Genomic DNA, 72,089 nt, shown 5'->3' on the forward strand with positions numbered 1-72,089 from the left:
TGTCTTTGACAAGTTTCTATGCGTCACCAAAGTCCAAGGGAGATTCAAAATACACAGTCTCAAAAGGCAAGGCTGGGGAGGGGGGAGCGTTCAGCAATCTGTGTAGTTTGTGTAAATCCCAAAGATGAATACTTCTGGGACTTGTATTGGGGCTTCATAGCTAAATTAAATGTCCTTGCTTCACATGTGATGGTGCAGAACAACCCAGGGACTCTCATAAAAATACAGCTGCTTCTCTCTCTCTGTCTTATTGGCTCCGGTCCCTGCTTGCTGAGGAGTTTCAAGCTCTTGCCACACATTTTCAAAGTGTGAAATTAGTGGCGGCCTGAAAAGTGAACTGACAAGAAGTGTCCGACGGCCATGTCTGTTAGACCACACTGTGAGTTATTGACAGTGATTCTCTTTTCCCCGGAGAGGGGAGATCAATCGAGGCAAAAGTCTGGGTCATAGCTCTTGCCTGAGACCTGTCAAATCAAACTGACCTTATTGTGTCTCTCCACATGGGTGACTTCAGAGCTTGTTTTTATGGGGGCAAGGCCGGCTCTAGCCTTTTGGGGGCCCTAAGCAATTTTTCTTAGAGGCCTCCCTGTGCATTTTAAAGTACATTTCCTGCAGTTCTACACATTTAGCCATGGAGTGGAGAGAAAATGTTTCAATTTTATTACACATTTCATGCAATTTTACTCATTTTGCCTAGGAGCAGAGAGACATTTTTGCAATTTTAAAGCAGATTTCCTGCAATTCTACCCATTTTGCCATTGGGTGGAGATACATTTGCACAGTTTTAAAGTTAATTTCCTGCAATTCTACACAGTTTGCCATGACTTATGCATGTTAATGATATCTGAGTGAGTGACTAGCAAAATTTATGGTGGCCCCCTGGAGGTCAGGGCCCCTGGGTACGTCCACTATGTACCTGTTTGGTTTTCAGCCATGTTTAAATAACTGGCTAATTTACCAATCTAAAAATTATTCGCTGACATGGTGACTGACAAAACTACAGGAAAACTGCTGATGCACAACCACATTTAAAACTTGTACCTTATGTATTCTACTATTTTAACTCTCAATTGTTATTTGAGACCCCGACTGAGTTCATAAAAAGGTATGTTTTTATGTGTCTCGGGCCCCTTAATTAAGCAACTGCTTTTGCCACTTATGCCTGGAGCCGGCCCTGATGGGGGGGGGGGGGGGGGGGTAAACCAGGCTGAAGTACGGCAATAAGATTTGCCAACAATGCTTCTTATAGGACACATCACTGCGCTCTATACTCCTCTGTTAACTGGTCATCTCTGTATACCAGTCACTCCCCCCTATCTGAGATACCTACTGTAGCCCTCATCCTCCACATACAACACCCATTCTGCCAGTCACATTGTCACGTGTGCTCCCTCTCCGGCCTCTAGGTCACCAGGCTGCTCGTTATGGCGCACACCTGTCACCATCGTTACGTGCATCTGAAATTTGTGAAGTGGTTGAAAAACGAGTTTTAATGACTCAAATCAAATTTATTTGTCACATACACATGGTTAGCAGGTGTTAATGCAAGTGTAACGAAATGCTTGTGCTTCTAGTTCCGACCATGCAGTAATATGAGTTCCGACCATGCAGACTCCAACATAAGTGTATGTAAACTTCCGACTTCAACTATAAGTGCCAAATAAAGTTACAGGGTTGACCGTGCAGGGTTGACCTTGTAACAAGGGGAATGGAAGCTTGTGTGCAACAGGGAGTGGCAATTAGGTAACATAGTCTCTCAGTTTTCCACCACAAAACACAAGCAAACACAATAGAACCAGCTCACCTGCTTTTACACTATGATTAGACTATGTTCAATGTTTTTTGTTGTTGTTGAAATATAAAAAAAGTGTAGTTTCACCATATTAAAACAGGAGTTCAGTTCACTTAAAGTTCACTTATTTGACCTTAAAATGAGTTACATACGTAAATGAATCACTACATGAAATAAATCATAATCTTCAGAAATGACTTTGTCAGAGCAACAGAATAACTAGAGCTTTACAATGATGTTGAAACTTGGAGACATTTTGGGGTGAAGTAGGTTCAAATGTTCCTAAAAGTCACAGAGGGTGCATGGAGGGACATGTCAAAATGCTGAATTTTGGCACTTTAGCAAGTCTTTATTCATATAGAAAATCATTTTTATTGAATTCTCCATGTGGTCTATATTAAAGGGCACTTCATTTAATATAACATGCTTTTATTGATTTGGATATCAATATTGGTGCACAATTTCTACCATCAAAGGAATATAAAAGGCACTCATTTTGTGGAACGACCCATGTGTCATTTTCGAAAACTTGGAAATAGTACATGTTTGACTTGTAATGCCTTTTATTTGCTTTTAGTTTAATTTACCTTGAAGGAAATAAATAAAACATTTGAGCTTCAAAATAATTTGTCAACATTAATATTTCACCAGTTAAGAAAACATTTGTGGTGAAGGGGACTTAGAATAAACTCCTCCCGCATGAATCCGGTTATCCCGCAGAGCAAAAGAAACCAAGTAATATTTTATTTCTTACTGCTGCTGAGGCTAGCTGGGATCTTTCTGCTCTGTTTGTCAATGTCATTGGTCTCCTGTCAGTTAAGAATGGAACAAATAAATGAAATGGAGGGACGAATGGAGAGCTCTCTGTTTGAAAGCATTTATTACTGTATGCAATACACTTACAGTGAAAGTCAATGGAATGGCCTATTGCAAAGCGGGCAAAAAGCAAACAGATGAATAACAATTCTGGGATAAATCTACAGTTATGTAAGAGCTTTTGCTACAGTGCCTTCGGAAAGTATTCAGACCGCTTGACTTTTTCCACATTTTGTTACGTTACAGCCTTATTCTAAAATGTATTAAATAGTTTTTTCCCCCTCGTCAACCTACAAACAATACCCCATAATAACAAAGCAAAAACAGGTTTTTAGAAATGTTTGCTAATTTATATATATATATATATATATAAAAAAAAATGAAATACTACATTTACATAAGTATTCAGACCCTTTACTCAGTACTTTGTTGAAGCACCTTTGGCAGTGATTACAGCCTTGAGTCTTCTTGGGTATGATGCTACAAGCTTGGCACACTTGTATTTGGGGAATTTCTCCCATTCTTCTCTGCAGAGCCCCTCAAGCACTGTCAGGTTGGATGGGGAGCGTCGCTGCACAGCTATTTACAGGTCTCTCCAGAGATGTTCGGTCAGGTTCATGTCCGGGCTCTGGCTGGGCCACTCAAGGATATTCTGAGACTTATCCCGAAGCCATTCCTTCGTTGTCTTGGCTATGTGCTTAGGGTTGTTGTCCTGTTGGAAGGTGAACCTTTGCCCTAGTCTGAGGTCCTGAACGCTCTAGAGCAGGTTTCCATCAAGAATCTCTCTGCACTTTGCTCCATTCATCTTTGCCTCGATCCTGACCAGTCTCCCAGTTGCTGCCGCTGAAAAACATCCCCACAGCATGATTCTGTCACCACCATGCTTCACCGTAGGGATGGTGCCAGGTTTCCTCCAGACGTGACGCTTGGCATTCAGGCCAAAGAGTTCAATCTTTGTTTCATCAGACCAGACAATCTTGTTTCTCATGGTCTGAGAGTCTTTAGATGCCTTTTGGCAAACTCAAAGCGGGCTGTCATGTGCCTTTTACTGAGGAGTGGCTTCCGTCTGGCCACTCTACCATAAAGGCCTGATTGGTGGAGTGCTGCAGAGTTTGTTGTCCTTCTGGAAGGTTTTCCCATCTCCACAGAGTAACTCTAGAGCTCTGTCAGAATGACCATCAGGTTCTTGGTCACCTCCCTGACCAAGGCCCTTCTCCCCTGATTGCTCAGTTCGGCCGGGCGTCCAGCTCTAGGAAGAGTCTTGGTGGTTTGAAACGTCTTCCATTTCAGAATGAAGGAGGCCACTTTGTTCTTGGGGACCTTCAATGCTGCAGAAATGTTTTGGTACCCTTCCCCAGATCTGTGCCTCGACACAATCCTGTCTCGGAGCTCTACGGACAATTCCTTCAACCTCATGGCATGGTGTTTGCTCTGACATGCAGTGTCAACTGTGGGACCTTATAGACAGGTGTGTGCCTTTCCAAATCATGTCCAATCATTTGAATTTACCACAGGTGGACTCCAATCAAGTTGTAGAAACATCTCAAGGATGATAAATGGAAACAGGATGCACCTGAGCGCAATTTCGAGTCTCATAGCAAAGGGTCTGAATACTTATGTAAATAAGGTATTTCTGTCTTAAGTATTGAATACATTTGTAAACATTTCTAAAAACCTGTTTTTGCTTTGTCATTATGGGGTATTGTGTGTAGATTGTTGAGGATTTTTTCTTTTTTTAATCCATTTTAGAGTAAGGCTGTAACGTAAGAATATGTAGAAAGAATCAAGGTGTCTGAAAACTTTCTGAAGGCACTGTATATGCTATTTGTATTTGTTATGGATCCCCATTAACTCCTACTGGGGTCCAGAAAAATTCAGGCAGTTATACAATGTGGCACCTGACCACATGACTGAACATTAGTCCAGGTGTGACAAAACTAGGGCATGTAGGACCTGCGTTGTTGACAGTGCTGTCAAGAAGGTAGAGCAGCGCCTTATTATGGACAGACTTCTCCCCATCTTAGCTACTGGTGTATCAATATGTTTTGACCATGACAGTTTACAATCCAGGGTAAATCCAAGCAGTTTAGTCACATCAATGTGCTCAATTTCCACATTATTTATTACAAGATTTAGATGAGGTTTAAGTGAATGATTTGTCCCAAATACAATGCTTTTAGTTTTAGAAATATTTAGGACTAACTTATTCCTTACCTTCCACTCTGAATCTAACTGAAACTCTTTGTTAAGTATTGCAGTAATTTCAGTCGCTGTAGTAGCTGACTTGTATAGTGTTAAGCAATTTCATAAATGTGTCAAGTGCATTGTCTGTTTGCTCCTCATTACACACCACGGACCAACAGATATTCTATACATCAAAACTTATTGTATGACCTCTTATACGCTATATTAGGCCCAGCCTTAGAAACGTTGGTTTTCCTAGATATGGCTACAATATTGTCATCACTACATTCGATGGATCTGGATACTGCTTTCAAGCAAATTTCAGCAGCATTAGTAAAGATGTGATCAATACATGTTGATGATTTCATTCCTGTGCTGTTTGTAACTACTCGGGTAGGTTGACTGATAACCTGAATCAGGTTGCAGGCACTGGTTACAGTTTGAAGATTTTTCTTGAGTGGGCAGCTTGATGAAAGCCAGTCAATTTTTAAATCACCCAGAAAATATCTGTTTGTTGATATCACATACATTATCAAGCATTTCACACATGTTATCCAGCTGCTGACTGGTAGCACTTGGTGTCTATAGCAGCTTCCCACAAGAATGGGCTTTAGGTGAGACAGATGAACCTGTAGCCATATTACTTCAACAGTATTTAACATGAGATCCTCTCTAAGCTTTACAGGAATGTGGTTCTGAATATAAACAGCAACACCTCCACCACTGGCATTTCTGTAAATGTTATGACTTTGTATTGCTACCAGTGTACCATCAAAGGTATTATCGAATTGAGTTTCAGAGATAGTCAGAATATGAATGTCATCTGTTATTAGCAAATTATTGATTTCACAAACATTGTATCTTAAGCTAAATATGTTAACGTGGGCTAATTTGAGCACATTTCTTCTGGGGTACTTACTTGCTTTCATTGTTTTACTGGGAAGCTTCGCAGCAGTAGATGTGCTCATGTTATTTATGTTAGTGCAGGGTGAGCTGCACACAGTGGACTTCCTCCTAGGGCACACCGGTTTAGTGCTAACAGTATAAATCTGGTTCATAGGTACATGATTACTGCATGCATTAGCTGTAGGATCAGTAGAGGCATTCAGGGCAGTTAAAGGGAGATAAATGAGGTTGTTTGTATTGTGTCTACCGACGCCGCTGGTGTAATGTACATTTGCTGAAGCATTATGACAACTCTGCGTCACAATGGTAGGGATTAACTGAGCTGGGCTTGAGTCATTGATAAGTCATTGTCTCTACACAGCCTTATAATGCTGTGAAAGGATCCAGGAACCTGCGTCACAATAGTAGGGATTAGCTGAGCTGGGTTTGAGTCATTGATAAGTCATTGTCTCTACACAGCCTTATAGTGCTGTGAAAAGATCCAGGATTCCAAATGATTTGGGTGGATCCCATATCCTCCTTATAAAACCTGTTTTGTTTCCAAAAGGTATCAACATTTTCAACAAAGTTATACCCATTGAGCTGCAATAATCACATAGCCAGTTGTGAAGAGAAAGAATCCTGCTAAAGTGTTCAATGCCATGATTCAGAGAGGGCACAGGGCCAGATATGATGGGTCTTTTATTAGCGTCTAGCAGATAGTCAATCAGCTCTTTGAAATCCAGTTTCAACTGTTCAGAGCTGCCCTTCATAATGCCATTAAAACCCACCGAAACTACGATAGAATCGATGTCCTGGCGTAGTACATTCACGAGCAGCTTAGTAATGTCATTTACTCCAGCTCTGGGATAGAACACTGTTTTTGCACCAGGAACAGTCACATTTCTTACCATGGAGATGCCCAGAATCCCGGCTGGCTAGAAGGACGAGGAAATACGCCCACTCCCACTGTTACAGCAGTCGTCAGAAGGAGTGGACCAAAGCGCAGCGTGGTAAGTGTTCATAATTTATTATATATAATGAAACACTTAAACAAAGAAACAAAACGAAAGTCAACAGTTCTGTCATGTCACTGATAACAAAACAGAAAACAACTACCCACAAACACAGGTGGGAAAAGGCTGCCTAAGTATGATTCCCAATCAGAGACAACGATAGGCTGCCTCTGATTAGGAACCATACTCGGCCAAAACAAATAAATACAATACATAGAATGCCCACCCCATATCACACCCTGACCTAACTAAACAGAGAAAAACGTCTCTCTCAGGTCAGGGCGTGACACCCACGCTCCTCAGGATTCAGAGAACCCTTTATGGATGGGCGAGAGGCATGGCTATGCCATAGCAAAGCCATGCATCGTCTTACTACAACTCTTTTCATTTTTTATCCTGTGTTAGCAAATTACTAGAGAGAATTTCATTATACTCAGCAGAGAATAAAAAGGTTTTGGTCGGAAGTGTCTTACGCTCCACTTAACGTGTGATCGAAAAAAAGTGGCCGCCCTGTGGAGAGTGAATAACTATATTGTCGTGTGTGTCGTATACATGTTTGCAGAGAGTTAATCATACCTGCATCAGCACTAGTTATCAAAGCTAAATGTGCAGAGGAGCCATCTAACTTTTTGGTCTCTAACAAGCATGCTGTTTGAAACAAGACAACTAATTTATTTTCAAACTTGGCAATTACAGAGACAAAGAAAAGTTCTGCAGAGTTTTAACATTAATCATAGCCAACAGAGAATAGGGGGGTTGGGAAATTAAAATGAGTTTTGGAGCTTGGGGGTGTATTTCCAGTTTCCATTTCCACCACAATAGAATTAATTGACAAAAAAATAATTTCCTTAGTGTTCTCATTTTTGTTTAGTATCATCCTGGCAGAAAGTCACAAACAATATCTAATGAATGGAGTTGTTCTTTCACTGAGTCAGGGCAGCTATATCTGGAAATGAGGTGTACTTTAATATTGTATTTTTTTTGCAAGGCAATTTAAAAAGCATCATTACAATGTTCCAAGGAATATAGTTCCACAAACAGGGTTACAGCACTTATCCATCCTCAGACATTTGTACAGGACTCTCCGGCTCTTACTGAATCATCATTGAGTTCTGCACCAATCCCCCCCAAAATTATAGTCTGTAATGTCCATTAAAAACATTTTATGGACACAAACCACACAATACTTGAAGAATCAATAATGCATTAAAAAGCATTTTTTAAAATTATTTAGTAATGTTGAGGTGTAATTTATTAGGCCCAAATCAGGATGGGGAGACCACAATATGTTTGGTTTTCTGTGGCTATCCAAAGAGCATGTCAGTTTATACCTGGAATTGACCTAAGTCAGTGGACAGGCTGCTAGTGAGAAAATGCAATTAGGAACCGGTCTGATCCCTGGTTCTCCCTGTCTAGGACAGAGCATCACTTTGGCCTTCACAACTAACTCCATCAGGGTAGGTCTTCCTGCATTTTCATAGTGCCATCAGAAAGTATTCAGACCCCTTGACTTTTCACACATTTTGTTGTGTTACAGCCTGAGTTTAAAATTGATTATATTGAGATTGTTTTGTCACTGGCCTACACATAATACCCTATATTGCCAAAGTGGAATTATGTTTTTTCAAAATGTTTACTAATTAATAAAAAATGAAAAGCTGAAATATATTGAGCCAATAAGTATTCAACCCCTTTGTTATGGTAAGCCTAAATAAGTGCAGGAGTAAACATTTGCTTAACAAGTCACATAATAAGTTGCATGAAATCACTCTGTGTGCAATCATTTCGTTTAAGATGATTTCTGAATGACTGCCCCATCTCTGTACCCCACACATATCATTATTTCTGAGGTCCCTCAGTCATGAAGTGAATTTCAAACACAAATTAAACTACAAAGACCAGGGAGGTTTTCCAATGCATCGCAAAGACGGGCACCTGTTGGTAGATGGGTAAAAAAAAAAAAGCTTTGAGCATGGTGAGTGTTAAAACAGACAGCTTCAGTCAGCTGATTCTAGCCATCCTTTATGGTTAGTTCTAGTTGGGCAGCTTCATCCAAATACTTACAGTATCACCACATCTCGTTCAGCTTATCAGCAGCCTTGATTCCCAGGACTTCAGTTTCAGTTGGTTTATGACCCCAGCATGCTGTGTGGTCATCCTGATGAGCACTTCCACAGTTTCCCCCTCCTGCGGATTGAATTCCTGAACCACATATTTATGTCGGTTCTCACTGGAGATGATTCTCAGTTATCTGAACCATGAGTGGTCAGATGTGTGTGTGATGTGTGAATGTGGACATCTTCTTCCATTAAACTCCCCTTAACCTGGACATCCGCCTCATCCTTCTTCTGACCAGACATTCTGTAGTGGTTGCTACCGGCCTTAAGCCAGCACCTAACGTTTCTTATTATATTCATGGTCCTTCGATTCTCTACCCTAACCCTTTTCAGTGAGGTTATTAATTACACTTTGGATGGTGTATCAATTTTTAAATTGATTTTACCTTTATTTAACCTCTATGGGCTAGGTGGGACGTTAGCGTCCCACTCTATTCAACAGCCAGTGGAATCGCGTGGCGCGAAATACAAATACCTCAAAAATGCTATAATTTCAATATTTCAAACATACAACTATTTTACACCATTTGAAAGATGACTCTCGTTAATCTAACCACATTGTCCGATTTCAAAAAGGCTTTACAGCGAAAGCAAAACATTAGATTATGTTAGGAGAGTACATAGACACAAATAACCACACAGCCATTTTTCAAGCAAGCATATATGTCACAAAAACCCAAAACACAGCTAAATGCAGCACTAACCTTTGATGATCGTGATCAGATGACACTCCTAGGATATTATGTTATACAATACATGCATGTTTTGTTCAATCGAGTTCATATTTATATCAAAAAACAGCTTTTTACATTAGCATGTGATGTTCGGAACTAGCATTCCCACCGAAAACTTCCGGTGAATTTACTAAATTACTCACGATAAACGTTCACAAAAAACATAACAATTATTTTAAGAATGATAGATACAGAACTCCTTTATGCAATCGCTATGTCAGATTTTAAAATAGCTTTTCGGCGAAAGCACATTTTGCAATATTCTGAGTACATAGCTCAGCCATCACGGCTAGCTAATTTGACACCCGCCAAGTTCGGGGCAACCTAAACTCGGAATTACTATTAGAAAAATTGGATTACCTTTGCTGTTCTTCATCAGAATGCACTCCCAGGACTGCTACTTCCACAACACATTTCAAAATGTTCCTTTACCGTACTTAGAAGCATGTCAAACGCTGTTTAAAATACATTTCTATGGTATTTTTCTCGTAAAATAGCGATAATATTCCAACCGGACAATGCTGTATTCATTCAAAAAGGAAGAGAAAAAATGGCGAGGTCTCGTGAACGTGCATTTCCAATCTCTTAGCCACCAGCTAGTCCACTGACAAACTGTGCTCCTGTACTCTGCCCGGAGACAGGAGACACGTCAATCCGCTTTCTGAACGCTTTAGAGAGCCAATGGAAGCCTTAGAAAGTGCTACATAACCCCACGGGCACTGTAGTTTTGATAAAGAAGCAAAGGGAGAACTACAAAATCGCAGACAGACCCCTTCCTGCTTGGAATTTTCTCAAGTTTTTGCCTGCCATATGAGTTCTGTTATACTCACAGACACCATTCAAAGAGTTTTAGAAACTTCAGAGTGTTTTCTATCCAAATATACTATTAATATGCATATTCTCGTTTCTGAGAAAGAGTAGTAACCAGTTTAAATCGGGTACGTTTTTTATCCGGCCGTGAAAATACTGCCCCCTAGCCCGGACAGGTTAACCAGGCAGGTCAGTTGAGAACAAATTCTTATTTTCAATGACAGAGTTAACTGCCCCTTGTTCAGGGGCAGAATGACAGATTTGTACCATGTCAGCTCAGGGATTTGAACTTGCAACCTTTCTAGTTTGCAAGTCCAACACTCTAACCACTAGGCTACCCTGCCACCCCAATACACTGAGTCACCACAAAGATACTGGTGTCCTTTGTAACTCTGTTGCCTGAGAGGAAGGAAATCGCTCAGGGATTTCAACATGAGGCCAATGGTGACTTAATAAAACTACAGAGTTTATTGGCTGTGATAGGAGAAAATGTAGGATGGAAGTTGGAACATCCTAATTGACAACGTGAAAAGAAGGAAGCCTGTACAAAATAAAATTATTCCAAAACATGCATCCTGTTTGCAACAAGACACTAAAGTAATACTGCAAAGCAATTGGGCAAAGCAATTCAATTTTTGCTGTGAATACAAAATGTTATGTTTGGGGAAAATCCAATCCAATACCGAGTACTACTCTCCATATTTTACATTTACATTTTACGTCATTTAGCAGACGCTCTTATCCAGAGCGACTTACAGTAGTGAATGCATACATTTCATACATATTTTTTTTTTTTGTACTGGCCCTCCGAGGGAATCGAACCCACAACCCTGGTGTTGCAAACACCATGCTCTACCAACTGAGCTACAGGGAAGGCTTAGTGGTGGCTGCATCATGCTATGGGTAGGATTTTAATAATTAAGGACAGGGGAGTTTGTCAGAGTAAAAAATCTACAGAATGGAGCTAAGCACAGGCAAAATCCTAGAGGAAAACACGGTTCAGTTTGCTTTCCACCAGAGACTGGGAGATGAATTCTCCTTTCAGCAGGATAATAACCTAAAACACAAGGCATAATCTATACTGGAGTTGCTTACCAAGAAGACAGTCTAATGATGTTCTGTATTATGTAATTCTGTATTATGTTTTATGTTTTGTTCGGACCCCAGGAAGAGTAGCTGCTGCTTTTGCAACAGCTAATGGGGATCCGAAATAAAATACCAAATACCAAACGTTTCTGAGTGGCCAAGTTACAGTTTTTAGTTAAATTTGCTTGAAAATCTGTCAGGACCTGAAAATGGTTGTCTAGCAATGATCAACAACCAATTTGACAGAGCTTGGAGAATTTAAAAAGGAATAATGTGAAAACGTTGCACCATCCAGGATTGGAAAGCTCTTAGCGACTTACCCAGAAACACTCACAGCTGTCATCGCTGCCAAAGGTGCTTCTACAAAGTATTGACTCAGGGGTGTGTATTTCATTTTCAATAATTGTGCAACATTTTCTAAAAACATGTTTTTACTTTGTCGTTATGGGGTACTGTGTGTAGATTGGTAAGAAAACCCCCCGATTTAATACATTTTGAATTCAGCCTGTAACACAACAAAATGTGAAATAAGTCAATGGGCATAAATATGTTCTGAAGGCACTGTAGCTGGTTTAGCTCTCTCGTTATCTCTTAGTGTATGTAATTAACTAGTTATTAACCAATGATAAAGTAATTCAGGGAGCAATGAGTCATATTCAGTATTTTGGTAAGGGCACATTGGTGATTCAATTCATACAGTCAGAGTTGCTTCCTTAGACATCGTTTGTTCTATGTTTTCCTCTGTCAGTGTACTTGAGAGCAGAGGAAGAATTTGAGCTTGCTGACAAATTTGACAATTTGTTGAGAAGTTTCTTCATTCCAGAATATCTTTTGTTACAGTAAGTCAATAGTTTGTTTTGTGAGCTTGCAGAGAACTTCTGTCAGTTCACTTCCTTGACTTTCTAAATAGACACTTTGGAGAAGATTCCATTGCTGTTTGTGAATTCCAAGTCTGTATTCCAGGAATACTTTTTCCACAGAAGGCATAGCTATGGTTCCTTAGATCCTCATGAGATGCTTTTTTTTCTGACAGGTCCCCAAAGGAAGATGTTCCGCATGACAAATTAAGAGTTTCTTTCAAAAACGATATATAGCCATTTTCAGAAATGTTGGAAAATTATTGTTTATTTGTAAAATAAATTATGAAAGAGATTGGAGTTTTTACACAACTCAATATTAGGAAGGTGTTGCTAATGTTTGGTATACTCAGTGATCTGTTTCAAATGTGTCACTTGAAGGTTTCATTTCAGAGAAACAAATAATGTATATTTTTTACATTTTACACAGTCAAATGTAACAAATAGCATTTTTTTTTATAAAGAACTATACAAATAATACATTTGAAACAATATTTATAGTCTATTCACACACCTGTGCGTCAGTCTAATTAACATAAGAAAATCAAAATCGGTCAGCTAGAGTTTGGCTGCGTCTCAATCCACTGCATCCACCTATGTTGGGCTTTCGCATCTGCGCTGGAAAGTGGCAGAGATACAGTGCTGTTTGTCAGACCAGGACACATCCCAAAAATCGGTCTTCTCATGAAAACGTCTGTAGTGTCCGAATGGTTTGACCTACTAACTAATAGAACCAAATAGAAAGATATAAAGATGAGACTCTCACGAACACGGTGATGTTCTCCTCTATGACCCACACGGAACTCGTCTGAAGTTGGTACCGCCGATGTGCCAACTTCTGTCTGTAGCATTCAAACCATTTTGGTCACAAACTAATATGACCCCACTATGGACACAAGTGCCATGGGACTCGTCTGAAGGCCACCAGGTAATGGTTTAAAAAATTTATGGAAGTATGGAGGTAGTTTTGTGCCAACAAACAAAAAAAGGGGGTAAATATGTGTCCAAAAAACTAAAATATATCCTGACCTTTCTTATATCTCCTAGATTTATGACAGACTCTTCAAAACCTTATTCCTTATCATTTATTTTTTGACTGTCTTTTTTGCAATTGATGATGATGTTATTTAATGAGTTTCCATGGGCTGTAGTAGTAAAGATCAAATTCAATATTTTATCATATATTTATCATATATTTTTACAAATATTTTTCGGGGGATACCTGCAAGGATCCTAAAAATTTAAATCCAATAGATAAATGATCCATGGTATGACATCTTAAAACATGTTTACATTTTACATTTAAGTAATTTAGCAGATTCTCTTATGCAGAGCAACTTACAGTAAGTGCATTAACCTTAAGATACGGAGGACAGGGCTTGTCTGTCCTCCGTAAATAGAAAACAAATTGTGCAGGCTACTTTTATGTCCGTTTTAGATTATGGTAATATTATCTATATGCATGCATCGACAAACACATTAAAACCACTGGATGCTATTTACCATTGTGCACTCAGGTTTATCACGGGTGATATTTACAAAACTCATCACTGTATCCTTTATCAACATGTGGGTTGGGCCTCTATCTGTGAGGCGAGAGCAACATGCTCTCTTGTTTATTTATAAAGCGCTTCTTTTAAAACTACCTCCATGTATATCATCATTGATTTCCACTAGATATACTAATTTTAAAACCAGATCACAGATGTGGATTACATTAGACACTCCTGCGGTCTCCACAGAGTTGGGTAGGACTGCCTTTAGTTCCTTTGCACCTTATTTATGGAACAAACTGCAGATCCAACTTAAGTTAGACACTCTGGTGTCCCTTGCCCATTTCAAAAATGTTATGGAGGATGAATATGATGTTGTCTGTGATTGTTTCTGTTGAATTGTGTCTTTGTTTTGTATGTTTGAAATGTTCTTGTCTGTATGCCTAAAACTGTACATGTCAACATGTTTACACAGGGCACAGCCGTAAAAGAGATCCAGGTCTCAGTCTGTTTTCCCTGTTAAAATAAAGATGAAAAAAAATAAAAAAAGATAGCTAGGTGACACAACCACATATCACAGTCAAATAAACAGCATATGAACATTCCATTCCAGCTAAACAATTGATATGTAGCGTTTAACATTTATTTGTAATTTTTTTATACACATCTAAAATCAATGAATAAAACATCTGAGAACAGTAATATTTTACACACACATGTATAAGCAATAATTTCTGCTGAAAAAACACAAATGTGAAAAATTGGTGGGTATAACATTTTGGAAATCAACTCTTCAAATATAGCCTCCTAATAGCAAAGGCAATGTTTTGTATCTACAGTGGGCTCCAAAATTACTGGCAACCCTGACTGGCAATGCACAAACAATACTTAAAATAATATAAACAATATAATTATAGAGATAAACTCAAAATACCAACATGTGAGAAATACTGTATTTTATTAATGTTTCAATGGAACCCACCAAGATAATACAATTATTTAATACAAAATACATTTCACCAAAATCAAGGTTTCATAATTATTGGCACTCCTCATTTGGTAGTTAGTGCAACCACCTCTGGCAAGGATAACAGCATGGAGTCTCTTCCTGTAATGTTTGACAAGGTTAAGGAACACATTTGGAGGGATTTTGGACCATTCCTCTATGCAGATCCTTTCAAGATCCTTCACATTCTTGGGTTTGCGCTTATCAACTGCCCTCTTCTACTCAGCCCACAGGTTTTTGATTGGATTGAGGTCCGGCGACTGAGATGGCCATGGCAGAACATTGATTTTGTTGTCACAGAACCATTTCTGTGTGGATCTTGAGGTATGTTTTGGGTCAATGTCTTGTTGGAAAGTCTACATACGGCCAAGTCCCAGCCTTCTGGCAGAGGCAACCAGATTGTCAGCCAAAATTGCCTGGTACTTGGTGGAATTCATTATGTCATCAATCTTAACCAGTGCCTCTGGACCTCTGAAATTAAAACAGCCCCAAAACATCACTGACCCGCCACCATATTTCACCGTGAGTATGAGGTACCTGTCCTTGTATGCATCTCTGTTTCGACGCCAAACATGCCGATGCTGTATCTGACCAAAACGTTCAATTTTGGTCTCATCTGACCAGAGCACCTTCTTCCAGTCAAAATTTAAATGACGTTTGGCAAACTCCAAGCGCTTGCGTCTGTGTCTTGGGGTCATTAAGGGTTTTCTTCTGGCAACCCTTCCAAAGAGCCTGTGGTTGTGGAGGTGGTGTCTGATGGTGATTTCTTTAAACCTGTTGACCCCAAGATGCCACCAAGGCCTGCAATTCTTTCACAGTGATTCTTGGGGATTTTGTTGCTTCTCTCATCATCCTCTTTCCTATCTTGAGGGGAAAAATGCATTTGCGTCCTCAACCTGTGAGGTTTTCAACTGTTCCATATCTTCTGAATGTTTTAATAATTGCCCTGACAGTGCTCAGTGGTATATTCAATCGTTTGTGGATATTCTTGTAGACTTTACCAGATTTATGAAGGTCTACGACCATCTGTCTCTTTTGAACTGCCAGTTCTTTTCTTTTCTTCATGGTGTTGGATGACAGTGGGATATTGCATGCCTGTTACCTCATGTTTATACCCTAGTGAAACAGGAAGTGATGTAATGGCTCAATATCGTTCCTTAACACTTAGATAAACTTAAATAAGTAGGATTTAATTCCTGGTTTAATGTTGGTAGATGTTATTTACAATAGTATTTAACGGTGCCATTAATTGTGAAACTTTGATTTGGAGGACAATTATTTTTAATTAAATCAATAAATGATTTTGTTGGGTTCCATTGAAACATTAATAAAGTACAGTATTTTTCACATGTTGTTATTTTGAGTTTATCTCTATAATTATATTGTTTATATTTTTTTAAGTATTGTTTGTGCATTGCCAGTCAGGGGTGCCAGTAATTTTGGAGCCCACTGTATATGTTTGGTGATATGCCAAATATATTAAAGAGGAAAACTGGTAGGGGGAAGAATACTGAATTAATATTATTGTTATTAAGATGCATCTTTGGTAAATTGTTGTCTATTCAGTCACTGATCAGAGTCTCATCAGGAAAAGAGACCTTTAGCCAGTCTCATCAGGAAAAGAGACCTTTAGCCAGTCTCATCAGGAAAAGAGACCTTTAGCTATAGAAGCAGATCATCTTTAACTGATAGGACATTATTCACTTAAGTACAGAAAGGTCATTTTCATCCAGTCTCCAGACTTTCTATTCTCCAACCCCAAAATACCTAGAGTCCATAGCCTAAAGTCCATTGTAAACAGCAGGGGACGCCACTGCTCAGATAAAGTACTCCTTCTTGCTCTCATCCATGGCATCCTGCAGAGCCGGGTCACCCCGGAGTGCCGCATCCGCTGTTTCGGCAAACTCAGTGCCCTTGGCCTCGTTGGTGTGGTAGGTGCCCTTGTGCCGGTACATATAGCGGATTACTACCACCGCCAGGCACACCAACACCAGGACCACAGCAGCAATGACAGCTGCAAATAGAGATGAGAATGTTTTATAGCAAGGACTTTTGCCTCACAATGACAATGGCAAAATACAATGGGGATTTTTTTTCACAATAGCCCACAATTCTGCACAGGTAGGACTTCGACCTTGAAGTGCCATTGATCTTTGAAATGGCAAGGTCATTGGAATGTATGTGGATCAGAAGAAGACTGCTCCCTGATTAGACGGTAAACACCAACCCAAAAGGGATATACACCTCTAAAATACACATCAAGCTCCAACCTGCCAACAAAGTGCAGTGCAAAACAAAAGTTTGTTATGTAGTGTTCAGAGATTATAGGCCTAACCAGAGTGTACAGGCTTAACCAGGGTGTACAGGCTTAACCAGAGTGTACAGGCTTAACCAGGGTGTACAGGCTTAACCAGAGTGTACAGGCTTAACCAGGGTGTACAGGCTTAACCAGAGTGTACAGGCTTAACCAGAGTGTTCAGGCTTAACCAGGGTGTACAGGCCTAACCAGGGTGTACAGGCTTAACCAGGGTGTACAGGCTTAACCAGGGTGCACAGGCCTAACCAGGGTGTACAGGCTTAACCAGGGTGTACAGGCTTAACCAGGGTGTACAGGCTTAACCAGGGTGTACAGGCTTAACCAGGGTGTACAGGCTTAACCAGAGTGTACAGGCTTAACCAGAGTGTACAGGCTTAACCAGGGTGTACAGGCTTAACCAGGGTGTACAGGCTTAACCAGGGTGTACAGACTTAACCAGGGTGTACAGGCTTAACCAGAGTGTACAGGCTTAACCAGGGTGTACAGGCTTAACCAGGGTGTACAGGCTTAACCAGGGAGTACAGGCTTAACCAGAGTGTACAGGCTTAACCAGGGTGTACAGGCTTAACCAGCTGTTTCTCTGTTATTTTCAAATAAGAATTGTTCAATCAAAGTTCAACGTGATGTTTGCCAACAGTGAATGGTAGCAGTACTGTGATAGGAGAGGCAGTTTGTCCTACAGTGAACCGTTAAGTTTGAAAGAGCTGCCTGAGGCAGAAAACCACAACTTGCGAAGATGTTTTGTGACTTAATTGTCTATTTTGTGGAATGCCAGTTTCTTGGTAATAAAAAGGCAGTTTCAGGCTAGATTCTAATTTGAACACATTACTGGCAGAAGAAGAACAGTGTCTTTTTAAATGCATATTTCGTGGTCTGTTACAGCTGTTGGCAGACAACGGCAATATTTTGTGCCATAAAAATAACAGTAGCATTACATTTTAAATTTGGCCCGTTGGTTGACTGACTTCAAAAAATGGCTTTATATAGCTCTGTTCCGAAACATTTAGCAGACTCTGCTTGCTCTCTGAAAGAAAGAGAAAGAGATGTCTTTGTGTTGCATGCATCACCATCATTACATTTTGGAGGATGTCTGCCTCCAGCATCAAATCTCTCAGCAACATCAATGTGAATGAGGGAGGAAAGGCATGGAAGGCCTTTGAATGTTCTGAGCATGAGAGGAACTCTATTATAACTCACCTCCTAGTATGGCATCCAAGTATCCATCGTCCACGTCGTAATCTAAGAAGGCAAAAATAAAGGGATTTCAGATCATGTGCTAATATACTGTAGGTTACATACATAACTTACATACAGTACAGTGTGTATTTATTATTACCTTCAATTTATGCCATGTATCTTGAACCACATTCATATTTATTTTCCACAGACTTTTTTTAACATGTGAATCTTTCAGGAGGCTTTTTATAGACAGCTGTTTCCCTGGTGTGTGTGCAGAGAGGTTTTTCTGTATCTGTCACCGGGGGACAGACAAAACTCTCATTGGAGAAAGTGATTAAAGGTAATCATGAATTATAGCACATGCAACATCTGCCCACCTTGCCTTGACTTTCTCTGAAGGACAGTGAAAGAGTCAGTCAGCCAGAGACGAAACTATGTCATCTATAAAAACACAACGTGAGATCCAAAATGGAGATCGATCCTCACAAGTTTGAGAAAGCGCTATAGCTAAAGAAATATATTTTTTCTTCATTACATCCCCGAAGTGTGCAATTAAAAGGCAGCCTCATTAATGCCTAATCACCCAAAACATCTAGGTGTTCGCCCACTCATTAGATCCTCATCACGATGCAATGTTTACAATGTGGACATATTCTCAGCAAATAAAGGGGCATTACAGAACCTGTTCATTGGGACGAAGGGAGAGAAATTAAACAACAGATCCCAGTGTGTACTGTAGTTACAGCCTAAGTGAAGCAGCTATGGTGGGAAAGGGACAACTCTTAACATCACCATGGGTGTGGCTCTTTCACTAACTAAATCACAATATTTTTCTTCAATTCAGTAAAAAACGAAGAGCTTTAGGACTATGGACTTTGACAAATGCTTGCCTGTTCCAGGTGGCCTCGATATGCATGTATGAATCCCAGAACCGTCATTAACTCTTGATTGGCCATTTTAGATGTAGACTCACAGACCTTCTCTGCTCCCTGGAATGCATAACATTACTCAGAATGCGAAAACTCAAAACACATAATCGAAAAATGAACCCACCATCAGTGGTTATGAAGGCTGCTACAACTGTACACTCAGACCTGTGAATGTACTGGAATAGCAGGCAGGACTTGGTTGTGGAATGCAGAGCAAGAGTAAGAAGACAATATTACTTTCACTCCAGAAACGTATAATCATAATAGTCTCCTCACTGTCTTACTTTGTAGTAATAGTTGCTGAAACAATATTTTTACATAATTACACAACAGGTATAACTGATATACTTACAAAATGTACGTAGGCAATGTTGCTCAATATTTAGTTACAAAACTGTACTCTTTCAACTGACCCAGAAAGACTGTAACAACTGTAATCGCTGCCAAAGGTGATTCTAACATGTATTGACTCAAGAGTGTGAATACTTACAGTACCAGTCAAAAGTTTGGACACACCTATTCATTCAAGGGTTTTTCTTTATTTCTACTATTTTCTACATTGTAGAATAATAGTGAAGACATCAAAACTATGAAATAACACATATGGAATCATGTAGTAACCAAAAAAGTGTTGAACAAATCAAAATATATTTGAGATTCTTCAAAGTAGCCACCCTTTGCCTTGATGACAGCTTTGCACACTCTTGGCATTCTCTCAACCAGAATCATTATGTAGTCACCTGGAATGCATTTCAATAAACAGGTGTGCCTTGTTAAAAGTACATTTGTGGAATTTCTTTCTTTCTTAATTTTTTTGAGCCAATCACTTGTGCTGTGGCTAGGTAAGGGTGCTATACAGAATGTAGCCCTATTTGGAACAAAGACCAAGTCCATATTATGGCAAGAACAGCTCAAATAAGCAATGAGAAACGACAGTCCATCATTACTTTAAGACATGAAGGTCAGTCAATCCAGAAAATTTCAAGACCTTTGAAAGTTTCTTCAAGTGCAGATGCAAAAACCATCAAGTGCTATGATGAAACTGGATCTCATGAGGACCCCCACAGGAAAGGAAGACCCAGAGTTATCTCTGCTGCAGAGGATAAGTTCATTAGAGTTAACTGCACCTCAGATTGCAGCCCAAATAAATGCTTCACATTGTTCAAGTAAGAGACACATGACAACATCAACTGTTCAGAGGAGATTGCGTGAATCAAGCCTTCATGGTCGAATTGCTGCAAAGAAACCACTACTAAAGGACACCAATTAGAAGAAGAGACTTGCCTGGGCCAAGAAACACGAGCAATAGACATTAGACCGGTGGAAATCTGTCCTTTGGTCTGATGAGTCCAAATATGAGATTTTTGGTTCCAACCACCGTGTCTTTATCAAAGTTGCCCATCCCTGGTTTAAAGTAACTATCCAGTGTTTCCAGATTTTTATGAAATATTACTTATAATTAATTACAATATGAGTGAAAGAGTTTTCCTTGCAAATGTGTATTTACTAAGTATGTTAAAAAGCTGCTTTTCTTTGTTGGAATGGTGTAGGCGTACACAAACAACAGAATGGTGTGGGTGTATACCGGTAATACATTTTTTTAAATATTCATGCGAGTAGGCTGCTAATTGGCCAGGTCATCCTCCTTTATTGATGAAATAGCAAGCATTTTTTAAATGGTCTGTTTAAGATACAAGTTTGAGGTGGGGTTTTTGAAGTGGTTTTTTTTTCAAATTTGTGCTTTGGCCACACACACATAGGATGAGGCAACAACATCTTTAGGGTATGAATTAACAGAATATGAACTTTTAAAAGTGAGATTTTCACTGGACAGTTACTTAAAGTTGCCACTAAGATGCTTGGTGAAATTCAGATGCAGGCAAGCAGCCTATCCTATTTTAAAAGCAAAAATATATCCATCTATAATTCAGGGTAGGGGAACGGGTTAACGGGTTAACGGGTTAACTCTCCATAGCCGATGTGAGTAAGACCTTTAAACAGGTTAACATTCGAAAGGCCGTGGGGCCAGACGGAATACCAGGACGAATGCTCAGAGCATGCGCTGACCAGCTGGCAAGTGTCATTTTCAAACTCTCCCTGACCCAGTCTGTAATACCTACGTGTTTCAAGCAGACCACCATAGTCCCCGTACCTAAAAACGCCAAGGTAACCTGTCTAAGTGATTATCGCACCGTAGCACTCACATCTACAGCCATGAAATGCTTTGAAAGGCTGGTCATGGCTCACATCAACACCATCATCCCAGACCCCCTGACCTACTACAACTCGCATACCGCCTCCTCAGATGACGCAATCTCTATTGTATTCCACACTGCCCTCACCCACCTGGACAAAATTAATACATATGTAAGAATGTTGTTCATTGATTACAGCTCAGGATTCAACACCATAATCCCCTCCAAACTCATCACCAAGCTCAGGACCCTGGGACTAAACACCTCCCTCTGCAACTGGATCCTGGAATTCCTGACGGGCCGCCCTCCAGGCAGTGAGGGTAGGTAACAACACATCCGCCATGCTGCCCATCAACATTGGGGCCCCTCAGGGGTGCGTGCTTAGTCCGCTCCTGTACTCCCTGTTCACCCATGACTGCGTGGCCACAAATGACCACGACACCATCATGTGCTGACGAAACGACGGTGCTGACGTGCTGACGAAACGACGGTGGTAGGACTGATCACTAGGGATTAACACCGGGATTGTCCTGGGACCACTATTCACATTTCCTGAAAATATTAAATGACAAGACCCAGGAAATGATATAGCCCGAGCCCAGGCCTAGTCCGACATCGCAGAAATGAAATGAGCCTGAAAACGAAAAAAAGCCACATTTCTAGAAAACAGTAGCCTATAGGTATTTAAACTGGTGCCACCTTGGCTGGCAGCGGAGTGAGGAGATGAGGAAAAAGCTCAGAGAGAGGAAAACTCACTTTAGTTATGACTAAATTATTAAGATATTGAATAACGGGGGGTGGGAGGGGCTTTACTTGGCTCATCACGCTCTAGTGACTCCTTGTGGCGGGCCGAGCTCCTGCAGGCTGACTTCGGTAGTCAGTTTCCTCCGACACGTTGGTGTAGCTGGCTTCCGGGTTAAGCGGGGGAGTGTTAAGGAGCGCGGTTTAGCGGGTCATGTTTCGGAGGGCGCATGATTCAACCTTCGCCGAGCCCGAGCCCGTTGGGGAGTTGCAGCAATGAGACAAGATCGTAATCGAAATTGGGGTAAAATATAAAGATAAAATAAAATATTGGAATAAAGTAGGCTAATGCAATTGAAGTCATATATAACATTTTTGCTTATACTGAAACTTACTGTAATATAAAACCACTATACTAATTTAAAGTTGTGTGTGGTCACCTAGATGATCATTTCAGCACCATTTTGATTGAGACAGCGCCATCGCACTGCTTTGAGACAACTGTGTCAGATTTTTGTTTTCACTGAAACTCCGTTTTGTTATTTGGTAACAGTTAGGCTGAGGAAATGTTAGATAAATGGAGGTGAGTGCTAATGATCATCTTTATTCTAGTTTGCTTATATATTAGCTGATCAGAACATTTTGCTAGCATGTTATACAAGTGGATTTTTCTCTTCAGCCTGTCCTACTCCCTACCAAAAGCTTGTGTCTGATAATCAATCAATGTGATTTTGTTTCACTTAATCTCTTTGTATATTTGGTTAATTAACCTTTGGCTGGACAAGTGGAAGTGGTAGCTAATTTATCTATCACTGATCAGAAACATTTAGCATACAATAATGTAGACTAAATTAAGTGTATTTTGTATCTATTGAGTCACGTGGTAGCCTTACTGTATATAGCCTTATATTTTATTTTATTTATTTTTTATTTCACCTTTATTTAACCAGGTAGGCAAGTTGAGAAAAAGTTCTCATTTACAATTGCGACCTGGCCAAGATAAAGCAAAGCAGTCCGACACATACAACAACACAGAGCGTAGACTATTTACCTATTGTCCCAATCCCACTAAAACTCCAAATCCTAACTCCTGTGTTGCATGAAAATTCCTAACTTTATTCCGTAATCCATACATTGCATACTATGCATGTCAAAATACCACTGTAACATGTTCCCCGGCTCGTATTGCTGCCCATAATATGAGAGCTTCGGTAGAGATTGTGTGATCAAAAAACAGTATGAGACTAGATGTGCATATTTTTTAAACAGAGTTGATCCCTGATACTTTAATATTTTAACTATTTCCACTTTTCATCTTCCCGTTATCTGTATAATCATCAACGTGATTTTGCCAAGTGAGAGATATTCTGTCATTCGTTGGAGGTTATCTAGCAAGCATAGCAACTTTTGTCATTTGACTTTTGTTTGACTGCCATTAGAAAGTTTGAATGAATCGGCAACGCTATCGCCTACTCAGGGTGCGCTCTGTTCGTCCTGTGTGTCGAGATAGCCTAGGCCTACAGCTGAAATGTGCTGAATTAATTGAGTAACATGATAATGCTCGGAATGAATGGCCTGTTTCGCAATTCACAACATTGTCATTGGCGATCAAATGTACTCTTAAAACTAAATATTACTTTCACTTGCTGTGAAATCTTTACATAGTGGCGCAGCAGGCAATGTGGTGCAGCGACAATCTTATTTGGGGAGAAGCCTGGCATAGTGCCCATATCTTGGTTGTAAACGCTTTAAATTACTCTGTGCACACACACTGGTCTCTATCCACATGCCTACACATACATAACATGCACACACATGCATAATGACGCCACACACACACTTTCACACTCACCACATGCGCTGATGCTGCTGCTCCACATTTCAGTTTCTTTGTGTTCAGTTGTACAGTGTATTCGGAAATGATTCAGACCTCTTGACTTTTTCCACATTTTGTTACGTTACAGTCTTATTCTAAAATGGATTAAATAACTGTTTTTCCTCATCAATCTACACACAATACCCCATAATGATTTACTCCCTGTATATAGCCGTGTTATTACCTGGTACTTCCTATATATAGCCATGTTATTACCTTGTACTTCCTGTATATAGCAATGTTATTACCTGGTACTTCCTGTATATAGCAATGTTATTACCTGTTACTTCCTGTATATAGCAATGTTATTACCTGGTACTTCCTGTATATAGCAATGTTATTACCTGGTACTTCCAGTATATAGTCATGTTATTACCTGTTACTCCCTATATGTAGCCTTGTTATTACCTGTTACTTCCTGTATATAGCAATGTTATTACCTTTTACTTCCTGTATATAGCAATGTTATTACCTGGTACTTCCTGCATATAGACATTTTATTACCTGGTACTTCCTGTATATAACCATGTTATTACCTGATACTTCCTGTATATAGCCATGTTATTACCTGGTACTTCCTGTATATAGCCATGTTATTACCTGTTACGCCCTGCATATAGACATTTTATTACCTGGTACTTCCTGTATATAACCATGTTATTACCTGATACTTCCTGTATATAGCCATGTTATTACCTGGTACTTCCTGTATATAGCCATGTTATTACCTGTTACGCCCTGCATATAGACATTTTATTACCTGATACTTCCTGTATATAGCCATGTTATTACCTGATACTTCCTGTATATAGCCATGTTATTACCTGATACTTCCTGTATATAGCCATGTTATTACCTGTTACTCCCTGCATATAGACATTTTATTACCTGGTACTTCCTGTATATAACCATGTTATTACCTGATACTTCCTGTATATAGCCATGTTATTACCTGTTACGCCCTGCATATAGACATTTTATTACCTGGTACTTCCTGTATATAACCATGTTGCTTTTGACTCATAATTGTTATTTGTTATTCACTGTGTATTTCATTCCTTATGTCACTATTTCTTCTTTAACTCTGCGTTGTTGGAACTGGACCCATGAGCATGTCACTGTTAGTCTACACCTGCTGTTTACCAAGCATGTGACAAATTACATTTGACTTTATTTTATTTGTAGATCTGGGAGCCGAGGAGAGAGTTCAAATCCCTGATAAATTTGCCAAATTTGCCCGGAGTTGTCTCCTCATTAGCCTCAGATCCTAGATCTGCTCGCCGCTGCAACATGGAGAGTGGCACCGCCCGATGGGGACAGCTGAGCCACACCCAAGGGCAGATTTCTCTTCCCATCACCGGTACCCAAAGGTGCTGACAGGCAGGCCAAGGCGTGTTGGAGGGTGTTGGATGGTGGTGGTGGGTATCGGGTGCCACAGAGCATGAGAGCACCATCATTCATCCCCTCCTCCTTCTTTCATTTCTTTCACACATTTCGCCAACACATCCGCAGAAGACCTTGCCCCGGGAGCGAGATACACTGCTTTCATCACATTCCCAGAAGTGGCGTTAATCTTGCCGAAAGCCGACTGTGAAGCAGGGCTGGTAAGTGTCTCCCTGTAGGAAGGAAGGGGGAACTGGAAGCCAAATTAATTCCACCCTGCAGGTCTATGGCTGACACCGGGCTGATATGGTATTCCCAGGAAATAAATAAAGCCTGGCTGCAATCTAGCTCCAGTGGCTCTTCGTCCCTAAATGGTGGTCCAATTTCAAGTTTCAAGTTTTCAAGTTTTATTCGTCACATGCGCAAGTACAGTGAAATGCTTAACTTGCAAGCCCTTCCCAATAGTGCAGTATAAAAACAACAAGAGAAATAAGGAATAAAAAAGGAGAATGTAAGCTGTATACAGGGTCAGACCCAGTACCAATTTAGTGGCCATTGTAAGGAAAAGTAAATCATATTAATTTAAATGTTAGATACTGTGAGAAGCAAGATGGAAGCCTATCACACTGCATGAACCAATCTTAATGAAAATTGTATCACGTAGTGCAGTTGTTTCTCTAATGTAGTTTCTAGCATGGGAGTATGGCAGTGGGACAGTCCATTTCCTGGTTCCCTCTCTGGGCCAGCTGGCACAGGGCATGTCATTAATAGACTTGTGATAAGTCTTGAGAGGTAACCATGACTCTTGGTTTTCTGGCAGCAGTCACTTGAGGCCATCCGTGCTGTGGCAACACAATAATGTTTCGAAATCAAATCAACAGTCGTCACGTTGTTGGTAATTTGTACTCGTTGGGTGAGTTGAGATGTTCATTTTGTTAGTTTATTGGCCCCAATAAAGTGGCAGAAGGAGTTTGGGAATAATCTTCAGCTCAATCTGAGAAGTAGGGCCTATCAAACAACATGAGTTTGGGAGACTAACATCAAAAGCGTTAAACATGCAGGCAATAGATATGAATTCTGCTAAAACTACAAGGAGAATGGAAATAAAAAAAAACACCAACTCTTGAAAACTTATTTCGAATTTCAAGGATGGACAGACAGCGTTCAAAGACAGCATTCATATTTTCACAGTGTCTCGGTGGATTAAAAATAAATAATTGAAAGGGTGTTTCTTTCTACTGTATTTCCCACCTGCTGTTGTCTGGTGGATATGACGGAGTCCTGATTTCCTTCAGCAAACAGCTCAGCCGTGGCCCGCTGCCTGTGCCTAACTTAGGGCTAAACACCACTCTCTCTCGCCACATCTCTCTCGGCTCTTCCTCTTTGGGTGACGTTCCACAGAGATGGATGCTAATCTTGTATTATTCAACACGCGGAGGGCAGCTGTCTAAAAATAAAAATACTAAGTGTCCTTTAAAATGAAATGCACACTTTTGGAGGTGTGGAGCAGGTGGAGAGGCTGTACCTTCGTTAAACATAATCGTATTGCAGTTGCTCTGGTGCTAAGAGTTATTTATTTATGTATTTATTTATTATACTGTGTACTTCATTTTCAGAATATATAAATATTGCATGTCGAGAAAGCCTACTGCATGTTCAATATACAACATTTGTGCTTGTGGATGAGCTAAGCACCAACCATTATTAACACTTCTATTCTTAGTTATATGTTACATAAGTAACCATGAGCAATAATAACCACTCACACCAAATACTCCTCTGGTATTGAGACTGCAGGTCTTAGTACATAAATGTTTTTTTACTTCCTCCCAGCGTCAGGGTCGTAGAAAGCATTAAGATTTTGCTCCCTAGGAAAATGTTCAATGTTTACATTTGCTGGCCAAAGGAACTTCATCCTCGCAGATGAGTTTTAATATGCGAAGTTCGCATCGTCTCTCCCCCTCAGACTCCTTTCCTGGGCTCCAAAACATATTTGACTTTTGAAAAACTTTAATCTATAATTAATTGTACATGTGATCTGAACCCTGCCTCTCTTGCACACTGCAGGTACTAAAAAAATCACTTTGGACTTGCTCATTCATTTTCCTCGTCACATCACGACACATTTCTTATTTATCCCCTGCAGTAAGAACACGGTCAGAGTAAGACTGGTATGGTACTGTACAACTAAAATAATATCGTAATGGACTATTTAATGAATAGGTAATAAATTGCTGACTGAAAAATGTAATTTAATCACCAGAGTCAGCAGTTCAAAGCTCTTTTTGAGGAACTGAAAGGCTGAGCTTACTGCTTCCATTCCATTAAGTCCAACAGTGGAACTTCTGGATAGACTACACAAAGGGCAGAATGGACAGGTATGTATGAGTGTGTACAATGGACTGCAATCCAGTCTTACTCCATTTTCTTGGTTACATGAACTTTGTTGTCAGAGAAAACAATCGTGCCCCATTAATCAAAATGGCTGCTTTGTTTGAGCTGACCAAAGCATCCTTTTCTCTGCCACGTTCCAGACACATTTTTCCCCATCAAATATTCTATTCATGCACTGACCTCCAAGTCACCTTGTGATAAGGATACGGAGGAAATGAAGGGTAGGGGTGGGAGGGAGGCATCTTATCAGCTCTAAAACCATGCACACATGCAATTTTAAAGGGGATTCATATGAGAGGTTTGATTTTCCTCTGTGAGTTCATTAGCTAAATACAGATCCCTAATGGGAACTGCCATTTCACGTTTTCTTTGTACCGTAAATGAACAATGTGAATGCTAGTTACTCTACTTTAGGACCCTGACAGCACTGACAGTGGACGGTATCTTCACTGATGAACTGTACATGTTCAGTATTACCAGAAAGCATTGTGTTGAGAGATCTCATGCAAAACGCAGTTGAAGCTGCATGGCAGGCATTTAGGTTAGATATGGTCTTGCGTTGCTATACCTCCAAAATCACCTCCCAAGCCTGGTTCGCGACAAGATTAAGCTAGATATTGGTGTTCTAGTGCGTTTTGTATCAGCGATGCAGGTTGATCATATTTTACATTTGTATTTGTATTTTTTATTTAACTAGGCAAGTCAGTTAAGAACAAATTCTTATTTACAATGACGGCCTACCCTGGCCAAACCCAGACAACGCTGAGCCAATTGTGTGCCGCCCTATGGGACTCCCAATCACGACCAGATGTGATATAGCCTGGATTTGAACGAGGGACTGTAGTGACACCTCTTGCACTGAGTTGCAGTGTCTTAGACGGCTGCGCCACTCGGGTCTTGGTAATAGAGTTTAATGACCGCCTGAGGGACGAAGCAGCAGAACGACTTCACATTTGAATAAAGTTATCTCTCTGAAAACGGCCTGCCAGGCATAACTAATCAACACATTCTAATGAGTTTCTTTCTTCTGCTGCTTTAGACTGGGTTGATTGGGAGGAGCAATAGTGCAGTCTCTTTTCAATGGCAGTAGATTCTTTGATGAAACGCAAGCAATGCCAGTGTAAAGGACGTCACGCTGCTTGCTTAGCGAGTACCACTTCCTCCTGATTCGGCTCACACCGAAGCTTGAACCCAGGAAGCTTGAACCCTCCGGAAGCATCTTAACACCAGCTGATGTCACGGGAAAATAAAGCTATTCGCTGGCGCAAGTGGGGACACTTCAGACTGAGAAGTACCTTTCACTCATCCCCATGTGTTACACCAGTGCAATCGAGCAATATGGGAACATCATTAATGAACTTGCAATGAGGTCTTTACAAACTACCGCAAAGCAATTATCAGAATAGTTCTGTCTACATCGGCAGAGAGAGAGAGAGGGAGGTAGTTTAAAGAAAACAGCTTCAAGGTTTCATTCAATCATGAAATCTTGCTGGGTATCCCAATCAACACAGTGTACAAAACAACTCATCTTCTTTTACTCAATCCATTTTGCAGATACATTAGGGCATTTTATATATGTAGGATCATAACAGCCAGCTGTTATCAGTGAATTAGGGTCCACTGAACAAACACAATTATCAGTAACCTTAGTCTACAAACAGTAGATAATGCACTGTCTGTGTTCAAGGTAAATTGGGATGTCGTCTGAGGTCTTGTAATTGTACCAAGGTTACTAAGTGAAGCTAATTTGTGGAGTGAAATGATGTATACAGAGTAAGGCCAGGCCTCATTATAGCCTTGAGGGGAGTGGCGTAAAAACCCAATTTATCATCCAGTTAGTGGGTGAAGTGTTGAGTTGGAGTTTATTGCTTGTCAGACACCTTTTTGTGTTAAACTGCACAGACTTCACAAACCTGTATTTTCAGTGTTGAAAACTTTTTATTATAATCAGGCCTCCGATCAACCTGGGGTGAAAAGCATATTTCTTCTGGCTGTAGGCGTGATTGTAAGAGAGATCCTATCAGAAAATGTGTCCTTGAGGGAGCACTTCTTGGGACCTGAGGTTGGGACCTGACCATGTTATGTGTTGTGTTGTAACAAGTTAACTATGCTCAATGTTGGTTTCTGGAAATCTACCCATGTGCCATGATCATCCTAAATGCCCCTTTTCCTTCCACGGCTATTTCCCTACTCATTGCTACCCTGACAACCCTTATCCGTTTTCAGACAGAGGATCAAATGCTGATCAGAACCAGAATTCTCAATGAAAACATTTAAATCACAGCTCTGAAAGGAAGCAAGTGAGCGAGTGGGCCAACAGCTGACAATGTGAGGGATAGAAAGCTGACAGTATGAGGGATAGAAAGCTGACAGTGTGAGGGATAGAAAGCTGACAGTATGAGGGATAGAAAGCTGACAGTGTGAGGGATAGAAAGCTGACAGTGTGAGGGATAGAAAGCTGACAGTGTGAGGGATAGAAAGCTGACAGTGTGAGGGAAAGAAGTCTGACAGTGTGAGGGATGGAAAGCTGACAGTGTGAGGGATAGAAAGCTGACAGTGTGAGGGATAGAAAGCTGACAGTGTGAGGGATAGAAAGCTGACAGTATGAGGGATAGAAAGCTGACAGTGTGAGGGATAGAAAGCTGACAGTGTGAGGGATAGAAAGCTGACAGTGTGAGGGAAAGAAGTCTGACAGTGTGAGGGATGGAAAGCTGACAGTGTGAGGGATAGAAAGCTGACAGTGTGAGGGATAGAAAGCTGACAGTGTGAGGGATAGAAAGCTGACAGTGTGAGGGATAGAAAGCTGACAGTGTGAGGGATAGAAAGCTGACAGTGTGAGGGATAGAAAGCTGACAGTGTGAGGGAAAGAAGTCTGACAGTGTGAGGGATGGAAAGCTGACAGTGTGAGGGATAGAAAGCTGACAGTGTGAGGGATAGAAAGCTGACAGTGTGAGGGATGGAAAGCGGACAGTGTGAGGGATAGAAAGCTGACAGTATGAGGGATAGAAAGCTGACAGTGTGAGGGATAGAAAGCTGACAGTGTGAGGGATGGAAAGCTGACAGTGTGAGGGATGGAACGCTGGCAGTGTGAGGGAAAGAAGGCTGACAGTGTGAGGGATAGAAAGCTGACAGTGTGAGGGATAGAAAGCTGACAGTGTGAGGGATAGAAAGCTGACAGTGTGAGGGATAGAAAGCTGACAGTGTGAGGGAAAGAAGTCTGACAGTGTGAGGGAAAGAAAGCTGACAGTGTGAGGGAAAGAAGTCTGACAGTGTGAGGGAAAGAAAGCTGACAGTGTGAGGGAAAGAAGTCTGACAGTGTGAGGGATGGAAAGCTGACAGTGTGAGGGATAGAAAGCTGACAGTGTGAGGGATAGAAAGCTAACAGTGTGAGGGAAAGAAGTCTGACAGTGTGAGGGATGGAAAGCGGACAGTGTGAGGGATAGAAAGCTGACAGTGTGAGGGATGGAAAGCTGACAGTGTGAGGGATAGAACGCTGGCAGTGTGAGGGAAAGAAGGCTGACAGTGTGAGGGATGGAAAGCTGACAGTGTGAGGGATAGAAAGCTGACAGTGTGAGGGAAAGAAAGCTGACAGTGTGAGGGAAAGAAAGCTGACAGTGTGAGGGAAAGAAGTCTGACAGTGTGAGGGAAAGAAGTCTGACAGTGTGAGGGAAAGAAAGCTGACAGTGTGAGGGAAAGAAAGCTGACAGTGTGAGGGAAAGAAGTCTGACAGTGTGAGGGATGGAAAGCTGACAGTGTGAGGGATAGAAAGCTGACAGTGTGAGGGATAGAAAGCTGACAGTGTGAGGGGAAGAAGTCTGACAGTGTGAGGGATGGAAAGCGGACAGTGTGAGGGATAGAAAGCTGAGAGTGTGAGGGATAGAAAGCTGACAGTGTGAGGGAAAGAAAGCTGACAGTGTGAGGGATATAAAGCTGACAGTGTGAGGGAAAGAAAGCTGTCAGTGTGAGGGAAAGAAAGCTGACAGTGTGAGGGATAGAAAGCTGACAGTGTGAGGGATAGAAAGCTGACAGTGTGAGGGAAAGAAAGCTGACAGTGTGAGGGAAAGAAAGCTGACAGTGTGAGGGATAGAAAGCTGACAGTGTGAGGGATGGAAAGCTGACAGTGTGAGGAATAGAAAGCTGACAGTGTGAGGGATAGAAAGCTGACAGTGTGAGGGATAGAAAGCTGACAGTGTGAGGGAAAGAAAGCTGACAGTGTGAGGGATGGAAAGCTGACAGTGTGAGGGATAGAAAGCTGACAGTGTGAGGGATGGAAAGCTGACAGTGTGAGGGATAGAAAGCTGACAGTGTGAGGGATAGAAAGCTGACAGTGTGAGGGGAAGAAGTCTGACAGTGTGAGGGATGGAAAGCGGACAGTGTGAGGGATAGAAAGCTGACAGTGTGAGGGATAGAAAGCTGACAGTGTGAGGGAAAGAAAGCTGACAGTGTGAGGGATAGAAAGCTGACAGTGTGAGGGAAAGAAAGCTGTCAGTGTGAGGGAAAGAAAGCTGACAGTGTGAGGGATAGAAAGCTGACAGTGTGAGGGATAGAAAGCTGACAGTGTGAGGGAAAGAAAGCTGACAGTGTGAGGGAAAGAAAGCTGACAGTGTGAGGGAAAGAAAGCTGACAGTGTGAGGGATAGAAAGCTGACAGTGTGAGGGATGGAAAGCTGACAGTGTGAGGGATAGAAAGCTGACAGTGTGAGGGATAGAAAGCTGACAGTGTGAGGGATAGAAAGCTGACAGTGTGAGGGAAAGAAAGCTGACAGTGTGAGGGATGGAAAGCTGACAGTGTGAGGGATAGAAAGCTGACAGTGTGAGGGATAGAAAGCTGACAGTGTGAGGGATAGAAGGCTGACAGTGTGAGGGATGGAAAGCTGACAGTGTGATGGATAGAAAGCTGACAGTGTGAGGGATAGAAGGCTGACAGTGTGAGGGATAGAAGGCTGACAGTGTGAGGGATGTAAAGCTGACAGTGTGAGGGATAGAAAGTGGAAGAAATGGAGAGAAATATAGGAAGAGGAGGACAAAGAGATGAGCTTGTAAGTATATACAAAGACAGGGAGAGTGACAGGTAGAGGAAATAGAGGGGTGGGGTTTCCGTGCTGAGGCTAAAGGGAATTGGCAGAACCGCTTGTTTGTCATCCAGTGGGCTGTACTGGGCCCCTCCACTCCCCTCCACCCACTCCCCAGAACCATTACACTGAACCGTTACACTGTGTCTCAAATATTTGGCATTACTCTCCCTTTTCACTTATCTTGCTTCTCCCCCACATCCTCTCTGTGCTTTCCTCTGTCTGTATCCAGCTGTGTTCAGGCTTTCCTCTCACTATCTCTCTCCCACTCTCTTAGACTCCCTGGGCTCCATCTGCTAGTTTTGTTGCAAGATCAAAGTTCTCCTCCTACAATGATCGATGACAATGTTATCATCGGACTGCCATGGAATACTCTAAAAGTAATTAACCCGGTGAGGAAGCCTCTAGATTGGCATCTGATCATTTACGATGCCACCATGACGACGGCTCTCAATAAAACATTGGATCCAACATCCCAGCTCTGACTAAGATAAAACAAATTATTTTTCTTCCCCTAGTGATGATGGGTTAGGATGCGGCCCAGATCCCCTCTCCGAGACCACCAGGAGCCATACAACCTATCCAATAACTTTACATTTTAGGTCAAAACCTCCTGGGAAGCACAGTGGTAACTTCATATAGTTGTGAGAAGGATAATAACAAAATGGATCATTTCATGATAATTCTATCCTGTATATTCCAAACATTGTAATATATATAAAAGTGTAATATATTCTCCTTGTTGTCAGAAAACGACTTGTCAAAATTCATGGGTGTGTAAAAAAAAAAAAAATAACAGTAATAATAGTCAGTGGCCTGAGTGACCAGCTAAGAATGATATATAACACTGTGGACACACATATTTCCTGAGTCAATGGGTGAAGCTGGGCTGTCCCTTTGCCCATGCTGTTTGATGACAATGTCCAATATCACACTTCAAAACAAAGACCGAAAATGATAACAAATACAACTGGAATTTATAAGTCGTTGGGAAAAAAAGAAATAAGAGTAGCGTGTTTACCAAGCACAAGGCCAGTTTAAAATAGTGTTTACCAAGCACAAGGTCAGTTTAAAATAGTGTTTACCAAGCGCAAGGCCAGTTTAAAATAGTGTTTACCAAGAACAAGGTCAGTTTAAAATAGTGTTTACCAAGAACAAGGCCAGTTTAAAATAGTGTTTACCAAGAACAAGGTCAGTTTAAAATAGTGTTTACCAAGAACAAGGTCAGTTTAAAATAGTGTTTACCAAGAACAAGGCCAGTTTAAAATAGTGTTTACCAAGAACAAGGTCAGTTTAAAATAGTGTTTACCAAGAACAAGGCCAGTTTAAAATAGTGTTTACCAAGAACAAGGTCAGTTTAAAATAGTGTTTACCAAGCATAAGGTCAGTTTAAAATAGTGTTTACCAAGCACAAGGCCAGTTTAAAATAGTGTTTACCAAGCACAAGGTCAGTTTAAAATAGTGTTATCCAAGCACAAGGCCAGTTTAAAATAGTGTTGACCAAGCACAAGGCCAGTTTAAAATAGTGTTTACCAAGCATAAGGTCAGTTTAAAATAGTGTTTTCCAAGAACAAGGTCAGTTTAAAATAGTGTTTACCAAGCACAAGGCCAGTTTAAAATAGTGTTATCCAAGCACAAGGCCAGTTTAAAATAGTGTTGACCAAGCACAAGGCCAGTTTAAAATAGTGTTTTCCAAGAACAAGGTCAGTTTAAAATAGTGTTATCCAAGAACAAGGTCTGTTTAAAATAGTGTTATCCAAGCACAAGGCCAGTTTAAAATAGTGTTGACCAAGCACAAGGCCAGTTTAAAATAGTGTTTTCCAAGAACAAGGTCAGTTTAAAATAGTGTTATCCAAGAACAAGGTCAGTTTAAAATAGTGTTGACCAAGCACAAGGCCAGTTTAAAATAGTGTTATCCAAGAACAAGGTCAGTTTAAAAAAGTGTTTACCAAGAACAAGGCCAGTTTAAAAAAGTGTTTACCAAGCACAAGGTCAGTTTAAAATAGTGTTGACCAAGAATAAGGTCAGTTTAAAATAGTGTTTACATAGTGTTTACCAAGCACAAGGTCAGTTTAAAATAGTGTTGACCAAGAATAAGGTCAGTTTAAAATAGTGTTTACATAGTGTTTACCAAGCACAAGGTCAGTTTAAAATAGTGTTTACCAAGCGCAAGGTCAGTTTAAAATAGTGTTGACCAAGAATAAGGTCAGTTTAAAATAGTGTTTACCAAGCATAAGGTCAGTTTAAAATAGTGTTTACCAAGCACAAGGCCAGTTTAAAATAGCGTTTACCAAGCACAAGGCCAGTTGAAAATAGTGTTTACCAAGCACAAGGCTAGTTGAAAATAGTGTTGACCAAGAATAAGGTCAGTTTAAAATAGTGCTTACCAAGCACAATGTCTGTTTAAAGTGTTTACCAAGCACAAGCCAAAAATAGTGTTTACCAAGCACAAAGCCAGTTAAAATAGTGTTTACCAAGAATAAGTTCAGTTTAAAATTGTGTTTACCAAGCACAATGTCTGTTCAAAGTGTTTACCATTTACAAGGTCAGTTTAAAATACTGTTTACCAAGCACAAGGCCAGTTTAAAAAAGTGTTTAATGTCACGTCCTGACCATAGTAAGATGTTATTTTCTATGGAAGAGTAGGTCAGGGCGTGACAGGGGGTGTTTTGTGTTTTTCTATGTTTTCTATTTCTATGTTCTTAGGTTCTAGTTTTTGTATTTCTATGTTGGTTTGTTTGGGATGATCTCAATTAGAGGCAGCTGGTCCTCATTGTCTCTAATTGGAGATCATACTTAAGTAGGGGTTTTTCTTCCTGGGTTTTGTGGGTGATTATTTTTGAGTAGTGTTTGTTTCTCGTCTGCGTCACGGTTTGTGGTTTTGTCTATTCAGTTATTTGATGTATTGCATAGTTTCACAGAGTAAATAAAATGTGGAACTACACACACGCTGCACCTTGGTCCTCTCCTTTTGACAGCTGTGACATTTAACAAGAACAATGTCAGATTTAAATAGTGTTTACCAATCACAAGGCCAGTTTAAAATAGTGTTTACCAAGCATTAGGTCAGTTTAAAATAGTATTTACAAAGCACAAGGTCAGTTTAAAATAGTGTTTACCAATCACAAGGTCAGATTAAAATAGTGTTCACCATGCACAAGGTCAGTGTAAAATAGTGTTCACCAAGCACAAGGCCAGTTTAAAATAGTGTTTACCAAGCATTAGGTCAGTTTAAAATAGTATTTACAAAGCACAAGGTCAGTTTAAAATAGTGTTTACCAAGCATTAGGTCAGTTTAAAATAGTATTTACAAAGAACAAGGCCAGTTTAAAATATTGTTTACCATAGTGTTAAAATAGTACCAAGCACAATTTTAGTTTACAAGTGCATGAAGGAAAATGTTTTACCTTTTAGAGAGGTAGAAATAGAGGAAATGTATTGTTAATTACTGTGAGAGTTGACATGTGGAAGATTGTGAATGACCCATTGGTCACCAGGTGACATATATAGTTTTTAGCGACTGGGAAAGAATATTATGTTTCAGGGAGATCATATTGGAAAATGAAGCTAGAAGGGAAACGAGGGCTGGAAAGCCCAAGGGCCTACGGCCAAAACAGTTTGATGACCTACGATCTAATGAAGGTTTGGGATGATATTGTGTTGGACACATACAGTAGTAGCAGCATTGTTCTCCTGTTCCCTCATCTTTCCCTTTCTCCTTTACTTTGTTACAACATGGAATGAGGAATAGTAACAGAATAGATTTAGAAAGTCACACAGCTTAGAGAAAAAGGTGGTGCCCTGAATACGTGCCAATCATCAACCTTAAACAAATAGACACCCCAATAAACATGATTTAACCAGGCAGACCAGATTACAATTCCACTATGTTCCGAAATCCTTACTTGACCTAACAGACCAAAGTGAACCAATCCCCCAGCTATGCCAACAGCTTTGCCCAGCCCCCACAATTGTTACTGAAATGTTGGCTATTAATACCCAACTTAACACATGTCCCTCGGCTGAAACACTTATTAGCCTTAAATCAGACACTGTCACCTGGAGACTTTGCCTCAGATATTTTCTAAAGGATTGATATTTGAGAAATAAAATCACTCCAGATCCTTTCAATTACCTCAGTGCTCTCCTGCAGGTTCAATAGCAGAGCCACACTACATCATTATGAAATCACACAGAGGGGAAATAAATGTAGGCAATGGGTTACTGGCAGCAGTAAGGAAGAACTCTCCCCCTGTGAATTATAGGAACGCAAGTAGTTGCCTTGTGTTTAGAGATGGAGTGGCTTATGAACAATAACAAAGATCTGTTTTATTTTGGAGAACAGCCACTGGCTGCACCATGCACTGTACAATCTAAAATAGGCTAATATACACAATAAAGAAAAGTTAGGGTTCATGAACTTTGAACTTTTACATTGTTTGAGACCATGGCAACCCAAAACGTTATGTAAACCTGTCTGTCATTAAATACTCTAACCTGCTGAATTGTTCTAGTCTGGGAACTGTTATTAATGACTGTTGTTAATTCTCAAGATGGGGATATTTGCCAATTTTTTTGCAATATTACTTTAGTGCCTTGCCGCGAACAGGATGCATGTTTTGGAATATTTTGTATTCTGTACAGGCTTCCTACTTTAAACTCTGTCAATTTGGGTTAGTATTGTGGAGTAACTACAATGTTATAGATTCATCCTCAGTTTTCTCCTATCACAGCCATTAAACTCTGTAACTGTTTTAAAGTCACCATTGGCCTCATGGCGAAATCCCTGAGCAGTTTCCTTCCTCTCCGACAACTGAGTTAGGAAGGACGCCTGTGTCTTTGTAGTGACTGGGTGTATTGATACACCATCCGAAGTGTCATTAATAACTTCACCATGCTCAAAGGGATATTCAATGTCTGCTGCCAATGACTGGAACGAATTGCAAAAATCACTGAAGCTGGAGTCTTATATCTCCCTCTCTAACTTTAAGCATCAGCTGTCAGAGTAGCTTACCGATCACTGTACCTGTACACAGCCAATCTGTAAATAGCACACCCGACTACCTCATCCCCATATTGTTACTTATTCTCTTGCTCTTTTGCACCCCATTATCTCTACTTGCACATCATCTTCTGCACATCTATCACTCCAGTGTTAATGCTAAATTGTAATTATTTCGCCTCTATGGCCTATTTATTGCCTTACCTCCCTACTCTTCTACATTTGCACACACTGTACATAGATGTTTCTATTGTGTTATTGACTGTACGTTTGTTTATGTGTAACTCTGTATTGTTGTTTTTGTCGCACTGCTTTGCTTTATCTTGGCCTGTTTGCAGTTGTAAATTAGAACGTGTTCTCAACTGGCCTACCTGGTCAAATAAAGGTGAAATAAAAATAAAATAAAAAATAAAATAATGTGACTTGTTAAGAAAATATTCACTCCTGAACTTATTTAGGCTTGCCATAACAATGTGGTTGAATACTTATTGAATCAAGACATTTCAACTTTTAATTAGTAATGAATTTGTAACGATTTGAAAAAGATAATTCCACTTTGACATTATGGGGTATTGTGTGTTGGCCAGTGACCAAAAATCTAAATGTAATCCATTTGAAATCCATTTTAAATTCAAGCTGTAACACAACAACATGTGGAAAAAGTCAAGGCGTGTGAATACTTTCTGAAGGCGTCCACACCCTTTCCTGTGTCTGTCTCCTCTTTCTTCTTGGTTTGCAGAGAACTCATCCCTCTATTTACTGGCTGCCTTGGGGGGTCATATCTGGCTGGGAATATAAAATGGAGACTATCGCTTCCAACCATATGGCACTGGCAACTGTGGAACACTGCTTTCCCTTTTCCCGTTCCTTGTTCTTCCTTGACTTGTCGTGTAAAGGCAGCAGTTGTACCATTGCGGACCAGGTAAAGGGGGAATGGGAAGGGTCTGCGCCAGTTTTTGAATGGCTATGAAATCTTATGACAGGATCAGATGACTTGCTTCAGGCATGGTTGAAGCTGATTAGGGACAGATGGTGCCTTGTCCCGTGCTCCACGTTGCCTTACCGCCTATGGGGATGTGTAAAGAGGTTTGTTCTCTGCCGGGCTAACTATTATAGACACAAACAGACAGACCAGTGAATCAGGGAGAGAGACTGAGACAGATAAACAGATAAACAGAACTGTCTAGACCGTGGCAGATAGGTTCAGTGCCTGGCAAAGGCTTTTGCTATTTCATAGAAAAGCCTTGAAAGTTTGCTGCCATGGTTTAGACCTATTTAACTGTTTCTCAACTCTGCACCCGTGGGGAATCCTTTTCATTTGATTCATTGAAAAAAATAATATATATATATGTATTTGTAACTAAAATCTGAACCAACTTTTAGATATTACTAATAACATTTAGTTTGTGTTTAGATAGTGATGTGTGTGACACTTCGCACTGGGATTTACACTGCATGGGAGTGCTATAAACATCTCAGAGTTGTCTCTCTTTACCCTGGCTGGAATCAATTAAACACCTCTCCTGTCTCCAGAAACTGGCAGACGGACACTCCAAGGGAATTGGAAACTTAGTGGACAGCTATCCTCCAGGACCATCATCCAGCCTCCCTGCCAGGCCCCTGATTGGCTCTCCCTGGTGTGAAGCTAGCAGCAGCGTGAGGTAGAGAGGGAGAGTGTGAGGTAGTTGGTGCTGCTGGGGGCAGCACATCTGTCGTGTTATCTCAGGAGCATTGAGCTGATGGGATTGGGGGGATGGGGGAGGAGTCTCTGGGGGGGCTAAGATAAACAGACACTACAGAGATGCCTCTCTGGGATTGTTGTTGGGTCTCTCCCGTCTCGCCACACTGGGTTAGAACTCCCCCATCTCTCCTCAATTCCCTTTTGGACAAATACCTCCAACCCCTGCGGTTCCAAAGCCAACATCCTGCTCCAAGAAGATAGGAAGGGTTATTTCCTGTTTACTTTTACTCCAGTTTTCTTCATTTATTATGTTATTGATTTCTCCAACTACCCCATACATCCCAGCCTCAATCTACAGGTAACTGCTAAATAAAGGAAACTCCAAAATACAGTAAAGTGTCTTAATAGGGTGTTGGGCCAGCACAAGCCACCAGAACAGCTTCAATGCACCTTGCCATAGATTCTACAAGTGTCTGGAATTCTATCGGAGGGATGGGAAACCACTGTGTATCCCAAATTTACTCACGTTTCCTTTATTTTGGCAGTTACCTACAGTTGAAGTCAGAAGTTTACATACACCTCAGCCAAATACATTTAAACTCAGTTCTTCACAATTCCTGACATTTAATCCAAGTAAAAATTCCCTGTCTTAGGTCAGTTGGGATCACAACTTTATTTTAAGAATATGAAATGTCAGAATAATAGTAGAGAGAATGATTTATTTCAGCATCACATTCCCAGTGGTCAGAAGTTTACATACACTCAATTAGTATTTGGTAGCATTGCCTTCAAAATTGTTTAACTTGGGTCAAACGTTTCGGGTAACCTTTCACAAGCTTCCCAAAATAAGTTGGGTGAATTTTGGCCCATTCCTCCTGACAGAGCTGGTGTAACTGAGTCAGGTTTGTAGGCCTCCTTGATCGCACGCACTTTTTCAGTTCTGCTCACACATTTTCTATAGGATTGAGGTCAGGGCTTTGTGATAGCCACTCCAATACCTTGACTTTGTTGTCTTTAAGCCATTTTGCCACAACTTTGGAAGAATGATTGGGGTCACTGTCCATTTGTAAGACCCATTTGCAACCAAGCTTTAACTTCCTGACTGATGTCTTGAGATGTTGCTTCAATATATCCACCCCATTTTCCCCTCCTCATGATGCCATCTATTTTGTGAAGTGCACCAGTCCCTCCTGCAGCAAAGCAACCCCACAACATGATGCTGCCACCCCTGTGCTTCACAGTTGGGATGGTGTTCTTCAGCTTGCAAACCTCCCCCCTTTGGTCATTATGGCCAAACAGTTCTATTTTTGTTTCATCAGAACAGAGGACATTTCTCCAAAAAGTACGATCTTTGTCACCATGTGCAGTTGCAAACCGTAGTCTGGCTATTTTATGGCGGTTTTGGAGCAGTGGCTTCTTCCTTGCTGGGCTGCCTTTCAGGTTATGTTGATATAGGACTTCTTTTACTGTGGATATAGATACTTTTGTACCTGTTTCCTCCAGCATCTTCACAAGGTCCTTTGTTGTTGTTTTGGGATTGATTTGCACTTTTCGCACCAAAGTACGTTAATCTCTAGGAGACAGAACGCGTCTCCTTCCTGAGCGGTATGACGGCTGCGTGGTCCCATGGTGTATGTACTTGCGTACTATTGTTTGTACAGATGAACGTGGTACCTTCAGGCATTTGGAAATTGCTCCCAAGGATGAACCAGACTTGTGGAGGTCTACAATTTTTTGCCTGAGGTCTTGGTTGATATCTTTTGATTTTCCCATGATGTCAAACAAAGAGGCACTGAGTTTGAAGGTAGGCCTTGAAATACATCCACAGGTACACCTCCAATTGACTCAAATGATGTCAATTAGCCTAACAGAACATTTACATTTACATTTAAGTCATTTAGTAGAAGCTCTTATCCAGAGCGACTTACAAATTGGTGCATTCACCTTATGATATCCAGTGGAACAACCACTTTACAATAGTGCATCTAAATCTTTTAAGGGGGGGGGGGTTAGAAGGATTACTTTATCCTATCCCAGGTATTCCCTAAAGAGGTGGGGTTTCAGGTGTCTCCGGAAGGTGGTGATTGACTCCGCTGTCCTGGCGTCGTGAGGGAGCTTGTTCCACCATTGGGGTGCCAGAGCAGCGAACAGTTTTGACTGGGCTGAGCGGGAACTGTGCTTCCTCAGAGGTAGGGAGGTGAGCAGGCCAGAGGTGGATGAACGCAGTGCCCTTGTTTGGGTGTAGGGCCTGATCAGAGCCTGAAGGTACGGAGGTGCCGTTCCCCTCACAGCTCCATAGGCAAGCACCATGGTCTTGTAGCGGATGCGAGCTTCAACTGGAAGCCAGTGGAGAGAAGCTTCTAAAGCCATGACATCATTTTCTGGAAATTTCCAAGCTGTTCAGGCACAATCAACTTAGTGTATGTCAACTTCTGACCCACTGGAATTGTGATACAATGAATTATAAGTGAAATAATCTGTCTGTAAACAATTGTTAGAAAAATTACTTGTGTCATGCACAACGTAGATGTCCTAACCGACTTGCCAAAACTATAGTCTTCTTAATGCTAGAGGGCAGTATTCGGAAGTTCAGATGACTGACATGCCCAAAGTAAACTGCTTGTTACTCAGGCCCAGAAGCTAGGATATGCAAATAATAGCATTGGATAGAAAACACTCTGAAGTTTTTAAAACTGTTAAAATAATGTCTGTGAGTATAACGGAACTGATATCGCAGGTGAAAACCCGAGGACAATCCATCCGGAATGTGTTTTTGAGGTCACAGGCCATTTAAAGGCTTTTCTATGGATATTCAAAGGAATTCCTTCCAGATTGCAGTTCCTATGGCTTCCACTAGATGTCAACAGTCTTTAGAAAGGGTTTCAGGTTTGTTTTTAAAAAATAAGTTAGTAGTTGTAGTTTTTCAAGGTGGCTCTCATTTGGACTGTAGTCTTGTGGCGCACGTGGATGAGGGCACCACATACTACATTCCGTCTTAAATTGTATCATTTATTTACATATTAGGGTACCTGAGGATTGATTAGAAATGATATTTGACTTGTTTGGACGAAGTGTATTGGTAACTTTTGGGATTCCTTTGTCTGTATGTTGAACGAGTGGAACGGGTGGATTACTGAATCAAACGTGCCAACTAAACTGACTTTTTTGGGATATAAAGAAGGACTTTATCGAACAAAACAACCATTTGTTGTGTAGCTGGGACCCTTGGGATTGCAACCAGTGTCAGATCTTCAAAGGTAAGTGATTTATTTTATCGCTATTTCAAATTTTTGTGACGCCTCTGCTGGTTTGGAAAATGTTTTTAATGCTGGTGTATGTGGGGCGCTGTCCTCAGATAATCGCATGTTATGCTTTCGCCGTAAAGCCTTTTTGAAATCTGACAAAGCGGTTGGATTAACAAGAAGTTCCGCTTTTAAACGATGTGAGACACTTGTATTTTCATGAATGTTTAATATTACGATTTTTGTATTTTGAATTTTGCGCTCTGCAATTTCACCGGATGTTGCCGAGGTGGGGCGCTAGTGGCACACCTAGCCCAAAGAGGTTTTAACAAGACATTTGTGGAGTGGTTGAAAGAAGAGTTTTAATGACTCCAACCTAAGTGTATGTAAACTTCCGACTATATATCTCTGCAGCACTTTCTCTCAGTGGTGGAAAAAGTACCAAATTGTGATACTTGAGTAAAAATATTGATACCTTAATAGAAAGTTAAAATACTACTTGAGTAAAAGTCTAAAAGTATTTGGTTTTAAATATACTCAAGTATCAAAAGTAAATGTAATTGCTAAAATATACTCATAAGAAAAAGCAAAAGTAGAAGTATAAATCACTTAAAATTCTTTAAATGAAGCAACATAGACGGCACCATTTTGCTTTAAAAATGTACGGATAGCCAGGGGCACACTCCAACATTCAGACATAATTTACAAATTATGCATTTGAGTTTAGTGAGTTGGTCAGATCAGAGGCAGTAGGGATGACCACGTGTTCTCTTCATAAGTGCGTAAACTGGAAATATTTCCTGTCCTGCTAAGCATTCAAAATGTAACAAGTACTTTGGGTGTCAGGGAAATGTGTGGAGTAAAAAGTAGATTATTTTCTCTTGGAATGTAGTGAAGTAAAAGTAAAAGTAGTCAAAAATATAAATAGTAAATTAAAGTACAGATACCCCCTTATGTACTTTACAACACTGCTTTCTCTCAGCCTCGCCTGTACTGTTCCCCTCTGTTACTCTCTGATTCTCTATCTTTGTCTGCCTAATTCTCTCACTCTATCTCTCCCTCTCTTCTCTCTCACACTCTCTTTCTCTCTCTCCCTCTCCTCTCCCTCACTCTCTCTCCCTCTCCTCTCTCTCACACTCGCTCTCTCACTCTCTCTCTCCCTCTTTTCACCTGTCTTACTTTTGAAAGTAGAGTATTTGTATTTGTATTTATTTGCTTGTATTTGTATTTATTTATTTTTATCAGACTTATTTGCCATACCTTTCGTCTCATCCCTCTCTACCATAAACTGTTTCAATTCCTCATCAATCCAAGGAGATTTAACCGTTTTTCCAGTCATTTTCTTAATTCGTGCATGCTGTTGCAGACGGCAGGGAGAGGTGAGGGGAGTGGTATTTGAGGAGCGATATCTTGCAGGTAGCTGGCTCCACCCCCAGGCCTTATATGGACTTCCTGCCCCAACGAGGAAAGGCTGTGGGTCGTTAAGCCAGTGGGTGCTTGTGGATAAAGGAGGAAGCAGCCTGCATAAAGGGGCAGAGGAGGTGAGAGAAACAAGAGCGGTATGAAGAGTGAGAGAAACAAGAGCGGTATGAAGAGTGAGAGAAACAAGAGCGGTATGAAGAGTGAGAGAAACAAGAGCGGTATGAAGAGTGAGAGAAACAAGAGCGGTATGAAGAGTGAGAGAAACAAGAGCGGTATGAAGAGGGAGAGAAGTGAGAGAAACAAGAGTGGTATGAAGAGTGAGAGAAACAAGAGCGGTATGAAGAGTGAGAGAAACAAGAGAGTGAAATCTGTGTGATTTCCCGTTGTGACCTGAACTGTTGGACTAACCCCCTTGTGTACCGGACCGGGTTGGCAGAGGACCCGAGTGTGAAGATTACCCCTGGAAAACGGAACGGACAAAGAGAACGGCTTGTGGACTGTGAGGTGATTGGTGAATTCCCCCTTCTTTCCCCATGTACGAACATCCCTAATAAACTTCTCCTTCGCATTCTATTTGTGCTACTGGTGCCTGTTTTGTTATTGAACTTGGTGACATGGTAACCCCACACCCTTGATCTTGCTACAATGCTTATTAGTAACTGGAATAAGCAATTTCATAAAGGTGTCAAGTGTAGCATCTGGTTGCTCCTCATTACAGACCAGCAAATATTCTTTACGTCATCAACATATGATTCACTACAAAACTTATTGTATGACCTCTTAAACTATATTAGGCCCAGCCTTTGGAACTTAAGTTTTTCTACAGTAAAAACCCTGAAGGTCAAAGTAGAGGAAGGGGAAAATCTCCCTCACTGCCTCCTCGGCTGAATGCACTGCTCCAGCAGCCCAAACAATTCAAGGTCCGCTCTGCTGTCATCTCTCAGCTCCTTTAAGACACATGCTAAAAATGGAGTCTCCATTTTTCTGTAAATTCCTTACTGTCTGAGATGCTACATAAAGGTCTCTGAACTACAACTGAGAGGTTAGCGTGCGGGGGGGGGTAGCTCTATTTCCATGTCTAGGAAAATGATGGCTGCCGTGTTACGACCTCCAAACCAACTGTGCTTTTTCGTATTGTTTAACTTATTTTGTACATAATGTTGCTGCTATGGGGCCAGACGGATTACCAGGACGTGCACTCAGCATGCACAGACCAACTGGTAAGTATATTTGGGCGGCAGGGTAGCCTAGTGGTTAGAGCGTTGGGCTAGTAACCGAAAGGTTGCAAGTTCAAATCCCCGAGCTGACAAGGTACAGATCTGTCATTCTGCCCCTGAACAAGGCAGTACCTCTTGTTCCTAGGCCATCATTGAAAATAAGAATTTGTTCTTAACTGACTTGCCTAGTTAAAGGTAAAAAAAAAAAATCACTGACATTTTCAACCTCTCCCTGACTGAGTCAGTAATACCTACATGTTTCAAGCAGACCACCATAGTCCCTGTGCCAAAGAAATCAAAGGTAACTTGCCTAAATGACTACCGCCCCATAGCACTCACGTTGGTAGCCATGAAGGGCTTTGAAAGTCTGGTCATGGCTCACATCAACACCATCCCGGGAAACCCTAGACCCACTCCCATTTGCATACCGCCCCAAGAGATCCCCAGATGATGCAATCTCAATCGCACTCCACACTGCCCTTTCCCACCTGGACCAAAGGGACACCTATGTGAGAATGCTTTTTATTGACTACAGATCAGCGTTTAACACAAAAATCATCACTAAGCTAAGGATCCTGGGAATTAACACCTCCCTCTGCAACTGGATTCTGGACTTCCTGTCGGACCACACCCAGGTGGTAAGTGTAGGTAACAACACATCTGCCACGCTGATCCTGAACAAGGGGACCCCCGGGGGTGTGTGCTTAGTCCCCTCCTGTACTCCCTGTTCACTTACGACTGTGTGGCCAAGCACAACTCCAACACCCTCTTTAAGTTTGCTAATGACACAACAGTGGTAGGCCTGATCACAGACAACTATGAGACAGCCTATAGGGAGGAGGTCAGAGACCTGGCAGTGTGGTGCCAGGACATCCACCTCTTCAACGTGAGCAAGACAAAGGAGATGATCGTAGACTACAGGAAAAGGAGGGCCGAACATGCCCCCATTCACATCGATGGGGCTGTAGCGGAGTGGGTCGAGAGTTTCAAGTTCCTTGGTGTACACATCACCAACAAACTATCATGGTTCAAACACACCAAGACAGTTGTGAAGAGGGCATGACAACACCTTTTCCCCCTCAGGAGACTGAAAAGATTTGGCATGGGTCCCCAGATCCTCAAAAAGTTCTACAGCTGCACCGTCGAGAGCATCCTGACCGGTTGCATCACGGCCTGGTATGGCAACTGCTCGGCATCTGACCGTAAGGCACTACAGAGGGTAGTGCGTACGGCCCAGTATATCACTGGCTCTAAGCTTCCTGCCATCCAGGACCTATATACTATGCGGTGTCAGAGGAAGGCCCAAAAAATTGTCAAAGACTCCAGTCACCCAAGTCATAGACTGTTCTCTCTACTACTGCATGCCAAGCGGAACTGGAGCGCCAGCCAAGTTTAGGTCCAAAAGGCTCCTTAACAGCTTCTACCCCCAAGACACAAGACTGCTGAACAATTAATCAAATGGCCACCTGGACTATTTACACTGACATGAATAGTCACTTTACTATGCATTGTCACTTTACCCCTACCTACATGTACAAATTACCTTCTTTAACCTGTACACCTGCACATTGAGTCTGTACCGGTACCCCCTGTATATAGCCTCGGTATTGTTATTTTACTGTGTTACTTTTTATTTTTCACTGTAGTTTATTTAGATTTATTTTTTTACTCTAATTCTTGAACTGCATTGTTGGTTAAGGGATTGTGAGTAAGTATTTCACCTGATGTATTCAGCGCATGTTACAAATAACATTTAATTTGATTTAATGTTTCCATGTCTGTTCTTTGTTGCAAAAAGTTAGCATGGTACAGTACCTACGTGCACTAATAACACACATAGAGGGCCTCTTTTCTATAGTAGGCTAATGAGAACTGACAGCCACCAGACCAGCTGACTGTCAGCCACCGGACCAGCTGACTGACAGCCACCGGACCAGCTGACTGTCAGCCACCGGACCAGCTGACTGACAGCCAGCAGAGCTGTTTATGCAAACAAACAACATCAGGCACTGGCTGCTTCACAGACACTGCTTTTGTACAGCTACTACCAGCTGGTTGCAAAACAGATCATTATTCTTCAACACCTATTCAATGTGTCCTGGCCCACAATTGGTGCTTGTTGAGCAAATGGATTGTTAACAGACCTGCATACATATAGACGATCAAATGTACATACACCTTAGTGTGTGGTTAAATCAATCTTGTATTCAGGGTTGTGTGTACAGTCATGTAGTTATAAACTCAAAGCCTTATGTAAAAAAAAAACAGAATACCTCACTCTGCTAGTTGTTTATTTGACCTCAGCAACAAGATGTCCCCTACAAGGTCATATTGCAGTCGTACGGTGAAGGATACATCACTACACAAGGATGACTCCAATGCAATGTTATGACTGCCACACACATGTAATTCATTTGAGGTTCACAAACGTGCCCCTGTGCTATAGGTAGGGAATGATTCAACCTGTAGGCATGGTGGCATGTAATTGTCAATTAACATTAAAATCACATTTGGCCCATAGCACTTTAGGAACATCAGCAGCCAAGCATGATGGCACATTTTATGCTCGCTTAATCATGATCATTTCACAGAGAGAGTTACTGGAGCTCATCCTCACTCACAAGTGACAAGTCAGTCTCTAAAGTTGGGTCTTTTTCTCGTGGATTTTGAAATAACCGGACCTCTTTTTTTGCTTCAACCCAATTTCTGTCAGTAGTTACTGCACAATATCAAATTAAATATTAAAGCCCTCAAATATTATTTTACAGTTTTTTTTTAGGTGTGCTGAGTAAAATGAATCTCTTACGAGGAGAAATAATAAGTTGTGCACAGATAAATAATGTAACGCTACCCACCCTTCATAAAGCTCATATGCTTCATGAGGTGGAGAACCAGTAACTGGCTTCAGTAGCGGAAGATCGTCGTTATATTTGCTGCTGTCGCTCCTCTGTTACTAAAATGAAGTTTTAAAAAATGCATCAACAGAAAATAGCAACAGTCAGGTCCTGAAAGACAACGTTATAAATTCTAATGGCACTTGCTTCCCCCTCTCCTTGGCCTATAGCTGCCTCTGTCATTGTGTAGCCTACAGGTGTATTGTGTGATAAGACTTGCTATTACATTATTACCTTAAATGTTTGAGAGTACGATGTATGGAGAGAAAACAGGATCTAAGCACTGACTGGAGAGACACTAACTAAGCCAATGGCCGACGTGGTAGTATTCTCCACATTCCAATCACAGCCTCCCTTTGTGGTTCCACCATTTATCCTGGAACCCACAGAGATGGATATATACGGTAACTGACTATTACATTTTCGGCCAGGTTGCCAGGGTGCAAGCCTGAGAAATTTGCTTTGCTTCTCATATCCAGCCAGATTAACTGTTTGTTTGTCATTGCATCTTCTAATGAGAGTGTACATTTTTCTCATGATGCGATTGCGCCTTGTTAAATCAGAGATAAAAGTCCCATTAAACAGCAGTCTTAAAGTGCCTGGTTGTGAGAGCTGTTTTTATCCTGCAGGTTTCTAGTTGCCTCTCTGGCAATGGGTCCCTTGCTGTCAGGCCAGGGCCCGGGGATCTGAGAAGGTCTATATTCACACCTGTCATATCGCCTGGCTGCTCCCTCTCCCCGACACCCGAGGAGACAACAGTAGCATGCACTAGGGACAGCATAGCTGGAGTCTCCCCTGACTTTGAAAAGTGAAGGCATTTCTAACAGACAAGCATCTACCTCCTTTCCTCCCATACTTGTGTGCCTCAGGTATTTTTCTATCCATAACCATACACTTCCAGCATCTATTTGGTCTGATAGCAGGTGGCAACCTGTCTGTCAAAGCATATTCAATGATTATTTCAGTTTAACAATTGTATCATTCTTCTTCCCGCTCTGTCAATGTTAGGCCACTTTACAAGGCAGCTCTTGACAGGAACCACATGGGTTGAGTAAAAAAAAATGAACAAAAAACCCCTGTCAAATTCAACTGAACAATGCAAGACAGAGTAAAATAAAACAGCTGCTTGCTGCCATTCATTTTGTTTTGTTGTCTTGATTGCAACACTCCTGACCTCCCAGTTATATGAGCAGCACTCAACATGCCTCTTGGACCACCAGGTGTTTGATACATGTTATGCTTCAGGGGTTTTCTCTCTCAGGGGTCAACAAGGTCAGCGGTCATGTGCTTTACAATGTGGAGTATGTGGGTTGTCAGGAGTTACATTACAGTGAGTCTGTTTCAGTAGTTCTACTCCAAACTCTTCTCCTTTCTGTTTTACAGTGCAGCAGCAGAAGATGTCATATTGAAATGCCACGCATGCTTAGGGATTGTTCTGATCTGCAAGACCCAGGCCCCAGGCAGCTCAGACAGGTAAAGAGTGGTGTGGTGTGGTGGTTAAACGGTACCAGATCTGACCGTGGGAGAATACTCACTGGTTGGCATGAGTTGTGTCATGGCTTCTGGTTTCGCTTGGTCTGGGGTCGCGTTAAAGGCCACAGCCGTGGAGTTCTCCATGTCGAGCAGAGCGGGTGTCAGGCAGGACGTCAGGAGAGGGGGATTGAGGGGGACAGCTGACAGGGAGAGGAAGAGAAGGAGAAAGAGAGAGAGCAATAGAGAGATGGAATTTGGAGGGTAAAGGGGGATCCTGAAGGAGGAGTGTAGGGGTGTTACTCGGCTCTATGTATCAAATCTCTATAAGAAAGGAAGTCAGAGGAAATAGTATATTAATCTCTCAATCTCTCTTAGCCTGTTTGGTATAGGTGAAATAAATTTATACTGTACACACACACACACACACACACACACACACACACACACACACACACACACACACACACACACACACACACACACACACACACACACACACACACACACACACACACACACGTATGTACGCCATGGACTGTTGCGCTGTTGCACTCACTAGATCGTGCTGTTCTGTCCCAGATTTAGGCATATGAACAACAGATCACACCTCTCATTTCTACATAGACAATATCTAAGAAGTTTTGCAAGTATCTCACTCCAAACTGTCAATCAAATCACAGTGGGTCGTGACTCACCAAAAATCTGAGGCTACCTATCCTATCCCATTCCCTTGGACGTGGTCCATAATCCCTCCTCCCTCCCTCTGCTTCCCTGTATCTGCAGCCTGCTGCTGACCCAACACCTTTCTAACAAACAGAGGAAGTGCAGCTTTGAGGAAGCATGGAGCCCAACCTTATCACAGTCAAACAGTCAGATAGACAGTTTACTCTTGAGAGCTGAATAACTCTCCACTCACCCCCCCCTCCCCGCCCTCCTCACACCAAACCTGTCTTGTCTGTCCTGTCTGCCGTCCCCCTGTCTGTTCTGTCTGCCGTCTCCCCTGTCTGTCCTGTCTGTCCTGTCTGGCGTCTCCCCTGTCTGTCCTGTCTGGCGTCTCCCCTGTCTGTCCTGTCTGGCGTCTCCCCTGTCTGTCCTGTCTGGCGTCTCCCCTGTCTGTCTTGTCTGTCCTGTCTGCCGTCTCCCCTGTCTGTCCTGTGTGCCGTCTCCCCTGTCTGTCCTGTCTGCCATCTCCCCTGTCTGTCCTGTCTTCCATCTCCCCTGTCTGTTCTGTCTGCCATCGCCCCTGTCCGCCATCTGTCCTGTCTGCTGTTTCCCCTGTCTGCCGTCTCCCCTGTCTGTCCTGTCTGATGTATCCCCTGTCTATCCTGTCTGCCGTCTCCCCTGTCTGTCCTGTCTGCCGTCTCTCCTGTCTGTCCTATCTGCTGTCTCCCCTGTCTGTCCTGTCTGCTGTCTCCCCTGTCTGCCGTCTCCCCTGTCTGCCATCTTCCCTGTCGGTCCTGTCCTGTCTGCCGTCTCCCCTGTCTGTCCTGTCTGCTGTCTCCCCTGTCTGTCCTGTCTGCCGTCTCCCCTGTCTGTCCTGTCTGCCGTCTCCCCTGTCTGTCCTGTCTGCTGTCTCCCCTGTTTGTCCTGTCGGCTGTCTCCCCTGTCTACCGTCTCCCCTGTCTGTCCTGTCCTGTCTACCGTCTCCCCTGTCTGCCATCACCCCTGTCTGTCCTGTCCTGTCTGCCGTCTCCCCTGTCTGTCCTGTCTGCCGTCTCCCCTGTCTGTCCTGTCTGCTGTCTCCCCTGTCTGTCCTGTCTGCTGTCTCCCCTGTCTATCCTGTCTGCCGTCTCCCCTGTCTCACCTATCTGTCCTGTCTTCCGTCTCCCCTGTCTGTCCTGTCTTCCATCTCCCCTGTCTGCCATCTGTCCTGTCTGCTGTTTCCCCTGTCTGCAGTCTCCCCTGTCTGTCCTGTCTGCTGTCTCCCCTGTCTCCCCTGTCTGCCGTCTCCCCTGTCTCCCCTGTCTGTCCTGTCTGCCGTCTCTCCTGTCTGTCCTGTCTGCCGTCTCCCCTGTCTGTCCTGTCTGCCGTCTCCCCTGCCTGTCCTGTCTGCCGTCTCCCCTGCCTGTCCTGTCTGCTGTCTCCCCTGTCCTGTCCTGTCTGCCGTCTCCCCTGTCTGTCCTGACTGCTGTCTCTCTGTCTCCCCTGTCTGCCATCTCCCCTGTCTGTCCTGTCCTGTCTGCCGTCTCCCCTGTCTGTCCTGTCTGCCGTCTCCCCTGTCTGTCCTGTCTGCTGTCTCCCCTGTCTGTCCTGTCTGCTGTCTCCCCTGTCTATCCTGTCTGCCGTCTCCCCTGTCTCCCCTATCTGTCCTGTCTTCCGTCTCCCCTGTCTGTCCTGTCTTCCATCTCCCCTGTCTGCCATCTGTCCTGTCTGCTGTTTCCCCTGTCTGCAGTCTCCCCTGTCTGTCCTGTCTGCTGTCTCCCCTGTCTATCCTGTCTGCCGTCTCCCCTGTCTCCCCTGTCTGTCCTGTCTGCCGTCTCTCCTGTCTGTCCTGTCTGCCGTCTCCCCTGTCTGTCCTGTCTGCCGTCTCCCCTGCCTGTCCTGTCTGCCGTCTCCCCTGCCTGTCCTGTCTGCTGTCTCCCCTGTCCTGTCCTGTCTGCCGTCTCCCCTGTCTGTCCTGACTGCTGTCTCTCTGTCTCCCCTGTCTGCCATCTCTCCTGTCTGTTCTGTCTGCTGTCTCCCCTGTCTGCTGTCTCCTCTCTCTGTCCTGTCTGCCGTCTCCCCTGTCTGCCGTCTCCCCTGTCTGTCCTGTCTGTCCTGTCTATCCTGTCTGCTGTCTCCCCTGTCTGCCGTCTACCCTGTCTGTCCTGTCTGCCGTCTCCCCTGTCTGTCCTTTCTGCCGTCTCTCCTGTCTGTCTTGTCTGTCCTGTCTACTGCTCTTCCTATGGTACTCAGTCAGCCTCTCTTATGTCACAATAGATGATGTTCTGTGTGATCAAGCTTCCTCTGTTCAAAGGAATAATTAATGTGTCTAACGGTCTAATATTTTGGCCTTTGTACTTTGTGCCTTTGTGTTATATTTTGAAAGTTAGAGCATATGCGACTCCAGAACATTAGGTTCAGCACGCACGGCAGGTGTGATGCTCTGACATCACCATGGTTACACAGAAAATGTCAGTAACGGTAATTAACTTGATTGGGACCGAATGTCCTGGATCATTTTATCTCAGAACTTCTGTGTCTTGGAGAGTCTTGCAGTACCCAACCAATGTTAGTAAACAACCAAAATGTTTTGACTCCAGGGTCTCATGTAGAATCCAAGCATTGATTCTGAACTTAATTTACCACAGAAGTAATTTTGAACAACGTTTTCAGTGTTTGGCGTCTAATGGCTGACTGGGTGCCACGACGAGGACCAGATGTCAAACCCAGCTGCACTGTCACATGAGCTGAAAGGGCAGTTTGACTTTTGTTTTCATAAAAACGCAGACTACTGCATCATAGATGCATAAACCCACCTAGGTTATTGTACATACCACTGTCTGCCTCCATTATAACTTAACAGAAGTGTCTTATGTGAGTAGACACAGGCACCCTTTGACCAATGTTGAGGTGAGAAAAGAGCCTTGTGGTTGTCACAAACCTCCAAATGGAAATGGCAGCTTGTGTGAGTAAACAACCAATCAACAAGTTGCCTCGTCATTTCCTCCTTCAATAATAGTTCCGATGTCACCGTATAGTATATCTCTGCCTTCACCGGCTCTTTTATTATGACAACTGGTCATCTGTCAAGAGCTGACCGTTCTCACTTGGCCCCTGTCCAAATGATCCTCTAACAGCATTAAGAGAATGCTGAAGAAAAAAACATACTTTAGAAGTAGTTTTCACAAAGGACCTTAAAAGGAGCATGCACTCACCAAATTTCCAGAGCTGCACAGCAACACGTTTCCAAGAATTCCTGCCTACACTCTCTAACTCCACTCTCCAAGAAGAAACTGTTATTCAGAACAGAGCAACAGAATATTTAAGGTCCGTCAGTCCTCCCTCTTCACCAATCTTTCACCTTATACCGTTCACTCAAACACTGTCTGTAGACAACCCTTTTTTTTATCTCGCCCTGAAAACTGGGTGTGCTGTGCAGCATGTGAACTGTACTTTTCCCCCCCCAGTGCCTGTAAACTCAATCCCCTAACTAATGATCTCTTCTGCTCAACCAATGGACCGAGAGGCCCCTCCCAGCAACAAGCAAATTATTCCCAAGTTTCACTTTAGGCCAGGGTAGGCTAGAGGGAGGAGACAGGAAGAGGGAGGAGAAGAAGGGGTAGGGCATTGACCTTTATCCAAAATGTAGTCTGTGAAGGACTGCCGTTGACTGTTAAGGCTGTGGACCGAGCAGAAACACATTCATCATGGGAGTTATGTAGTCCAAAACCCTGGGATCGATTCGGGCAAGGTTTGCTCAAACTGACGTAAAGGAGCAATAACAAAGGGTCACCCCACTATTGTTTTGGTAAACAGCTGAGGAATGTGGCTGGAACAATTTAACCACTCTCAAGTTCATTAAACAGAACTATGGATCCAAGGACTGACAATACATGATATCAAAATGATAGTTTTAACCATGTTTTGAGGGTTTACAGTTACAATTACATTTTTTGACGAACAAAGAAAAGCAAGCTCATATTTGGGTTCCGATGTGGTACAACTGTTGAACTAAGCTCTTGAGGCATTCATAAGTTATATTGGTCAAGAATCAATGGGTATATAATTTATTTAAAAGTCCAAAAATGGATGTACCAATAGCAGATTGCCCCTTTAACAGAGAGGGTTTTGAGCCTATAGGGAATTAAATCCATGGCTCTAGAGTTACAGTTGTGTGGAATGAGGGAGAGCGATGAGAGAACGGGACAGGAATTTGAACAGCTGCACAATACTTAGGGAGTGTTCATCCAAACGCCATCTCCAGTTGCACTACACAGTACAAGTAGCAAGAACAGTACAAACCGTGTCTGCCTCTGTTACCATTTTGTAAAAGATTCTAAAGAATTCTCGAGGTGTTCTAAGACTAACGAGGGATATTATCCAACAGATTATTAAGACTTAATGCACACTCCCTACAGCAGATATCGACTTTCATTTGGTCTGATGTATCAAGTCTGTTGTCAACACGGCAATTTAAACATACTATTCACTCAGTGTAACAATTGTTGAAAAGTATATTCATGTAACACGTAATACGTTTGCTCCAACTCGAAGCCAGAATCCTTTTTAATGGCCATGCTTGGCTCATTATGCGCGGTCAACTTTCACCTCAGCAAGACTCGATTGTGAACATAACCAATCCATGACTGAATGACAAAGAGGTGGGAGATATGTATCTGATCTCCATGTGTCAGTTCATTCTCATTATCCCTGACTTCTGCAGAGATCCTCTGCCAAGCTTGAAGCTAATCTTGTCCTTCTCTAGTCATGTTCCACGTTCCACAGACTACATAGAATATAGGTGTCTTTCATCTCTGCACAAGGACCCAACTATACGATACTGAGATTACTGAATTATGCATAGAAAATTGGCATGATTACACAACAATACCCTCAACACAGCAAAACATGTTTTGAAAGGATGACGTCATCTTTTCATGATCACAGTAGGAAGGTAGGCTACTGACTGTCAATGAGGCAATAGACTGAATATATCATTTTAGATTGAGCAAAGAATGCAACACCCATGAAAGCATTAATGATGGCTTTGTTACATCTACTCGAAAAACACTAACTGACAATTCATGTTTAATCTTGTTTTGTTAAACCACCATTTCAAACATTTATTTTATTGTCCTTTGTTTATATTTAGAAAATATTTCCTCCGGCGCATTCATCTGGTTAGTGGCAGAGAGAAACTTTGAGGAATTAAAAAAGGCAGATGCTTGGTGTTTGGTGCAGGTTCCCTGAACATGTGAGATCTGTGTCTGTGGACCTAGTGGCACTACCACAAGGTGTAGATGGGGACCACTTTAATAGGTTTCCTGTTTCATGCCACATTTTGTTTAAATCTTGTGCCGTTCCAAGCCTAAGATAATAAGATATATGTTAACATTGTTTTAACATGTTTGTAGTAAAATAAGAATTGACAAAACACCACCTCCACATCTTTTTCAGGGGATGTATGAACTCATCGTCTCGGTTTACAGTTGACACATATCTTTATTCCTCCCTGTCTGACTTTCCAGGGTGTTTGTTTTCTGAGAGAGATGATATTGCTTATTCAACAGCATTATGTTCATTTTGACATATACATGCAGTGGGATTGCTCATCATCTGGCCATTTATCAAAGATGTCTTGCACTCTATAAAATACTTCTCTCTGGCTCTACTTTCACACCGACACACACGATTTGACTAAACCCCTTCTGGCAAAGTCTTAAATCATCATGACCCAATCTTCCTATCTACGTTTGCTCAAATGCCTCTTGATTGCCACAACACAACTTCACGTCTGTCTAGATTGTTGTCAACTTCAACTCTGTGTTCCTGAAGCATTGTTGTCAACCCAACCTGGTAAATGGTAAACAATTGTTATTTATTTACATGCATTTTCATTTATTTTTATTTGATCAGGTAGACCTAAATTGACTGAGAATACATTATCATTTGCAGCAACGACTTGGGAAATAGTTGCAGGAAAAAAGACAATTGGAAACTGGATGTATTGACCTTAAACGTGATGTATTGCCTGTAATACATTTAATGTTTAGTTTTTAATTAGATAAAGACGATCAGGAAACACAATGGAAAAGAACTGGGAAGTAAAAATCAGTAACTAACAGAGAAGGAAAGATAACCCCCTGTTTTTTAATCACATACTGTACCTTTGAATAACTGTTTTATTTTCTCTGTAGCCGAGAGATAGTATCTAAGAAACAAGCCTCAGACTCATCGATAGACAGGAAAATATCGAATACTATAGGTTTCACAACCTGCTTATATAGAAAATAATAATAATAAACAGAAATATAGGCCAAATGTAATTTATCCTGAAATAAGTGAATCGAGGCTGTTTAGAGATAAAAGTGAGTTATATTGTACCCATCACCCATTGAGCGGAGAGTGATGTGGGGGTCCTCGACACATTGATGGACTGCAATTTAAATAAAGCTTGGCTAGCTGGAACTGAATAGCTTTTTAATTGCAGCCATTTTCTTTAAAAAATGGGGGTGACTGGTGACTGTCAGGGACTACAGATGCCAGGCAAACAGTTTTTATACCCGTCTCGGTGGCACCAGATGTTTGCCTGTCATTTTAGCTATTACATTAATTACCTAGAAAACTCATTGTCTCACTGCATGCATTGAGTTACTGAAGTGGTGATACTAAACATGAGCATAAAAGCTCATTTATTTGCATCACCAACCCTCGTGAATTTACGCAGTCACAGAGCATGGCATACCAAATGATAAGAATAATACATATCAGTCATATCATATGCAGTGATGAAGTGTTTGCATACTGTAGGTTCCTGTAGTAGTCTGATATATACAGTAGCTTACACCATATAACCCCATATAATAGCCTGATCTATACATAACCCCATATAATAATAGCCTGATCTATACATAACCCCATATAACAATAGCCTGATCTATACATAACCCCATATAATAATAGCCTGATCTATACATAACCCCATATAATAGCCTGATCTATACATAACCCCATATAATAATAGCCTGATCTATACATAACCCCATATAATAGCCTGATCTATACATAACCCCATATAATAATAGCCTGATCTATACATAACCCCATATAATAGCCTGATCTATATATAACCCCATATAATAGCCTGATCTATACATAACCCCATATAATAGCCTGATCTATACATAACCCCATATAATAGCCTGATCTATACCATCACTGGGGCCAAGCTTCCTGCCATCCAGGACCTCGAAACCTCTAGAAAAAGGTGTCAGAGGAAGGCCCTAAAAATTGACAAAGACTCCAGCCACCCGCTCCGGTACGGCAAGCGGTACCGGAGCGCCAAGTCTAGGTCCAAAAGGTTTCTTAACAGCTTCCACCCCTAAGCCATAGGACTTGCTGAACAGCTAATGAAATGGCTACCCAGACTATTTACATTGAACTCCCTTTTTTATGCTGCTGCTACTCACTGTTTATTATCTACGCATAGTTACTTTACCCCTACCTACATGTACATATTACCTCAAATACCTTGACTAACCTGTACCCCCGCACATTGACTTGGTACCGGTACCCCCTGTATATAGCCTCGCTGTTGTTATTTTATTGTTGCTCTTTTATTTTTTACTTTAGCTTATTTAGTAAATATTTTCCTAACTCTTATTTTTCTTAAAACTGTGTTGTTGGTTAAGGGCTTGTAAGTAAGCATTTCACAGTAAGGTCTACTACACCTGATGTATTCAGCACATGTGACAACGTCATGGATCCCTCCGGAACTCTGTCATTACACACACCTGGTCCCCATTTCCCTGATTGTAATTGTATAAATGTGCCCTTTGTTTCATCATTGGGCTGTCGATTATTGTTCTAATGTCCGTTGGTCGTGTGAGTACCTGTGCTGTGTTGTTTTGGCTTTCGTGCTGCATGTATTGAAAAGATGATTACGGATCTCGTCCCGTGTAAAATCATTGTGTGCGCCTGTGTTGCGGGTCTCGCGCCGGTGTATTTACTTGAGGAACTCCTCGGTCTTTTGTTTGGGTTTCAACCCTGTGTTTTGTATATGTGTTTGTTTGTTCTTCGTCTCAGTGCATTTAGATGGCACGCTATAATTTGGGTAAATAAAAAACCCTATTACGCATTCCTGCGCCTGTCTCCCGATCCCTTTATACCGACGTGACAGACAAATACAATTTGATCGGATTTTGATTTGATAAATACCTAACACCATAAAACCCCACATAATAGCCTGATCTATACCTAACCTCAACACCCCATCAACCCTAGAGATGTGTAGAAATAGACCCATGTGAGCTAAATTGTATTTTTTTTAATTATTCAAGATCAGCATTCTCTGCGTACTGTATCTTCATCTCTAGTGAAGGTGTTTGCTGCCTTGTGCAGTAAAACCCAGCTCTCTGTTCCATTAGTGAGATGGGCTGGTTGTCGTTTAAGTGATAATGCCCAAGAGCCGGTGTTTCGAGGATGTTTTCAGGCCTGAGACGAAGTCCAATATGTCCTCCAAACAACGGCTTTGAGGACATTATCACATTTATTTAACGGGTTACCAACATATTCAACTAATGATTGACATATTTTAATTAAAAACGTTATTTTGATTAATTTATTCATACTATTTCATCCTTCCACAAGATATAGTCCCGAAACAAATATACGGTTGCAAAATAAGAATTTGTTCTTAACTGACTTGCCTAGTTAAATAAAGGTAAAATAAAAAAGAAATAAAATACATCTAATTTACAGACACAACAAACAGTGCAGACGGAATAACAACAGTAGCTGCATGTTTAAGCTGTTTTCTAGTGACATTCATTTAGAAACATCCATAACAATGAGCTAATGAGGCACGATTTCACCTGGCATAGAAAATTTGCTCTCTCGTCAGGACACTGTTGTTCAGAGGAGCTAGCCAACAACACAGCTAACAAAATCACTTCAAACTGAAGCTGGAAAGATTGCAACCTAGCTGCACTTCATTTCGTTGTACCTTTTTTCAATTGACATTCATTTGTATATATCCATAAAAATGATGCCAGCTGCTTCATGATTTTGACTGGCTGAGAAACACTGCCTGTCTCTCTCTCTTGTCCCGATTCCTGACCCCTACATGTTCATTACTGGACAGTTGGAGATCAACTTTTTCATATTGAAACAATGTTGCAAATGTGTGAGAGACAGAGGGCAAGGTTTATACAAATCTCCGCTGTTGAGAACTAAATGTTAGTCTAAAAGAAATGTGAGATAATGTCTAGATGCTTTTTATAGTAGAGATCAAGTTTATAAAGTGCCTGGCTGGGCTGATGAGACAGTGGATTGCGCAATGAGATGAAACAGAGTAAATAGGCATTTTAACGTCATAGATTTAGCTGGTAGTAACTTGTGGAATAGACACCGGCTGGAATGCACTTTTAACCAATCAGCATTCAGGATTAGACCCACCTGTTGTATAAACTTAGTGAAAACACTGCTCCATTCACACAGACAGGCAGGTCCAGGAAGACTTCTGATGATTGGTTCTGGAGACACACACACACACACACACGCACACACACACACACACACACACAAATTGATTCGGGAGTAAATTGAGCAAACTATGATTCAACGGTGTTATTGCGTATGAAAGTGTAATCGCTGCGAATATATTTCTTATAATCTCTGTTCCCATGGTGATGCTGACTAAACATAGAACATTGTTTTTTCAGTATTCTTCAAAGGATACATTTTCTGAACTAATGCATAACACCACTGTAACAGCACATCATATCACAGCATCTCGCTAACGAACATGCTTGCTTTAACATACAGTACTCACAAGTTTAAAACTCCTCCCATGTATTTACATCCACTTCAACGTACTAATTTCTTCTGTCTTCATTTTGGGGATTGAATCTGTTATTCTCTTAATTACTTTACGCCAACCCTCTGCAATTGAACAAAGTTTATCCTGTGACTAAATCAACTGTGTACAGTATGTCCTTATTTATTCTCATTTTAAAACATATGTGTCTAATTGAATCAAAATACAAACTCAAAGGACACAGCTCTAACGGGGTTCAGCTCTAACGGGGTTCAGCTCTAACGGGGTTCAGCTCTAACAGGGTTCAGCTCTAACGGGGTTCAGCTCTAATGGGGATCAGGTTAAATGGGGTTCAGCTCTAACGGGGTTCAGCTCTAATGGGGATCAGGTTAAACGGGGTTCAGCTCTAACGGGGTTCAGCTCTAATGGGGATCAGGTTAAACGGGGTTCAGGTTAAACGGGGTTCAGCTCTAACGGGGTTCAGCTCTAACGGGGTTCAACTCTAATGGGGTTCAGCTCTAAATAACCATCTGATCTGACTGTATATTAATGAAAAACATGTTAATGAGTGAGTTCTCTTTCACGGAAGTCATGCCAACTTTAGGTTGACGGTAAGTAGCAGTGTCAGAGTGAAAAAATGGTTAAATATGCATTCCAGCAATTTTTTTTTACTTTTCGTATTGGAAAACAATATCTCACGTAAAGATACAGTATTGTACTGCAACAAAAACAATCACAACAGTGGAGGGCCCGTGGTGCTGTTTCCCCCTACTGCCCATTCCATCTCTAATTGTAAAAACATAGTTTTTAGCAAAAACATTACTTCAAGGAGTAAGCCATTCAAGGAGTTGGTCTGAAGGTGCCCTCTGATGTCACCCCCCCAACACTTGTCCCATGTCATGAGGTGAAAAGAAGACTGGACTGCTACTTTAAACAGTGGATCACATTTATTTTAAACAGAGATTTATTTCACTAGAGGAAGACAAAGATGACATCATCACATGCAGAGTTCTGTGTTAAGTTTTCATTATTCTTTGACTGTTTTTGTGAGAAACTTGAGATAATGACAGGATGAGATGTGTGATAGGTGACACAGACAGTATACCCTGTGGGGATTCTCAGTGTTGGCATTTGGGGCTTGACAGTACTAGTGTCTCGTCAGGTGCCAGAGGCCGATACCAGAGAGAAATGAGGAAGGTAAAGCACAGTAGGATGGAATAGAACTGATGTCAAACTTGAAACCATAGAATTACAATTCTATTTCTATACCTGAAGCAGTGGGAGATTGAAAATTACAGAGTACAGCCCTTCTGTTTCAAAGTTAAATCTGTTTAAAATGAGAGTAGTTAGCAACGTTTTCCTGATTTCATGTTGACTATATACAGTGAGGGAAAAAAGTATTTGATCCCCTGCTGATTTTGTACGTTTGCCCACTGACAAAGAAATGATCAGTCTATAATTTTAATGGTAGGTTTATTTGAACAGTGAGAGACAGAATAACAATAAAAAATCCAGAAAAACTCATGTCAAAAATGTTATAAATTGATTTGCATTTTAATGAGGGAAATAAGTATTTGACCCCCTCTCAATCAGAAAGATTTCTGGCTCCCAGGTGTCTTTTATACAGGTAACGAGCTGAGATTAGGAGCACACTCTTAAAGGGAGTGCTCCTAATCTCAGTTTGTTACCTGTATAAAAGACACCTGTCCACAGAAGCAATCAATCAATCAGATTCCAAACTCTCCACCATGGCCAAGACCAAAGAGCTCTCCAAGGATGTCAGGGACAAGATTGTAGACCTACACAAGGCTGGAATGGGCTACAAGACCATCGCCAAGCAGCTTAGTGAGAAGGTGACAACAGTCGGTGCGATTATTCGCAAATGGAAGAAACACAAAATAACTGTCAATCTCCCTCGGCTTGGGGCTCCATGCCAGATCTCACCTCGTGGAGTTGCAATGATCATGAGAACGGTGAGGAATCAGCCCAGAACTACACGGGAGGATCTTGTCAATGATCTCAAGGCAGCTGGGACCATAGTCACCAAGAAAACAATTGGTAACACACTACGCTGTGAAGGACATCTGAATAATTCAGAGGACAACTGGGTGAAAGTGTTGTGGTCAGATGAGACCAAAATGGAGCTCTTTGGCATCAACTCAACTCGCCGTCTTTGGAGGAGGAGGAATGCTGCCTATGACCCCAAGAACACCATCCCCACCGTCAAACATGGAGGTGGAAACATTATGCTTTGGGGGTGTTTTTCTGCTAAGGGGACAGGACAACTTTACCGCATCAAAGGGACGATGGACGGGGCCATGTACCGTCAAATCTTGGGTGAGAACCTCCTTCCCTCAGCCAGGGCATTGAAAATGGGTTGTGGATGGGTATTCCAGCATGACAATGACCCAAAACACACGGCCAAGGCAACAAAGGAGTGGCTCAAAAAGAAGCACATTAAGGTCCTGGAGTGACCCCCCCCCCCGACCCCCAGGTCTCGGGTATTGACTCGGTCTAGATCCCCCCCTCCTGATCTCGTTATTGACTTGGTCTCAACCCCCCCCTCCCAGTCTCGGTATTGATTCGGTCTCGACCCCCCCTCCCGATCTCAGTAATGACTCGGTCTCGACCCCCCCCACACCCCGGTCTCGGTATTGATTCGGTCTCGACCCCCCTCCCGATCTCGGTAATGACTCGGTCTCGACCCCCCCACCCCCCGGTCTCTGTATTGACTCGGTCTCGACCCCCCCCCCCCCCCCGGTCTTGGTCTTGAATTGGCCTCGCTTTAGGTGGTCTCACACACAACACTAGTCAGCCATGCCAAACTGCACCAGTTCCCAATTATCAGTTTCATTGGGTCTATTTTGCTGGTGGTTAAACCTTATCAGAGCCACAGTCTGTTCTGTGCTTTGTGCTTAATTGGACAGCTATTCTTGATTAAAGCTTGTGCACGATTCGCTCAGAGTAGGCTGAGGCTCCCTGGGAGCAGTCATGCAGGAGTGTGAGAATATGTTGTGGTTGAGTCACGATCACCATAATACTGACGGTCAGTTATGGCCAAAATTATATGAAAACAATTAATACTCTCATTATGTTGTCTCTGTTTGACTACACTAAATAAATGGATATATAGCGAAACAATGGAAGTAAGAAATAACAGGTAAAAACAATAATTTTTCAGCTGAGAATAGAGTATAATCAAAAAGTATTATGCCCATGTACCGGGCACACACACACACACACACACACACACACACACACACACACACACACACACACACACACACACACACACACACACACACACACACACACGCATAGCTATATGGATTTCCTCCTACACGCCACTTTCAACTTTCTACTTTCCTTATCATCTTCTTTCAGTTCTATGGAACAAAAACTGTTTTCAGGTGGCAGTGGAGTAGTGCCACAGTACCCAAACCAACCAATAAGTGGAGCTCTGGCACTTATTTATCTGACCACAGAGAAGACTGTTGTTCATCAGTGTGATGGTTTTCATCACTTTCACACTCCTCCTTTAGTTGGATCTTTGTAAGGCCTCTAATTGCGGAAATTCTTGGCATCATCTTGCACAATATGTCCCTCAGAATAATCTCCTTTTCCATTCACTTAATGCAGTATGAATGTCTTTCTCATTAGAAGTATTGACAGTGCCTTTATATGGTCTCCCTCCCTCAGATCTGTGTTGCTGCCACGCTTATTCTCTAACCAGATGCCAACCCTCTCTTATTCTTTCTTTTTTCTCCATCCTCCTCTTCTGCTCCACCCACTCTCTCCTTTCTCGCTCTCCCTTTATTCCCCCCTCTCTCACTATCGCTTATTCTGTCTAGTGCCCCAGCTTTCTCTCCCTCCCCTCCCCATGCCCGCCTCTCCTTTCCTCTCTCTCTCCCTCCCCTGCCCACCTCTCCTTCCCCCTCTCCCTCCCCTGTCCCCCTCTCCTTTCCTCTCTCTCTCCCTCCCCTGCCCACCTCTCCTTCCCCCTCTCCCTCCCTCCCCTGTCCCCCTCTCCTTCCCAATCTCTCTCCCTCCCCTGCCCGCCTCTCCTTCCCTCTCTCCCTCCCTCCTCCTTGCTCCGTGTCCTGCTCATGGCTCAGATCAGCATGAACGAGAGTGAGTGAGCCAGTGGATGCGGGCGGGAGTCAGAGGCTAATGCCAGACGACTGGAAATCTATGACGCTTGGTTTGGCCCAGGGGGTGGGCGACAGCAGCCAATACAGTGTGTGTCCCAGATATAGTCTGGTGGAAGAAGAGAAGAAGGGAAACATGGCTAACTAAAGCAAAGATCACGGGGAGAGAGAGTGTGTGTGTGTGTGTGTCAGTGGGTGTCGCAGTCGGTCAACCACATAACCACCAACACATCCCATAGGGCTTTTGTCAACCAGTGGCCACCTTCTTGTGAGAGAATCTGTGTGAACAAGAAAAATAAGAAGAAAAAGGAGTAGGAGGAGAAGAAGGAGGAGGAGGAGGAAAAGGAGGAGAAGAAGAAAAAGGAGGAGGAGGAGGAGAAGGAGGAGGAGGAGGAGGAGGAGGAGAAGGAGGAGGAGGAGGAGGAGGAGGAGGAGAAGGAGGAGGAGGAGGAGGAGGAGGAGGAGGAGGAAAAGGAGAAGAAGAAGAAAAAGGAGGAGGAGGAGAAGGAGGAGGAGGAGGAGGAGGAGGAGGAGGAGGAGGAGGAGGAGGAGGAGGAGAAGAAGAAGAGGTACAGTACCAGTCAAAAGTTTGGACACACCTACTTATTCAAGGGTTTTTCTTTACTTCTACTATTGTCTACATTGTAGAATAAGAGTGAAGACATAACAATTTTGAAGTAACACATATGTAATCATGTAATAACCAAAAGGTTTTTGGTTATTTTTGAGACGCAGAGTAGGTGAAAGGATGATCTCTGCATGTGTGGTTCCCACCGTGAAGTGTGATCAAATCAAATCAAATTTATTTGAAAAAGCCCTTCTTACATCAGCTGATATCTCAAAGTGCTGTACAGAAACCCAGCCTAAAACCCCAAACAGCAAGCAATGCAGGTGGCTAGGAAAAACTCCATAGAAAGGCCAGAACCTAGGAAGAAACCTTGAGAGGAACCAGGCTATGAGGTGATGGTGTGGGGGTGATTTCTGGTGACACTGTTTGTGATTTATTTAGAATCTAAGGCAGACTTAACCAGCATGGCTACCACAGCATTCTGCAGCGATACGCCATCCCATCTGGTTTGCGCTTAGTGGGACTATCATTTGTTTTCAACTGGACAATGACCCAACACACCTCAAGGCTATGTAAGGGCTATTTGACCAAGAAGGAGAGTGATGGAGTGCTGCATCAGATTACCTGGCTTCCACAATCACCCGACCTCAACCCAATTGACATGGTTTGGGATGAGTTGGACCGCAGAGTGAAGGGAAATCAGCCAACATGTGCTCAGCATATGTGGGAACTACTTCAAGACTGTTGGAAAAGCATTCCAGGTGAAGCTAGTTGAGAGAATGCCAAAAGTGTGCAAAGCTGTCATCAAGGCAAAGGGTAGCTACTTTGAAGAATCTCAAATAGAAAATATATTTTGATTTGTTGAACACTTTTTTGATTACTACATGATTCCATATGTGTTATTTTATAGTTTTGATGTCTTCACTATTATTCTACAATGTAGAAAATAGTAAAAAAAAAAAAAAAAAAACTTGAATGAGTAGGTGTGTCCAAACTTCTGACTGGTACAGTAGAAGAAGAAGAAGAAGCTGGTGACATCCTGAGGGAAACGGCATTGAAATGTTTTTTGCCTCATTAGACAGAAACCAGTGTGAGTCTATATGTGGTTCCTGTACCTGCTGTGTGTGTGTCTCTGTCTGTCTGTATGTGTGTGTGCGTACGTGTGTGTAAATGTTGCCTGTTTGTGCTGTTCTATGGGAGTAGAGTGTACACCATGGGTTTCTCTCTCTAATCCATCATCCTTCCTCAGGACCATTTTATCAGGGTTTACATTTTGAGAGGCAACAATAAAGCTGAGCTGAACACCTGCATGTGCATACTACACATCTCCATGTGTGTGTGTTTGAGAGCCATTCTGGTCTATCATCCGGTGTCTGTGCGGTCATTGATTTTACATCCCCCTGTGGATTTTTGGTCCGTGCGTTTAATCAGCTGAGAAGAGAAGAAAGCATAGATATGGTAATAAATCTGCAGCAGCTCAGTAAGCCATGTCTGAGCCTCGCCAATCGTGGTTAAATCAATTACCCTGTGTGTTTGCTCTTCCCAGCATGCTTTTGTCACACGTCTCTGACCTTGTAGAAACATCCTCTGAGCGGGCTTGAGCTAAACAAGAAACAGCACTAATCACTGAAATGGAAATGTCCTCCCGATCGGCAAGGAAACATCAATCGACGACGGAAGAACTTGAGCTGGCAGATAAAAAATTCTGTGACCGTGGTAAACTGTGGATGCGATATCCATAACTGGGACAAAACAACTACCTCTGCAGAATCTTGATGCACAGGCCACAAAACCCATTTGTGGATAAGAAATGCACAGGTTATTCTCCCAATTTATTTCAGCAGTTCTGAAGCCTCTCCCTGCCTGAATCTGATTGTTTTGCATCACAATAGCCATTAATAACATCATAGTGCCTCTCATTGAAGAGGGAAATGACTGTGGGTGTTAGGGTTAGGTTGCTACCGCGAGAGTGAAACCTTTCATTAATGATGCACGGCATCCTGGGTAGCTGGTTAACCTGCGGTTGAAACCCTGACTTCAGCGTTTAGTCACTGACTCAGAAAATCTCTCATGAATGATGGAGTGAATGGAGAAATCAAACCAATCAGTCTCGTTGTGATCGCTGTGTACCAAGCTAATCCCCCCAAAGTGCCATCTTAAGGTGTGTGTGTGTGTGTGTGTGTGTGTGTGTGTGTGTGTGATTGTAATCTGACATTTCAACAGGTGATTTCACCATGAAATACAGGCAGTAGGGTTGGAGGGGTTGGAAAGGTTAGAAGAGATGGAAGGGTTAGAATGGTTGAATGAATGGAGGGTTGGAGGTTTGGAAAGTTGGAAGATTTGAAAGGCGTGAAGAGTTGGAAGGGTTGAAGTTTGGAAGGGTTGAAGGGTTGACAGGTGTGCAGGGTTGGAAGGGTTGAAGGGTTGGAAGGTTGAAAAAGTTGAAGGGTTGGAAGGTGTGAAGGGTGGAAGAGTTGGAAGGATAGGAAGGGTTGAAAGGTCGGAAAGTTTGAAGGGTTGAAAGGTTTGGAAGGTAGGATTGGTTGAAGGGTTGGAAGGGTTGGAAGGGTTGGAAGGGTTGGAAGGTTTGCAAGGGTTGAAAGGTTGTAGGGGTTGTAAGGCTTGAAGGGTTGGACGGTCTGAAGGGTTGGAAGGTGTGAAGTGTTGGAAGGGTTGAAAGCAATGAAGGGTTGGAATGCTTTGAGAGGTTAGAAGGGTTGGAAGGGTTGGAAGGTGTGAAGGGTTGGAAGGTGTGAAGTTCTGAAGGGTTGGGAGGGTTGAAGGCTTAAAGGGTTGGAAGAGTTGAAAGCGTGAAGGTTTGAAGAGTTGGAAGGGTTAAAGGCTTGAAGGGTTGGAAGGGTTGGAAGGGTTGAAGGAATGAGGGGTTGGAAGGGTTGAAGGGTTGGAAGGTTTGGAAGGGTTGAAGGAATGAGGGGTTGGAAGGGTTGAAGGGTTGGAAGGTTTGGAAGGGTTGAAAGGGGTGAAGTGTTGGAAGAGATGAAAGGCTGGAAGGGTTTGAAGGGTTGGAAGGTTTGAAGGATTGGAGGGGTTGGACGGGTTAAATGAATGAAAGGTTGGAAGAGTTCAACAGTTTTAAGGGTTGGAATGTTTGGAAGGGTTGTAGGATAGAAGGGTTGGAATGGTTGAAGGACGGAAGGATTTATAGGTTCGAAGGTGTGAAAGTGTTGGGAGGCTTGAAATGGTTGAAGGTGTAAAGAGCTGGAAGGTTTGAAGGTTTGAAGAGTTGCAAGGGTTGAAGGTTTGAAGATTTGAAGGGTTTGAGGGGTTGGAAGGGTTGGAGTGATTGAAAGTTTGGAAGGGTTGGTAGGCTTGCAGGGTTGGAAGATGTGAAGGGTTGGAAGAGTTGGAAGAGTTGAAAGGATGGAAGGTTTGGAAGAGTTGAAGGGTTGGAAGGTGTGAAGCATGGAAGAGTTGAAAGGATTGGAGGGATTGGAAGGGTTGGAGGGTTGGAAGGGCTGAAGGATTGGAAGGTGTGAAGGGTGGAAGAGTTGGAAGGATAGGAAGGGTTGGGAGGGTTGAAGTGTTGGAGTGGTTGAAGGTTGAAAAGTTGGAAGGGTTGGAAGAGTTGGGAGGGTAGGATTGGTTCAAGGGTTGGAAGTGTTGAAGGATTTAAGGGTTGGAAGGGTTAGAAGGGTTGAAAGCTTGGAAAGATTGAACAGTTGGAAGGTGTGAAAGGTTTGAAGGGTTGAAGGATGTAAGGGTTGGAATGGTTGGAAGAGTTAAAGGGATGGAAGAGTTAAATGGTTGGAAGAGTTAAAGGGTGGGAAGGGTTGGAAGGTGTGAAGTGTTGGAAGAGTTGAAAGCGATGAAGGGTTGGAATGCTTTGAAAGGTTAGAAGGGATGGAAGGTTGGAAGGTGTGAAGGGTTGGAAGGTGTGAAAATTTGGAAAGGTTGAAAGGGTTGAAGGGTTGGAAGAGATGAAAGGCTGGAAGAGTTGGAAGGATTGGAACGGTTGGAAGGTTTGAAGGGTTGGAAGGTTTGAAGGGTTGGAATTGTTGGAAGGGTTGGAAGGGTTGGGAGAGTTGAAGGGTTGGAAGGTGTGAAGGATGGAATAGTTGGAAGGATTGGAGGGGTTGGACGGGCTAAATTAATGAAAGGTTGGAAGAGTTCAACGGTTTTAAGGGTTGGAATGTTTGGAAGGGTTGTAGGATAGAAGGGTTGGAATGGTTGAAGGACGGAAGGATTTATAGGTTCGAAGGTGTGAAAGTGTTGGAAGAGTTGAAATGGTTGGAGGTGTAAAGAGCTGGAAGGGTTGAAGGTTTGAAGATTTGAAGGGTTTGAAGGGTTGGAATGCTTTGAAAGGTTAGAAGGGATGGAAGGTTGGAAGGTGTGAAAGGTTTGAAGGGTTGAAGGATGTAAGGGTTGGAATGGTTGGAAGAGTTAAAGGGATGGAAGAGTTAAATGGTTGGAAGAGTTAAAGGGATGGAAGAGTTAAATGGTTGGAAGAGTTAAAGGGTGGGAAGGGTTGGAAGGTGTGAAGTGTTGGACGAGTTGAAAGCGATGAAGGGTTGGAATGCTTTGAAAGGTTAGAAGGTTGGAAGGTGTGAAGGGTTGGAAGGTGTGAAAATTTGGAAAGGTTGAAAGGGTTGAAGGGTTGGAAGAGATGAAAGGCTGGAAGGGTTTGAAGGGTTGCAGGGTTGGAAGGTGTGAAGGATGGAATAGTTGGAAGGATTGGAGGGGTTGGACGGGCTAAATTAATGAAAGGTTGGAAGAGTTCAACAGTTTTAAGGGTTGGAATGTTTGGAAGGGTTGTAGGATAGAAGGGTTGGAATGGTTGAAGGACGGAAGGATTTATAGGTTCGAAGGTGTGAAAGTGTTGGAAGGGTTGAAATGGTTGAAGGTGTAAAGAGCTGGAAGGGTTGAAGGTTTGAAGAGTTGCAAGGTTTGAAGTTTTGAAGATTTGAAGGGTTTGAAGGGTTGGAAGGGTTGGAAAAAGTGAATGATGTTTTGAAGAGTTGGAAGGGTTGAATGTTTGAAGGATTGGAAGGTTTGAAGGAATGAGGGCTTGGAAGGGTTGGAAGGGTTGAAGGCTTAAAGGGTTGGAGGGTTGGAAGGGCTGGAAGAGTTGAAGGTGTGAAGAGTTGGAAGGCTTGAAGGTTTGAAGGGTTTGAAGGGTTTGAAGGTTTGGTAGTGTTGGAAGGGTTGGAAGATTTGAAGGGTTGGAAAAAGTGATTGATGGAAGAATTGGAAGGCTTGAAGGATAGGAAGGGTTGGAAGGGTTGAAGGTTTGGAAGGGTTGGAATGTTTGGAAGGGTTGTAGGGTAGAAGGATTGGAATGGTTGAAGGACAGAAGGATTTATAGGTTCGAAGGTGTGAAAGTGTTGGAAGGGTTGAAATGGTTGAAGGTGTAAAGAGCTGGAAGGGTTGAAGGTTTGAAGAGTTGCAAGGGTTGAAGTTTTGAAGATTTGAAGGGTTTGAAGGGTTGGAAGGGTTGGAAAAAGTGAATGATGTTTTGAAGAGTTGGAAGGGTTGAAGGTTTGAAGGATTGGAAGGTTTGAAGGAATGAGGGCTTGGAAGGGTTGAAGGCTTAAAGGGTTGGAGGGTTGGAAGGGCTGGAAGAGTTGAAGGTGTGAAGAGTTGTAAGGCTTGAAGGGTTGGACGGTTTGAAGGGTTGGAAGGTGTGAAGTGTTGGAAGGGTTGAAAGCAATGAAGGGTTGGAATGCTTTGAGAGGTTAGAAGGGTTGGAAGGGTTGGAAGGTGTGAAGGGTTGGAAGGTGTGAAGGTCTGAAGGGTTGGGAGGGTTGAAGGCTTAAAGGGTTGGAAGAGTTGAAAGCGTGAAGGTTTGAAGAGTTGGAAGGGTTAAAGGCTTGAAGGGTTGGAAGGGTTGGAAGGGTTGAAGGAATGAGGGGTTGGAAGGGTTGGAGGGTTGGAAGGGTTAAAGGTTTGGAAGGGCTGAAGGATTGGAAGGTGTGAAGGGTGGAAGAGTTGGAAGGATAGGAAGGGTTGGGAGGGTTGAAGTGTTGGAGTGGTTGAAGGTTGAAAAGTTGGAAGGGTTGGAAGAGTTGGGAGGGTAGGATTGGTTCAAGGGTTGGAAGGGTTGAAGTATTTAACTTCTTGAGCCTATCATCCCGTTAGCGGGATCATTTTCCAGCTAAAACTCCTAGCGACATTAGCATAACGAAATTCAATATATATTTTTTTTCAAATATAGGGCTGTCTCATATCGTTTTATAGATACACCTCTCTTGAATCGACCCTCGTTGTCCGATTTCAAAAAGGTTTTACAGGAAAAGCACAATATTAGATTATGTTAGAGGAGTACATGGTAAAAGTCGCGTCATATGAATTTTCAGAGCAAGCACACCCATCACATATAACCAAAAAACAGCTAAATGCAGCACTAACCTTTTACAAACTTCATCAGATGACACACCTAGGACATCATGTTACACACAGCATGCAATCTTTTGTTCAATAAAGGTCATATTTCTATATAAAAACAGCATTTTACATCGGCACCTGAGGTTGACTAACTATTTTCCCATATAATGCGTCCCGGGAAACAGTGCTACAATTTTATAAATTACTATTCGAAAACGATTTTTTTAATATATATTGTCAATCTAAGATTTATAGATGAATATCTCTTGAAAACACCTGTCAAAACAGATTTTAAATTAACTTTACAGGGTAATCACACTTTGAGATCAAATGGGATGCGATACCCAGAAATTGAGCTCGAAAACCTAGCTCGGCGCCATCTTTGAACATTTGAGCAAGTAACATCTGATATTGTATAATATCGCCAATAATCCCTCACCTTTAGTTGTCTTCATCAGAAAACACTTCCCGATGTCCCAGGTCCATGACAAATGTATTTTCGGTCGAAAAAGTCCATGCTTTATGTTCCATTAGCTTCCTGTTGTTAGCGCGTCCTAAGGCTGTAATCAAATGTTGTTCCGTGCGCGGCACCTGTCTAACGCAAAATGACTGTTTACGGTTAGTTAGGTTCGTTCAAACATGTCAAACGTTGTATAAAATAATCGTCAGGGCCTGTTTCAACAAGAGAGCCAATCAGATTCGAGTGGGACGATGTCATTGTGTTTCAAAAGGCTTCCAAAGGTGGGGGCAGACACGGCCG

The 72,089-nt window shown here is 42.2% G+C and overlaps 1 protein-coding gene across 3 annotated transcripts; it reads right to left on the bottom strand.

Moving 5' to 3' along the window:
- Positions 1-15,728: 15,728 nt before the first annotated feature.
- On the bottom strand, positions 15,729-53,992 carry LOC115155524 (glycophorin-C). 3 transcript variants are annotated; one of them, XM_029702207.1, is made up of 4 exons: positions 53,670-53,992; positions 49,875-50,012; positions 18,311-18,352; positions 15,729-16,810 (listed from the first exon to the last, which is right to left on the bottom strand). In XM_029702207.1, exons 2-4 carry the CDS (start codon positions 49,954-49,956, stop codon positions 16,614-16,616), a joined length of 321 nt encoding a protein of 106 aa, XP_029558067.1. In that variant the 5' UTR covers positions 49,957-50,012; positions 53,670-53,992; the 3' UTR covers positions 15,729-16,613. The 3 variants fall into 3 exon arrangements, with proteins under 3 accessions (XP_029558067.1, XP_029558066.1, XP_029558065.1); XM_029702206.1 differs by having other exon boundaries at positions 49,875-50,086; positions 53,670-53,991; XM_029702205.1 differs by having other exon boundaries at positions 49,875-50,133; positions 53,670-53,991.
- Positions 53,993-72,089: the final 18,097 nt, after the last annotated feature.

Source organism: Salmo trutta, chromosome 20 (genome assembly GCF_901001165.1).
Source record: "Salmo trutta chromosome 20, fSalTru1.1, whole genome shotgun sequence".
Lineage (NCBI taxonomy): Eukaryota > Metazoa > Chordata > Actinopteri > Salmoniformes > Salmonidae > Salmo > Salmo trutta.

Excerpts from the sequence above, each read along its gene's own strand:
- LOC115155524 (XM_029702207.1), bottom strand. The coding sequence starts at position 49,956 with ATGGAGAACTCCACGGCTGTGGCCTTTAACGCGACCCCAGACCAAGCG. Across the intron at positions 18,353-49,874 it reads GACACAACTCATGCCAACCA|ATTACGACGTGGACGATGGA; the intron begins GTGAGTATTCTC and ends TTGCCTTCTTAG. Across the intron at positions 16,811-18,310 it reads CTTGGATGCCATACTAGGAG|CTGTCATTGCTGCTGTGGTC; the intron begins GTGAGTTATAAT and ends CTCTATTTGCAG.